This window comes from Trachypithecus francoisi, unplaced genomic scaffold (assembly GCF_009764315.1).
Source record: "Trachypithecus francoisi isolate TF-2019V2 unplaced genomic scaffold, Tfra_2.0 Lachesis_group7, whole genome shotgun sequence".
Lineage (NCBI taxonomy): Eukaryota > Metazoa > Chordata > Mammalia > Primates > Cercopithecidae > Trachypithecus > Trachypithecus francoisi.
The window spans coordinates 81,077,968-81,150,056 of NW_022681472.1; the positions used below are offsets into that span (position 1 = coordinate 81,077,968).

Here is a 72,089-nt window from a genome sequence, read left to right on the forward strand (position 1 = left end):
CTAGGGAGCTGGATGGCTGTTGTAGAATGGATAGGGTAGGTTGCACTTGTAGCTGTCTCATATGTCATTTACTATTAAGTACCACCGTCTTTGATACAGTACAAACAACTTTTATAAGTCAAGATACCTTAACCACAATAGTAAATTTCTAAATAGATCCATTGTTAATAATGTCATAGATGGTCTTTCTCCATGTATATATTAGTTCACATAAGACTATAAACTTGAGACCAGATTGGATGAAACTATAACTGTTTTTCCATGCAAATCTCTGTGGCTTCTCTGTAAAGGAATACCTTTTACAGCTGTACACTGGGTGAAATAATTGTATGGAATCTTACTCAGGCTTCAAATAGTTCTCACCAAGTATTCTCTACTTTCTTACAAAAGTTTAAATAATAACAATCTTCAAAACACTAATATAAATCTCTAGACACCTTCTGATCTCTTAGGAGCTATGAGCAAATGTTATGCTAACATGCTCTGTTACAGCTGAGAAAATACATTGAATTTGCTAGTGAACCACATTATTGACAGAGCTCTGGGAATTCAACCCCATGAGCCTCAGAAGTTAGAAAGCAGAGCAAAGCTTATGCCAGAAAAATAAAGTCCTTTCACTATGGCCTTCACTTTTAATTATAATGCCCTAAAAGTTACAATTTTATTCTACCTTCTCACCAGGCATTTAACAAACAGGATTGCTGCATCTTGCTTTTGAAGAGCATGTCTGCATCAAAACATAGTATGCCTCCACCTCCTGTGGAACTACCTATTAATTCAAAGGCATATTTCATCTGAGTTGTCTAGACTGTCATTGGTATTGGAAAATTAAAAATAAAAATGTTCAGTTCTTACTGTGCTGTGGAATGCAGGAATGGGGAGACTCAGAGAGATCATAACTTTAAAAGTGCAGACCACCGTTCCACTCTGAAAACAAAACAAGCCCAAGAGTGTTTGCTATGACTTTATAAAGGAGCTTTTAAAGATTTAGAGTTAAAATAAAACACCTCTTCCAGAACTGGAGGTGTGGGACCCATAACTAGTGTGTGCACCATCTATCTTGTCTTTCAGGGAGAGTTGCTAGGCAGGCAAGGGCACAGAAAATCCCACTGGAATAAACTTCTTGATATGTCCAAACTGTTTGATTGTAATAGAATTTGGAGACAATTATTGTGCTGCTAGAAATCACATTTGAAAAACTGTTAGGGCCGGAGATGAAATAGAACTTATCCAACTTTTCTGTAGTTAAATCAGTGGGAGAAGAATCTTTAGCCTAATTCATTCTGGGAAATAACATGCCCAGCCAACCTGGGAATGACTCCAGCTTTGGAATTAAAAAGACCTGGGCTCATATCTTAGCTCTGTCAGTTTCCATTAGATTATTTAAACTCTCTGGACCTTTCTTTTCTCATAGGTAAAATAGTGATACCTATCTTAGAATATAGTAATAATGGTTAAATTGAATCATATATTGAAAGCCAATATCCTGGTAACAGGTACTAGCAAATGCATATAAATGATAGTTATGGAACACGGGCATGACAACAAGCATAGTGCTTTGCAGATACTTTTCTATCTTTTAGCTTCAATTATTCAGGAGGGAAATACACTATTTTGTTTAATTTTAAATGCATATAAATGATAGTTATGGAACACGGGCATGACAACAAGCATAGTGCTTTGCAGATACTTTTCTATCTTTTAGCTTCAATTATTCAGGAGGGAAATACACTATTTTGTTTAATTTTAAATTTGGGATTTGGGGAAGATTTTGCTTAGAAGGTAGAGGTGGGGAAGATAGAGGAAGTTTTTTTTTTTTTTAATTATTATACTTTAAGTTCTAGGGTACATGTGCATAACGTGCAGGTCTGTTAGAGGAAGTTTTAAAGGTAATTGCTTTCAACTTTTGCTCTGATTTTGAAATCAGGACAGTAGTTTTATTCGCTTATATTTAAAAAATACTTATAATGTGATTCCTATTTGCCAGATTCTGTCTTAGTCCTGAGGACACAGAAATTAACAAGCTGGATACCATCTTTGGCCCTGTACAACTTGCTGTAAATCATGGGACATGGATGTTAACAAAGTAATTGCACAAATAATTGTGCAAAACTGTATTAAATGCTATCAAGGGAAAATATTATGGGTTTGGAGAGTATTTAATGAGGAAATCTAACCAACAGCATAGATTTCTATTTCCTGAAGATTCATCCCCAGTGGAAATGTGAAGTTTGAAGAGATTTTCCTCAATATGCTTTCCAAAACCTTGTGGTTCTCTTCCTAGATAAGGGAATTAGTTTCTTGTAGTCCTTTGACAATGACTCTGTATTACTTATCTTTGTATTCTCAGAACTTAAGAAAGGTGCTGGTTATATCATATTTGGGTATATCGAAAGAGTGGAATGGGAAAGTGACTAATGATTGTAGATCTTATTTATTTATAATACAAGATAAATTAAGGACAAGATAAATTAAGTACATTTATACAAGATAAATTATAAAGACATTTCCATTTCTATGTAATACAACCCACCTGGGCAGCTGGGCAATGACTGCTACCCAAGATGTATTATCTCCATCCCCTCACCCAAGGAAGAGGAGTTCCTCAGCCACCCCTGTGTTGACCCCTTCTGACTCATTCCATTGAACTTCCATTGTTAGATAGGCCTAGAGTTCTCTTAACAGAGCACTACACATACTTAAACCTTTTCTAAATTTGCCAAACTAAATACCCTATAGCTGACTGAGGACATGTTGTCCTCACTAGGAATGGTGAACCATGATGAGGATGAGGAATAATGGTAGGGTACAGGGAAGAAGAGAGATAAACTCTACGATATTTGTAATTTTGATGTTGGTAATTCCTATTTAATACTGCATTTCCCTTCCACCAAAATCATTGCTGGTAAATTTCTTGAGCAAAGTAAAATAAATTATAGAACATTAGAGTTGGAAGGAACCTTGAAGTTTGTATCACGTAGGTTTCTGATAAGTGGCAGAAAATATACCTTACCAATAAGGTTCTGTATTAATTGACTCAAATGTTAAAAAAGAAACAGTCTGGAGGTACTGTCAAGTACTGCATTGCCTGATCAAAGGTTCAGAATCTGGCTTCTATCTCTTAGCCACATTGTGAAATTGTGGAAGATACGACAGATTTGCCTGTTCAACATTCGTGCATGTTTTTCTAGTATGTCTTCCATATTTCAAAATATGTAAAATCCCAAACTGCATTTCTAGTCTTCCTTCTGGCTGTTGAATAGATATGATTTGAGTTGTGCCAAACCATGGCATTTTCATGAGACACAGATTTGAAGTTGGTTGAGGGGTAGATAACGTCGGTATGTTAGGCATTCATTTTTCTGGCTTGTATTATGGCTGAGGCAATGTGGTCCATCAGTAGACACTTCCTGAGTCAGTGATTTTCCATGGTGGAGGTGGAAGCTTTCCTGATCACAATAGATGCAGCCCAGGTCTGTGGCAGCAGATTCTTAATTTAGTACTTTTCCCACATTGGTAATGGAAGTTCTCACAATTACAGCAGAGATAATGTGATTCTGAATGCTAGACATTTTTTCTGGGAAGTCCTGCCTACACCTAGCTCCTTCAGATTTCCAATGATTTTCTAACCTACCTCACATTTGGTAAGCTTCGATGGAACTCTCTTTCTGTTTAAACTAGTTGTAGTGGTTTATATTGTCTGCAGCTGACCCTTATCTGATCTGTCTTCATTCTTAGCTTCTGTGTAGGAAGAGGAGAGCTGTAACAAACACAAGCCATACACTCGTCAAGATTCAATTTCACAGGAAAAACACACACTTGCCTGAATCTCTGTCTGACTCTCTCAACAATTACAACTAAAGTTTTATTTGAACTACTTGCCTCCAAATGAGTCATTTAATTTAAAGAAATTACCGGGAAGCCAGGACAGCATTGCCACCTTGAGTCACATGCTCATCATTGGTGATGAGACAAAGTGTATTCCACTTGGCAAAACACTGAGGGCTTAGGAGTCTGCTTTCATCAAAGGCATGCCATAAATCGGCAGGTCCTAGAACACAATGCTGCTGTCACTTACCAATCACTCAGACTTTGCAAACTGATAGTGTACAAAGCTGAGTTATTTCTAATGAGCATAAAGTCCTAGAGTGTGATCCTTTAAGACAAAAAGTCTTTTTAAACCTTCTTCACTCATCATCCAACACTTGCTCTCCATCTGATATCATTTTCTAAGCAAGGCCTCGATTATTTATTCTTGATTTGTATAAAAATTTGTATCTTTATTTGAGACTGTTTTTGTAATGGTTTTTCCATCTTTAAAAATAAGTATTATGTATTGAGCAACACTTATGTAGCAGACACTGTACATGGTCTTTTATATATTGCATTCACTTTACTCCTCTATGTAAACTTTGGGGAAAATTAACTGGAATTTTCTTGTTTATCAGAGAGACAAATTCTATTCAAAGGGGTTCAGGGAAAAGAAGGTCACTGCACTACATAACATCGATAACAAAGACAGAGGTTTCGCTTGAGACACTTAGAATCTAAATATCCGACAATATAAAGTTAGTTGGTTTAGTTAGTGATGGTTTATATTTAGGGAAAACATACTATAAAAAGTTTTAAGCATTAGTTTAGAAAAATTATATAAAATTATTAGTAATATGGTAAATATAAAAGCCAGAATATAAAATAATACAATGTAATTTAATTTTATATGTATGTGTTATACACATATGTACACCAATAATTGTATATATAATCCAATACAAATATATCACATTATTTTTACCATTTCACCATAGGCCATTAAATATGTTAACATAGTCTAAAACCAGCTTTGGAATGCATTTAGGACAAACCCAAGAACAAATTACCCATTTTTTAAAACAAAGTTTAAAAACATTTATAGAATATGAAATTATCCAGTCCCTAACAATGTTATATTCACAACTTTTGACAACCAATAAAAAATTACTGGGCATGCAAATAAGAAGGAAAATATGACATGTGAGAAGAAAAATCAGTTGATAGAAACCAATCCAGAAATGGCACAAATGATAAAATTAGTAGACAAGGAATATGTGTTAAAGAAAATAGAGAAAAATTAATCAGGTTACTTAGAGACATGGAAGAGATAATCAAATACCAAATTAAAAATCTAAAGGTAAAAAATACAATGTCTGTGATAAAATTTGCACTGGATGCAATTAATAGAAAATTAGACACTACAGAAGAAAAGGTTAGTGAATGCAACCACATAAAGACATGTCTTCATTTAAAATGAAATCCAGAAAAAAAATGTAATGAACAAAGTGTCTGTGAGCTGAGGGATAGTTTTAAGCAGCCTAGTACAGGGGTAAGTTGAGTCCCTGAAGTAGAAGTGGGGCACAGAAAAAATATTTGAAGTAATAATGGCTGAAACTTTTCTGGATTTAAAACTCAACAAAGAAAACAAACAACTCAATTTAAAAATTAACAAAGAGAAGACTATGGAGACATTCAAATAATTGGTGGTTGCCAGGGACTTGCAGGGGAGGGGCGTAGACTGAGTGAAGTCAGGGATGGTTGAATAGGTAGAGTCAGAGGGAAACTCTTCTCTATAACACTGTAGCAGTGGATATATTCATTACACATTTGTCAAAACCCATAGAATGTACAACACAAATAATGAAACCTATGGTTTATTCTATTATTAGTTAATAGCAATGGATCAATATTGGCTCATCAGTTGTAACAAATGTACCACACTAATGAAAAACGTTAATAAGAGAGGAATCTGGGGAGTGGTTGAGGGAGTATATGGAAACTCAATGTACTTTCTGCCCAATTTTTCTATTAATCTAAAACTGCTTTTTAAAAAGCCTATTAAGTAAAATTTTCTTTAAAAAATCAGAATTTGATAAAAACCATATACAAACAGATTCAAGATGCTCAAAGCAACCAAAGAGCAAGAAACATACAGAAAACCATATGAAACACATTAAAATTAAATTTCTTGAGCAGTATATAGTAGGTAGTCATTTATGTCTGATTGTTTTTCACTTACCATAACACTTTTTGTTGGGTACAGGAGAAGTGTTTTACTTTTTATTGCTGAGTAATATTCAACTGTATGTGTATACTACTTTTTTTTTTTTTAACTGATTCAACAGTTGATAGGTGAATTCTTTACAGTTTTGGGCTACTATAAATAAAGCTACTATAAACATTGAAATGCAAGTCTCTGTGGTAATATATATTTTTATTTCTTTTACATAAATATCAGGAATGGAATTGCTTGTTTATACAGTAAATATGCAAGACAGTTTGAAACATTTTTCAAAGTGGCTGTACCATTTTAAGTGTCTCAGAGTTCCAGTTGCCCTAAAGTTTTGCCAGCACTGGGTAGTGCTATCTTGTTTGTTTGCTTGTTTTTAGTTTTAGCCGTTCTAGCAGTATACATTGTGATTGTACTTTACATTTTTTCTGATGACTAGTGCTATCGAACACCTCTTCATGTGCTTCTTTGCCATCTGTATATCTTGGATGGTTAAGTGTCTGTTTAAATTATTTCCCCATTTTTCTGTTAGGTTATTTGTGATTTCACTATTGAGTTACAAGAGCTTTTAAAATATTTGGTATATGTTCTTTATCATATATGTTTTCTCTCAGTCTGTGATTTGCTTTCCTTCTGTGCCTGGCTTATTTCACTTGCCTCTCATTTTCTAAATTGTGTTTCAAAAGGCAAAGATTCTTACTTTGAGGATCAATTTATCAATGCTTTCTTTCATACTTTGTGCTTCTTTCTGTTCTATTTAAAGAAACATCAAGTTTAGACAGAACACTGTTTATTCTGGCTTTATGTCCTTCTTACTTTTCTAGTATTTCCTTAACTTATTTGTGAATCTTTGTTTTATTTTGTATTTATTCTTAGATGATAAAAATACAGAGTATCAAAACATTTGTAAACATGTATTAGTTCATGAAATCTAAAATGATGGAAACTCCTAAGGTAGGAAATAATTAAAGTGAGTCACCTGATCCAAGAGAAAAAACTCTAGATGGAGATCACATAGCTCTGAAGTTTACTGGTATTTCTTTACCAAGAGTCCTGTCACTTTGGGAACATTGTTTCTGTGATTCAGTTTTCTCCACTGAAAACTGAAAGATTAATCTGAATAACACCTAAGGTGACTTCTTGATCTAATACTTAAGACTTCCAAGTAGTTTTAGAATCAATTTTTAATAGTTTCTTAAAAGAAATATAATAAATCTATCAGATATTGAGGTTTCTTACAGAAATCTAAAATAGTCATATTAAAGAGATGTCTGATCTATCAAGTGATAAATTAACCAACCAGCAATGTTCATTAGTGATTCAATTTTTCCAGGAAAATTATATTATGAAATACTTATGTGGTTTTTATGTGTCAGGCATTTCCCTAAGTGTATATGTTGGTGGAATGAGGGGGTATGTGCATGTGTATGTACGCTCAATCAGTACAACTTTTAGCTCCTGGGTTCAAGCAATTCTTGTGCCTCAGCCTCCCTAGTAGCTGGAATTACAAGCGTGTGCCACCACCCGAAGCCAATTTTTGTATTTTTAGTAGAGATGGGATTTCACCATGTTGGCCAAGCTGATCTCAAACTCCTGGACTTATGTGATCTGCCTGCGTGAGCCTCCCAAAGTGCTGGGATTACAGGCGTGAGCCACCATGGCCAGCCTCATTTAATTATTTATAACAACTAAGCAAAGTAACTGCTATCCATATCTCTTTTTATTTACAATTTTATAAAATAGCAACTTGAGGCATAGAGAGGTTACACAACATCCCCCAGATCATGTGGTCAGTTAAAGACAGACCTGGGATTTGAACCTGGCTGGTACAGTATTCTTAACCAGAATGCAATACTAACTGTCATGAAACCTGTGTTAGTCTGTTTTGAATTGTTATAAAGGAATACCTTAGGCTAGGTAATTTGTAAAGAGAAGAGGTTTATTTGGCTCACAGTTCTGCAGACTATACAAGAAACATGGCACCAGCACCTGCTTGGCTTCTGGCGAGACTTCAGGAAGCTTACAATCATGGCAGAAGGCAGAGGGGAAGCAGTCATATCACATAGTGACAGAGGGAACGAGAGAGAGAGGGAGAAGGTGCCAGGCTCCTTTAAATAACCAAATCACACTTAAATTCAGAGTGAGAACTCACTCATTACCTCATGGGCAGCACCAACCCATTCATAAGGGATCCACACCCATGACCCAAACATCTCCCCCAGGCCCACCTCCAACATTGGAAGTCACAGTTCCTCATGAGAATTGGAGGGGACAAGACGTCCAAATCATATCAAAACCTGACAGAGTTTTCATTCCCTTTGTAATTTTAATGTTTTAAGGTGCAGTTTAAGACAGAAAATACAGGACCATTGCTGAAATTTCACATACGGCACTTGTCCCCTCTCCCTCTGCCCCATACACTCAACAAAGTCTTCATCTCTCTGATAGTAGCTGCAGATAATCAAAGAACAATCTGAAACGCTTATGATTCTGGACAAATCCAAGGACTGAAACATCTTTCTCTCTCTCTTTTTTTTTTTTTCCTTTTTTTTGAGAGGGAGTCTCGCCCAGGCTGGAGTGCAGTGGCGCGATCTCGGCTCCCTGCAAGCTCCGCCTCCCGGGTTCCCGCCATTCTCCAACCTTGGCCTCTCGAGTAGCTGAGACTACAGCATCTCTCAATTTTTTAAACTGAGTCTTCTCTGTTCTCTGAAAAAATAATAAAACACTCCCTATGGGAGATCAGTGATGTCCCTCCCCAACTCTTTAAAATGTATTCTTTGCCGAAACCAACACTATTACCATAATTGCTCAGTTACCGAATTCTCATAAATTAGAGTAAAAAAGGTTACAGGTGGTATTTAAACCAATCAGCTCCTGCAGGTAACCTTTGCTGGAGTCCTAGGCTCCATCCACATGGATTACATTTATCCTAAGTCAACTCTCCTGATATTCAGACCACCAACTCTGTGCCGATCATCACTTTCACATTATATGGAACGTACATGGTATCTGATTAATAGAAAAACAAATAATCCCATTGTCTCTTTTATATATTTCTCCATTAGACAAGTATTTCAAACTTTCAACTTATTTTTGATGAAGCGAATCATGGTAGACCCAGATTGTAGCTTTCTGTGGGGAAAAAAATTTCCATGGGGTCTTGAGCACGTAATAAAACGTCACTCAATCCTTATCATAATATGTGTATAATAGCATTTATCCTAACATGCTTTACTGAATTTTTGTGAATTACTGTTGATAAATAATATAGTAGATGATTTTCTAAATTGCTTGACATGTGGGGTATCACTCAATGCTGTCAAGTATCCTGTGGAAAAGCCAGGGCTACAGAAGGAAAATAACTTGCCCAAGATGACATAGCTAATGATGGAGACAGGATTCAAAATTCCAGGTGCCTGTCTCCGGAACTCACATTCGCAATCAGTCACTATACCATACAGCCTCTCTCACAAAATAGATATAATTAGGATTTACCTTTACATCAGTGTTGTACTACAGGTTTATATACATTAGTCCAGTTAAACTTCACCACGACTATATGAGGTGAATATGGTCCAGGAACACTGGACTAGGTATTAGAATCCTTGAGGTCTCTGACTAGCTAAAGTGAAAATGGATGAGCCCCTTCCTTTCTTTGGTTCTCATTTTGATCATTTTTTAAATGAGGTAGATGGATTAGTGGATGAAAGCCCTCATTAGAATCAGTTAGTCTTTATTCGGTTACAGTGACCTTTAAAAGGGAAGAATGGAACTTTCAGATGGAGAGAGAAATCTACCCCATAATTATGAGAATATATAATTAGAGCTAGTTGTCAAGCGCTTCCACGGAGTTCCAGAGATGAAAATAACAAACAAGAAGCAGAGGTGGTCTGCAGATGACTTAGCGCTTAAAACTCCAACTTTGTGTTCACTGCTACAGGCTGTTGGGCTTATCTATTATGGACCATGGAAGGAAACATATTTTCTACCACAAACTTAGCCCTGGAACTTACGTGTATATTTTGCTATTTTCTGCTCCAGTGTATTAGTTCCTGATAATTTGAGATTGATGGACAGTTTAAAACACTAATTTTTGTGTTTTTTGTTTCGTTTTGTTTTCTTTCTTGATCTGTTTGCTTTGGGTAGTGAGACTTATTGCTTCTTCTTCATAAGACTAACACAAAAAAGTGTAAATTTAAGTATCAGGTCTTTATTGTTAGGCAATGTGTAATGGAAGCCTTAAAAATCAACATACACTTTGGATTAGACATTTCATCTTTACAAGTATATCCAACAGAATAATTGGAGATTGGTAAAAATATTTATTTATAAGAATGTATGCTGAAACATTATTTGTAACAATCTTGAACTGAAAAAAATAGTTATTCAGCAATAGGAGCTAACATAAACATGATGGTATATGTTGCTATTATTCATCAATTAAATAATCATGTTTAGAAAAATCATGAGGAAAAGTATAACTATTAAGCTAAAAATGTACCATATTATAAAACAGGAAAGAATATTTACCTCCAACTGTATAAAACTGTATAGAATATAGATACATATGGGTGTATAGAAAAATGGAACAGTATGAAAGTTTTAAATTTTTGAAGTGTGGTAAAGTGAATAAAGGAGATAGAATTATTAAGTTATATTTTTAGTTCTTTCCTGTCTCCCAAATTGTCTTCAATAAACAGATAATTTTTGTGGAAAACAAAGTAAAACTTACTATGTTGTACTAATGTTGAAAAACAGAAAAAGGTAAAAAAAGATTACTATCCATAATCATCCATGATCTCACCACAATTGTTAGCATTCTGAGGTGTTTTACTTACACTCTATTCTATGCATAAATATCTATGATCGTTTTTATTCATATAATTTTGTTACAATATAATATTCCAGTTTGCATGTTGGCATGGTAGCTATTTATTCGTCTAGCAAATATTCACAAGCTTGCTCTGTGTGCTGAATTGCATTCCCTTCAAATTCATTTGTTTAAACCCCAACCCCCAGTACCTCAGCATGGGACTATATTTGGAGATAAGGCCTTTAAAGAGGTGATTTAGTTAAAATTAGGCCAATGCATAGGCCAGAGGTGTCCAATCTTTTGGCTTCCCTGGGCAACCTTGGAAGAACCATGGTCTTGGGCCCCACGTAAAATACACTAACACTAATGATAGTTTATGAGCTTAAAAAAACTAAAGATCCATGAATAATGTTTTAAGAAAGTTTATGAATTTGTGTCGGGGTGCATTCAAAGCTGTCCTGGGCTACATGTGGCCCACGGGCCACGAGTTGGACAAGCCTGACATAGGCCTTAATCCAAAATGACCTGTGTCCTTTTAAGAAGAGGGAATTTGAACACAGGCACAAGGGGAAGAGCTCATGAAGACATACAGAGAGGATGAACTTCTGCAGGCCAAGAAGAGAGACCACAGAGTAACCCAACCTTCTGTGCCTTGATCAGGGACTTCACAGCCTCCAGAACTATGAGAAAAAAAAATCTCTGTTGTTTAAGCCTTTCAGTCTGTGGGGAATTTTGTTACAGCAGCCCTATTATAAAACCCTTATGGTAGACCTTACTGATAAAGCAGGCACAGTTCATAGTGTTGGAGATGGAGCAGGACACGGGACTTAGATTCCGGTTGGGAGAGACTGAAAATAGACAATGAATATACAAAGCATTAGGTGGTGTTAAGTGCCGTAACAAAAAATATTCAGTGTAAATGAGAAGAGAGAAAAGCTCTTTTTCATATATTTTCCACCTCCCTTTTCCATTCAGCTTCATGTAACTCCTCTCTCAATTTATGTTAAATTCATGGCTTTTGACAAGTACAGCCCAAATATATCATTGATTCTTTTTTAAAGCAGCTTTATTGAGCTATCATTTACATACCATACAACTCACTTATTTAAAGTGATACAATTCTGGGCCTTTAGTATATATTCACAGCCTTGTCAAACTATCATTACAATCCAATTTTAGAATATTTTGGTCCACTCCCCACCTCCCCAAAAAAAACCTTATATACACCAGCAATCACTCTCAGTTCCCAGCAACACACTCCTCCCATACCTACGACCCTAGGCGCCTGTTAATCTTCTTTTTACTTCCAGAAATTTGCCTATTCTGGACATTTCATATAAATGGAATTATATAATATGTGTTTTATTGGTGACAGGATTCTTTCCCTTAGCATAATATTTTCAAGGTTTATTCATGGTGTAAAATGTATCAGTAGTTAATTCATGTTTTTGTTGTTGAGGTGAAATTCACATAATAGAAAATTAACCATTTTAAAGTGTAAAATTCAGAGGTATTTTATATAGTTACAATGTTATAAAACCACTACCTCTATTTAGTTCCAAAACATTGTCATCACCCCCAGTGGAGTCCCTGTACCTATTAAGCAGTCACTCCCCATCCTACTATCTGCCCACTGTTGGCAAATGCTAATCTGCTTTTAGCGTCTAAGAATTTAACAATTCTGTATATTTTATGCAAATGGAGTCATCCAATAGGTGACCATTCCATTTTTGTCTGGCTTCTTTTACTTAGCATGATTTTTTCAAGGTTCATCCACATTGCTGCATGTATAAATACTTCACTCCTGTTTTGTGGCTGAGTAATAAATAGTTTATGGTTTGTATATATCACATTTTGTTTATCCAGTTATCCAGATAGACATTCAGGTTGTTTCTGCCTTTTGGCTATTGTGAATAGTGCTATTATGAAAACTCATGTGCAAATATCTGCTCGAATACCTGTGTTCCTTTTGGGGAGTGTAGATCTAGAATTGCTGAGTTACGTGGTAATTCTCTGTTTAACTTGTTGAGAGACCACCAAACTGTTTTGCACAGGAGCTGCCCTGTTTTACATTCCCACCAGCAATGCACAATTTCTCTACATCCTTAAAAACACTTGTTGTTTTCCATTTTGCTAATTATAGTCATTCAAGTGGGTGTGAAGTTGCATCTCATGTGGCCCCTTCAAAAGCAGTTTCTATTTTTTCAAATGCATGGGTCATATTTTCCCATTTTTTAATACTACTTACAATATTTGGTTAAAAACTCTACATTTTACATAATATAGCAACTCTGGATATGAATACCCCAATTTCTGAATTGTGCTTTTGTTTATTTGCTTAGTGACTTGGCTGAACTAATCTTTCAGAGTTTATTTCCCCAGCAGTTTTCTGCCTCTGGTCTTTATGCTCAGATATTTTTTTCCCTTGATTTTATCTTCTATCCTGGCCACTTGGCATTCACATCTGGTCAGCACAAGCCACTTCTTGGTCAGAGAATGTGCTAAGTTCCATTAGCCAGTTATAGTTTTGTCTTTTACCATTGGATTCATGTGTGGCCTAAAGGCTGCTATCATAGTTCAGGGATTTTATGTATTTGGTCCACATTCAGCCATGAACTAGGAACTTGGAGGTTCCCTGCCTGATTGCTTTTGAGAGGCTATAGTCTTGGGTACACACGAAATCTTCGAGACTACCAAGGATGAATGTGATTTTATCTTTAAGCACCACTTTCTAGGAGTCTCTCCTGGGTCAGTGTTTGGTCAGAAGTTGTGTTTAAGTCCCCAAAGCCAGTGAGATTTCTCCCCTGTGTTGATGGGTCTTTGTGGCTTATGAAAGGCTTTGAGGTCTTCTCATCTGCCCTACGTTCTGCTCTGATTGCCTGAGTCGCTGCAGCCTAGTGCATGAGCGCAGCCTCTTGGAACCCAAGATTTGATTTTGATCCCACGAGGGCTCTTATTGGCTGTCTCTTTTACTGGCTTTCTCTATTAAACTTCAGGCTGCTTTGCCATTTGCTTATAGCATAGAACTACCAGCCTCTTTGTAACTGCTCTCTACCAACATCTCCATTGTTTCTGACAATATTTTTAAGCATAGGGTTCCCCAAGTCCTGTTTCAAATAAAGTAATGCCCTCAGGTAGAATCACTATGTTCTTTGCCCTTAAGACATGCCCCTGCACCACTTCATAACAGCTAAGGGTGAGCGCCCACTTTTCCTGCTAAGCAAGAGGGGAGTGACAGCCCTTGGTCTTCATGGCTTGCCTCTTCCAGTGTGCCATCTCTGTCCTATAAACACACAGGAGCTGGGAGATACCAGGATCCTAGCATTGTCAGCTTGTCAAACCTGGACGCAAGCTATAAGCAAGGATTGAGCGAGTAAAGGGAGGGAGAACCTGTCCTCTCCACTGCACCTGAATGGAATAGATTTGCAACATGAGACTCAGGAGCCATAAATGTTACCTGATGAAATGTGTTAGAATGAGGTAGAGATTAGGATGGGGAGGACTGTAGGCAGGCGCAAAAGCCCTGCAGAAAGGAGCTACCAAATGGTCAGAGAATTAAAAAATAAGAGTAGAAACAAGGAAGGGAGAAGTTTAGTGATTTGTTAGTAACAAATAACTTATTTGGAAGCAATAGTAAGAAGCAGAAGACTAAACACCCACTCTTTTGGCCCCTTGATGGGTGGGGAGTGAGTGAATAAGTAGCTTGCACTGGGGAAGAGCTGCAGGGTAAACTGCTTATAGGAAAGAGAGAACCAGACTCCAGGAGGAAATACAGGGGGAGATTGTTCTTTGAAAATCTGGAGGGTATAAAATTTCTTACCCTGCGGCAAATGTTCCAGGGGAAGAATTAGAAATGATTGACGGGGTGGGCGGAGAGTAAGAGGAGCAAGGGGGAGGAAGCACAGAGTAGTGAGGGAACATATATGTAAGTGAAGACAGAAACTTAACACAACCTGTTCATAGGTTAGGGTCTGATGTGGAAGGTGGAGGCATGGTTGCAATGACTAATCTCAGACTTCGTGCAAATCTTAACCAGTGCCTAAATGGCTGCATGTGAACTGTTTGAATTCAAATTTCAGCTTTCACACTTGTTATTTGTGTGAATATGGGCAAAACACATAAGCTCCCTATGCCTTGGGATTTATTTTTCTTTTGTTTGCTTTTTTTTGTTTGTTTGTTTAAGATTTAATTTTGTTGCCCAATCTGGAGTACAATCAGGGCTCACTGCAGTCTCAACCTCCCTGAGCTCAAGAGATCCTCCCACCTCAGCCTCCCAAGTAGTTGGGACTACAGGCTTATGTCACCATACCTGGCAATTTTTTTGGTATTTTTTGTAAAGACAGGGTCTCACTCTGTTGCTCAGGCTAGTCTTGAACTCCTGGGCACAAATGATCCGCCCACCTCAGCCTCCCAAGGTACTAGGATTACAAGCATGAGCCATCACATCTGGCTGCTTTGGGTTTTTTATTTGTGCAATGAGTGTAGCATTAAATAAGCTGTTGCTGTTAATAAAAATACTTTCTATTTGGGTACATAGCTAGATTATGTTTCTTAGCCTCCCTTGCAGTCAGTGTGACCATATGACTCAGTTTTAGCCAAGGGTATGTCAGAAAAACTGATGACCGCATGGCCCATATAGGGCTCCAATAACCTATTCCTCTGTGCTCTTTCCTCCTCTTGACTGAGTAGAATGGCAACACCCAGGATGACCTTAGAAGCAACAGGGTAAAGGTGACTGAACCATCATCAACCTAACACAATGAATGGGGTCCATTCATTCCATATTTGGGTTTATTTGTTAACACCAGCTGGCCTACTTTAATGAATACATTAGGGATAATGACAGCACTTTCCCAATATTGTTATCATAATTAGATGGGTCAAAATATGTAAAATGTTTAAATAGTTGCAGGTAGAATGTCAGAGTTATGAGTGTTGTGAATGTTATTTATCATTACTCCCAGCAAGAACTTCTTATAGGGTAGAAAGTTTGTGTAAGATCCTTAGTCCAGGTTTGAGCTCCTCCAATCTTGTAGATGGGCAGAAAGCCCCATTCTCAGCAAGGCGATTACAATGTGTAGGAGTGGGGGAGGCCCATGAACTGTTGAAATCCTCTACAGTACTGTTACCAGCAAATATTGATTTGTTCCATTTGTTTTATTTGTATTTTAATCAAATATTCAGGAAAATTTTCTCATTACCTTGTGGAAAGTCTTAATGATGAAGACCACTGGTTGATTCTCAAGAGATTAGGGGAGCCAGCATACTGATTAAGTGGTAACCTCATTAGAACAGGAACTGTAGAGGACAGGATTAACAGCAGGATGAGCTGCACCATTAAATATCAAATTGTTATCCAATTAGATGTCCTCGTTATGAACAGCATATTATTTCCAGATATTGGATACCAAATCTCAACTAGTTGCAGCATCTTTCTAATTCTAAAATGTGTGATTAACCTTGATTGTACTCTTGTTCATTGTCTTCCGCACTAAGCTGGAGAAATCCATCCTGTACTTGCAACTAGTTCTTAGTAACACAGAAGATTTTGCACACACCCGTGAAGAAGGATGTTTGGTAAACAGCTCACGAGTGTTCTGTCAGTCTCACTGAGTTAGGTTGGTACCGGAATATAGGGCAGGCAAGGCTGTTTGCCGATGATCTTTAGAAGGGATCATCTGATTGAATAGCACATGCTCTCCTTTGACAATTCTCCTTGTCATTCATTCATTCATTTATTCTACAAACTTATGCATTCTCCAAATCAGAAAAAAATTATAGGCAGAGTCAGTACATGTAAATGTGGAGAAATGTGTTCCAGATATTTGGGACAGCAATGTGAATGCTTAAGGTTGAAGAGAATGTAGTATATTCCAAAAATTGTAGGTAAAGTTTCTTTAAAAAAAGACAAGAAGTTTGCAACCTGTTAAAAATGTAAAGCTTGAGCACATATAGACAAAAGGAATATTTAAAATAGTGTTATGTGCACATGCCATGGAGTCCATTGCCCAGCAAAATGAGAGGGACATTTTCAGACCTAACTCAGCCAATACACAACACAAATAAAATGAAATAAACAAATAGAAATAAAACATATTTTCAACAAAAGCCAGAGTGGCTCAAATTAGAAAGTTCTTGGAAGTCAGATAGAGTGATGCTATAGAAGGAGGATGAAACAGAACTGGGAGCCACATGCTCACAAAACAGAGATGGGCCATTTTCCAGGCAAAAAGCAACACCAGTCAAAGACACGCATTTTTCCAAAAACAAATGAGCAAACAAAATACTTTATACACCAGAGTGAATCTTTATCAGGGAAGAAGGGTGGAATTTAAGGTGGTGGACAAGCGAAAACAAAGCAAAATAAAATAAAACCCCCGGCAAGAATTTTGATGATGAAGTGATAACATGCCATGAACTTAAGTCTGTGTACTTGGCCCAAATGTACAAAATATAAACAACAGTAAAGAGTACAAAACAAAGATCATCACTCAAAAAAGACAGGGAGAGGAATGTTTCCCTGTAGCTATACCTGGCTAGAGAATTCATCTCTTAATTAACACAGTGAGATTAAAAGCTAACACCAGAGCAATACTCTATAGTATTAAAAGTTCATTCTCTATGTGTTTGTATTGATAGTTCATTCGTAAAAGGCAGAACATTATAATCTCACTATGTAGGTTTAGTCATTCTAAGTTAGTCCTTTCATTGTCTGAAGACTTGAATTAAAACTCTCCAGGAAATAATGTGAGTTTCAAAAATTGGACTTTTAATTTAAACTAAGTTAATCTGACTGAATTAAAATATTGGCACCACTTGTTATTATTTGAGACTTTGGTTACTTAACATCTTTGTTTTTAAATGTTATTATTTTAAAAATGGGATTAATAATAGTTCTTATGCCCTTGAGTTTATGAATAAAATAAATAAAATAAATATCATACAGAAAAAAATTAAAATAATACGTGGTACACAGAAAACACTTAAAACAGATATTAACATTATTATTTACTATTTATTTATTGTTATCATTTAGAAATATTATCAAGACCAGAATGGAGTGATGAAGTAATCAGCCTTTTATGACTGAAGTCCTGAGTAGATTTATTCCTATCTGGGTGTGCTGCACGTTGTCTTTAAACTGTGCTTTTCCCAAAGTAGAGTATGTGAAATATCAATCTCTGAATGTTTTCTAGGAAAAGACTACTGAGTAAATATGTTTGGGAAGGGCTTAACCAACCAAGCAAGCCATAGCCATGATGTGTGTGTATAAATGCATGTTCGTATCGGTGGCAGGGTGGGGTACCTGTTAAAATCTAGCTGGATAAATATACTAAGGGAAATTCATCTTCAGAAATATGTAGTCTAGTAGGATACAATACAGGTTCTACTTGGGTTCAAACCCTGCTTACTGGTTCAACAAGTTACCAGTTCTGTAACTTTGGGGAATTACTTAACATCTCTGTGCCTCAGTTTCTTCATATGTGTTATGGGGATAATAATAGTGTCATTCCTACATGATTGTATTTGTAAGTATTAAATGAGTTAATATAGATGAAAGGCTTACAACAAAGCTAGCATACAGATGTTGCTTAACATGTGTTTTCTATTCTTAACCATAATCTATGGAAATCTACATAAATCTATATAAAACTTAAGGACCTTAAAATGAAAAGTGTGCCATTTGGTGCTCAAGATAGTGAGTCCTCTGCCTTCTGATTAATCGAATGTTAGCATGTAGAAAGTTCTAATTTCAGGTGGCATGACAAGGCCAGCCTATTTATGGTCAACCCCCGACCCCCCGCTGGGCATTTATTATTGCTCAGAATCTCAATGTGTCAAATATTGGGCTTCAATTCTCCATATTTTTTCATTTTCCAGAACTGGGTTTGCTTAACTCTCAGTCCCTTTCTGTAGGACCCTAGAAATGAAGGATTCTAGTCCCTTCCTCTGTACCCAGGTCAAGTTCATATGAGGCGATACCACATGGCAGCAAAGAGAGATGAGCTGCTAGAGGCGTTGTCTGAAAAAGAATTGAATTGTCATTGTACTTGGCTACTGCTCTTACTAAAAATACTGCACTCATTTAATGTGCCGGTTCAGCAGAGCTGGACTTTGTCCATTTGGGGTGTGTGCTATTAGGGCAGGTGTCTGTGAAAGAATGAAAGTGAAGAAAATTCTCTTTCAATTGTTATCACTCTTCTTCATTCTCATCCCGTCTTGTCAAGAATTGAGTGAAACAGGAGTCAGACGTTACTGTTTCAGTGCCTCCTTCAAACTCCAGCCGTTTAAAAATACTCTCAGTCCACATATTAGTGAAAGGGAGCAATTCTCTGTGTCTCCAGGGACTTGAGGAACACCTGAACTGGGAGAAAGGGAACAGAAAATAAGGTTTTCTGATCTGTTTCTTGCCATATAACAAATACAGCATATTCCTTTCAATCATTATACATCTCTTTTTCATTTTATAAAATCCTGATTTTATTCAAGAAGCCATGTTTCCACCCTTGTAAAACAAATCATCATTGGTAAAAACAAATTAAAATTGACCCATTTCTTTCTGTTAGATATTTACTTTTCTAGATGCTTTTGCACTGAAATTATTTCCTAAGTCAATGACTTAGGAAATAATCTACAAGAATAATTTTCCGTAATGAAATAAATGAGTGACATCCCCACAGAGCTAACCACCACCCTGCCCTTTCATGTTCTGCCTGCTGTCTCTTCTCTTGACCTTGGAAATTGTAACACCACCTTACAATCACGAAGACAGACTTCACCAACATGCTCAACGTGGTACAGCAGAAAGCCAGAGAGATTCGGGATTTCTCATGAGATTGTGGGGTTGTGGAAGCAGCTCTGGATCTGCTGATCTCGAGTCTCCTAATGATATAACACTCATTGGTATTACCGAACTCACAGTTAGTTAGACAGTTCGCTGTTTTCAGTATTTGAAGTTGCCTTCTCAATGAAATACTTCACAAAGTGTCACTTGTTAAAATAGTTGAGTGCATCTCAATCAGCTACAGGTTGAAGGGAGTAGGCTGATTAACACATGGGAATGAGTACCAGCTTTGTATCCAAACACAATTGATTTCAAACCCCAGGTCTGCTGCTTATGAGCTATGTACTTTCAGATAACGTACCCAACATCTCTGCATCTCATTTTTTCATGTTGAAAGTGGGGCTAGTGGTAGCTAAGAGGATGATTGGGAAGATTAAGTGGCATTGCATAGAAAATGTCTGGTACATAGAAGAAACTCAACAAGCTTTATCTCACCTTTTTCCATACCTTACATCTAAATTTAGGTTCACGAGGAGACTGCAGTGGTGTCATGGGAAAACTTTCTTTGTGAAATGTTTTTAATTAAACGGGATGCAGAATATTTTGTCTTTCAACAGTTCTAGCACAACACGTTCTGAGTCAGGAGGGTAGACTGGATAAATGCTTTCGATGCTTTCAGTTTTGGGGTTACTTGTAACTCTTGCTCACTGAGGACGTTGACAGTTTCTTCTAGGTTGATGGTACTGTTCTGTGTAAATGGTCCACCAGATAATTTCCCTTGAAGATCATCTGGGAATTTTAACAATCAATGAACATAGTTGTTCATCTGCTAAATAGCACATACCCTGATTCCTGCTCTGCCAGAACTGAGAGGTTTGTACATGGTTAGCTTCTTCGTGTCTCAGAGCTAAGTGAATCAGAGGCAGTTCTCATCTGGGAGGTGAGCTCTGACCTGCTGTCTTAGACTGGGTTCACTAGAAGCAGTCCTTGACATGGAGATTCATGTACCAGTGATTTATTTAAAAAGAGCTCCCAAGAGAAACTGATAAGGAACGGGGAAGGAAAGACTGGGAAGGGTGCAATTTCTAGCAAAGTACCAGCCCCAGCCCAATCCTACAGGGCGCTCTATGGCATAAATTATACATCAAAGTTTCTCCAGCCTGGAGGCAACACAGCTGAGCTTTATACTCCCACAAAGTCAGTCGTTGGCAGTGGACTGTGTGTGTGGTGGGTGGGTGAGGAGGAAACTCCCGGACGCTTTGAGCTTTCCTTGCCTACAACCCAGGAGGCTGAAGTGGTCTGTAGGCAGCACTCTGAAGGAAGCTGCAGATGCAAGTCAGTAGAAGCAAAACACACCAAAACTGATGCCTAAGTGCACAAAACGGGTAAGTGGCTTCAGAGGGAATCTGGGCAGAGCTGACTATGTTCTACAAACGTATCTCCCTGCCTCTTAGAGACAACACACTTACACTTACTCGACCATGGAATAAACAACACACTCAACTCTAAATAAAAACTTGAGTTGACCCAGGCAATCCAACCCAGGCAATTGCAAACTATGTGATACTGCGAAGATTTACTGTCTAAATCTCTTTTTTTTTTTTTTAGAGCTAGAATTTAATAATAGAGTTGGAATATGAATGTAGGGTTACAAAAATTCATTTCACTACATTGTATAATAAAAACATCCAAATCATAGCATTTAAAGGGATCTTGAGTAGGCAAGTTCTCTCTGGCTGGACAGATATCTACCTATCTCAGAGAAGTAAGTATCTATCTTGTTGTATCGCTCTTCCAATTTGGTAGTTTTCCTGATAAATAACAATCATGATAAACAATGATAACATCCCTGCAACAACAAAAAAGATTTCTTTCCTCAAGGGTTATGCCCACTGAATTGTCACTTTTTTGAGGCAATCTTTGCTGTTACCCTGATTAAATTCCCAGTATTATATGTTTTTACAATACAAAATAACACTCCCTGTAACTTATCAGAGTGGTAATTTTAAATTATTTGGTTCTCTGTTTCCTGCACTAGAATGTGAGTTCCATGAAATTAGTAACTAAGGGCAAAGCCCACCAGAAGGTCATGTGTGCTTTTGCGTGCTTTGTATGTCTTTGAGTTGTTGATCACCCTTCTACTCCTACACTGTACACAGTGACTGATGCATATTAGTTGCCTTACAAATAGGTAACCATTGTAGTGTTGTAAACTTAGCATTAGCTTAGGGCTAGAGTGAGCAGTATTTTGTGATTGAGGAAAAATTTACACACAATGATAGTCATAGATGATAAGCGTGACATTCAATCTGAATTTTCAAATGTATTTGCCTTGTATCCAACACCCTAGTCAAGATACTGTCAAGAACATTTCAATCACACAAAAGTGGTCCTTCATGGCCCTTATCAGTCAATCTACCCCTCAGTCAACAACTCTTCTAATTTCTATTAGTTTTGTCTTTTCTTGAAATTCACATGAATCAAACCATACAGTATGTACTTTTTCATGTATGGCTTTTGTCTTAGTTCATTTTGTGTTGCTATAACAGAATACATGAAACTAAGTAATCTATAAAGAACAGAGATTCATTTCTTGGTATTCTAGATTCTGGGAAGTCCAAGGTCATGAGGCTTGCAAGTGCCTCATTGCGGCATCATCCTTTGAAGCAAGACAGAAGGGCAAGCAAGCCGAGAATGTGAAAGAGGGGAAGGAGGCCAAACATCCTTTTATCAGAAACCTACTCCCAAGATAACTAACCTATTAATCCACTCTTGAGGGTATGGCTCTCATGACCTAATCATCTCTTATAGGTGTCTCCTCTCAACACTGCTGCACTGAGGATTAAGTTTCTAACACATGAACTTTGGGGGACACTTTGGGGGACAGTGATAAGAGAAAGAACTTAGCAGCTTCTTTCTCTTATCATTGTTTTTGAGATTATCTGTGCTGTTGGGTATATCAATAGTACATTATATTATCCTACTGATGAATATTTGGACTGTTTCCAATTGTTGGCTAATTTAAGTAAAGCTTCTCTGAATATTCTTTTACAAGTGTGTGAATAAATATATTAGCTCACACGGGTAAATAATTAGGGGTGAAATTTCTGGGTCATAGGCTAGATATATATTTAACTATATTAAAACTGTCAAACCATTTTATATTCTCATGAACAACAGATGAGGGTTTCAGTTGCTCTACATCCTCATTATTTGGTTTTGTAAATAATTTAAATTTTAGCTATTCAAGCAGGTGTGAAGTATTACTCACTACATTTAATTTGCATTTCCCAAATAACCAATGATGTTGAATAATTTTTCGTATGTTTATTGTCCATTTGTATATTTTTATTAAAGTGCCTACTCAAGTATTTTATCCATTTTTATTTGGTTGCTTTTTTCATTTTTAAATGTAGGGACTATTTTTGTATTCTTATTATAAGCTGAATGCCAGATATATGTTACACGAATATATACTTCCAGTTTTGGCTTGCCTTTTGGTTTTTAAATCTACCATTTGCCATTTTTTTTTTCTTTGTGTCACATCTGATGTTGTCCCCTTTTTCATTTCCTGGAGTTCTTTGTATTAAGTTTTTTTTTTTTTTTTAATAGGCCAGGTGTGGTGACTCATGCCTATAATCCCAGTACTTTGGGAGGCCAAGGTGGGAAGATCAAATGAGACCAGATCAACTTGGGCAAGTACAATAATAGGTACTCTGTCACGATTACAGACTTGGAATTCCATCTTTTTCATCTGAAAAATATTGGACAGCTTAACCACTCTTAGCCTCAGTTTTCTAATTTAGAAAAAAAGGATTAGTGAGACATTATTTAATATGTGCCAAGTGCCCAGGCTAGTATCTAGTGGAGTTGATATTCAATGCAGTATTATGATGTAGTGGGTAAGATTATGCATTCCTGAAATAGAGGATCTGGGTTCAAATTCCTGTTCTACCATTTATTTACCTTTTGATTTGGGGCAGTTACTTTATCTTTGTCTCAGTTTTGCTCAATGTGAAAAAGGGTGATAATAGAAGTTAACCTTTCAATAGCTGTTGAAAGGATTACATGGGTAAATACAGCATGTATACTATGACAAACAGTAAGTACTCAGTGTTACATGTCATCATTTTCCCTTAACGTTAGTTTTATTATTCCTATCAATACCACCACTGCTTTTACAATAAATGCCCACAATTAACAACTGCCTTCCAATTGTGTTTTTAAATAGAAAGTTCATAAGTTTGCCTTCGTGGTTTTCAATAATTTTCCTTCTGTCTTACATCTAATATTCCACAAATATCTCATGTCTAGAGATAATTGGTTAGCCTTATACTCTGCTTACACTTGATTTCTTTGCCCACGTGAGTGACACTGCCAAAAATACCCTGTTTTCCCCTACTTTTGCCCATGTTCTTACATCCACTTCTTTGTGGCAAACGATGCATCTTCTTGAGATACTTTCTTCCAGTGCTTCTCCTAAGATCTATCCCTCTTTTGGTTGTCTTTGTGCTATTCTGAAATATATGCATCCCAGGTTTCAGTTGCCCCCTTAGCCACACTTAACAGGTAGTGCTTTTGTCTTAGGAATGTCTGGAAGCTGAATGAACACCCATTCCTATAAAAACTGAGTAACACAATAAACATTTTGTTTTCGAATAGTCTTTAAGATATGCATGAAGGGGGACGGGGAAGTTTGGCCCACTAGGATGATCACCAAGACACGCAAAGTAGACCTGGGCCTTGGGCTCCCAGAGAAGAAAAAGAAGAAGAAAATGGTCAAAGAACCAGAGACTCAATACTCAATTTTAAACAATGATGATTACTTTGCTGATGTTTCTCCTATAAAAGCCACATCCCCTTCTAAGAGTGTAGTCCATGGGCATGCACCTGAGATGTTCTAGTGAAGAAAAAGGAGAAAAAGAAGGTGTCAGCACTCTTTGTGAGAAGCACGTGGAACCTGAGACCATGCTGTGTGCCAGATGGACAGAGAAGTCACCCAGCCCCAGGAAGCAGGTGCTTGGCCACTTGGAGTTCCTCAGTGGGGAAACGAAAAAGAAGTAACCTCAGGCCATGTCCCATGCCTCTGGGGTGAGAACCTCCCCAGACCTTAGATAGGGTGAGGAGGAAACCAGAGTTGGAAAGAAACTCAAAAAGCACAAGAAGGCAAAAAAAAAGGGGGCCGAGGACCCCACAGCCTTCTCAGTCCAGGACCCTTGGTTCTGCGAGGCCGGGTTGCTGAGGACACTCGCTCAGTGGGGAAAGAGGGTGAGGAACAGGCAGCCTTGGTGCAGAAACAGAAGCAGAAGAACCCCAGGGAACACAGCGGGAAGGTGGAGAAGAAAAAAAAAAATTCCGCCAGGAGGGAGACGCCCTCCCAGGCCACTCCAAGCCCGCCAGGTCCTTGGAGAGCAGCCCCTGTAAAGGAAGTAAAAAGAAACCAGTCAAAGTTGAGGCTCCGGAATACATCCCCATAGGAGATGGCCCTAAGGCCCCCGCGAAGAAAAAGATGAAGTCCCAGAATAAGGTCACTGAGGAGCCGGCTCTGAAAAGGAAGAAAAAAAAAAAATAAGTGGAAAGAGAGTGGGGTGGCAGGAGACCCTTGGAAGAAGGAAACAGACACAGACTTAGAGGTGGTGTTGGAAAAGAAAGGCAACATGGACTAGGTTCACATAGACCAGGTGAGGCGAAAGGACTTGCAAGAAGAGGTCGATCACCAGTCAGGCAAAACGGAAGCTTCTGAAACCAGGAAGTGGATGGGAACCAGTTTGGCCAGTGGGATATGGCTGGTTTTGAGAACAAGGAACAGAAACTGAAATTTCTCAAACTTACGGATGGCTTCAAAAATCTGTCCCGGCTGGTGGATCACGAGGTTAGGAGTTCCAGACCACCCTGGCCAACGTGGTGAAACCATGTCTCTACTAAAAATACAAAAATTAGCTGGGCGTGGTGGCAGGTGCCTGTTAGTCCAGCTACTCGGGAGGCTGAGGTGGGAGAATCGCTTTAATCAGGAAGGCAGAGGTTGCAGTGAGCCGAGATCACGCCACTGCACTCCAGCCTGGGTGAAAGAGCCAGACTCCGTCTCAAAACAAACAAACAAACAAACAAACAAACAGACAAACATGCTCCTTTGTTCGGCCGTCTCCCCACCCCCAGCACTATTGCAAGGCCCAACATGGCCCTCAGCAAGAAGGCTGCCGACAGCCTGCAGCAGAACCTGCAGCAGGATCACGACCGGGCCATGAGCTGAAAGTGCAGCCGCAGAGCCAGTTTCATGTTCTCCATCGCCACCAACAAGTTCTTTTATATTGACAGGAACACTTCCAAGTCAGTCAAGCTGGAAAATTAAACTCTGGAGTTTTGTCCCGCCTCCTAAAAAAAAAAGATATGCATGAATGACACATTACTGGGTGTTCGTTATTCTGCTAAAAAGACCAGGTATTAGTTTTCAATTACTGTCATAAAAAGCTACCACAAACTTCATGACTTAAAACAACACATATTTATGACATTAAAGCTCTGTAGGTCAGAAATCTGTTATAGGTTGCATGGGACTTAAAGTGCTGATTGTAGGCTGCATTCTTTTCTGGAGGCTTGAGGGGAGAATCCATGTTCTTGCTCATTCCGGTTGGCAGAATTCAGCTCCTTGTGGCTGTGGAACTGAAGTCCCTTTTTGCTTCCTGGCTGTAGTGTGAAGGCACTTCCCAGCTTCTAGGGGCTACCTGTATTTCCTTGACTCACAGCCTCCTCTAGTCATCTTCAAAGCTAGTCACAAGGTCAAGTCCTTTTCACCTTGCATCTCCTTCTGTGTGATCCTTCTTCCTCTTACAGAGTGGAATCCTTGAGGTTCCATGGGACCCACCCAGATAATCCCAGTTAATCTTCTTATGTTCAGATCAGTTGATTAGCAACCTTATTTCTCCCTGCAACCCTAAATCCCTTTTTGCCATATATGCCATATTCAATTTCTGGGGATTAAGTGGACATCTTTGGAGAAGGGTCATTTCTTTTCTTTTTCTTTCTTACCACAAACTATCAAATAACATCAAATATTCAGCTGTTGCAAGTTACTTTCTGATCCAGCCACTGCTTTAGATTCTCTCCCCACCCTGTTTAAAGCATGGACATCCAAATTGCTCACTTCCTTTATATAAAATATTGCGTTATTATAACATGTACTTTCAAAATGAAAGCCTCACTGCATTCTTCTATCCATAAAAACAAAAGCTTTCCAGTTAATAGGAATGCACCTGTCAGTTATCTCACCCCCAAAGTCTTACCTATCGAACTAGCTATCATGTATCTAACTAGCCACCATTTATCTACTTATGTGGAACTTCCATGTGGAACTGTGACTTAATTAAACCTCTTTTCTTTATAAATTACCCAGTCTTGGGTATGCCTTTGTAGCAATGTGAAAATGGACTAATACACCTATCACACTAATATCATCTGTCTTCTACCTATTTATAATCTATGTATTTATCTAATCTATTTATCTATCAACCTAACATCTATCATCTGTTTATATGTCTATCTAATCTATTTACCTACCTATCTATAGGTATCTATCATCTATCTACCTATCATTTGTCTTCTATTTACTATCTCATCTATCTACCTATATCATTTGTCTTCTATCTATCTACTATCTCATCTATTTATCTATCTACTGATGTGGTTTGGCTCTGTGTCCCCACCCAAATCTCCATCTCGAATTGTAATCCCCACACGTGGAGAGAGAGACCTGTAATCCCTATGTGCCGAGAGAGGGAAGCAATAGGATTATGGGGGCAGTTTCCCCCATGCTGTTTTCATAAGAGTGAGTGAATTCTCTTGAGATCTAATGGTTCTATGGGTGGTAGTTTTTCCTGTGCTCTCACATGCTGTCTTTCACCTACAGGCCATGTAGACATGCCTGCTTCCCCTGCTTCACCTTCGCCATGATTGCAAGTTTGCTGAGGCATCCCCAGCCATGTGGAACTGTGACTTAATTAAACCTTTTTTCTGTATAAATTACCCAGTCTCAGGTATGTCTTTGTAGCAACATGAAAATGTATTAATACACCTATCAATAACCTATCTATCATCTATCTATCAGCTATCTGGTATCCATCTAATCTATTTATCTCTCTACTTATCTATCATCTATTATCTCTCTCTCTCTTTCTCTCTACCTATTTCCAAGTAAATGCAGCATTCTAAGAGTCATTCCTATATTAACTGCCAAGGGTTGAAAATGGAATCTTCTCGGCACTTATAGCTCTCTCTCGTTCTGTGATTTCTACTGTTAATACATGCCTGTTGAAGACAAGGGCTTTCCTCTGGGAGTGTGAGAACAATGCTGAGGCCCATCCACACTTACAATCCCTTTGATTACTATGTAATTTCATATTTAATCATACCAGTCATGATGAAAATAAAAGTTTTATAGGATATTATACTTTACAAAACACAAATATAATTTTACGTGAAGTTATGTGTCAATCCTGTAAGCTAGGCAAGGATCAACTTCTATATTTCCTATTTTACATTTGAAAAAAGTGAAGTTAAATGGAGTTAATCTTGCCTAAGGTCACATAACTAGTCAGTTACAGTGTGTGGATTTGAACTCAACTCCTTTCCATTTCACTATGCCTACAATGGTTAATTCTGCAAGTCGCTGTGATAATAAATTTCTGCTTTTGACTCAATTATAAATGTGATAGTCTAGTTTTTTCTTAAGATGATAAAAATGTCGTGTATATGTATGACATACTGACCACCCAAATCTGTTTTCTGAAACACAGTTAGCTCACTTTGTATATACATTTTGAATTTAATTTCACACAGATTATACTTTCTACTACCTTTTTAATATAATTTTTAGATGTTTCTTTACTTTTAGGCTGTGTGTAGTCTCTTAAATTATTTCCTTCTTTACTTTCTTATGATTCTATATGGATCTTTGTGTCTTCTGTGTCTTGCTCCTTCCTCCTAAGAAGAAAAGTAATTTGTTAAATACATTCACACTATATATACAGAGTCAGATAGAAGTAACTTAATTCAAGTTGCTAGCAAGTGGTAACAAATACTTGAACTCAGGTGGGTTTAACTCCAAAACCATGTTCTATCTGACCGTATTGCAACATGATGCTTTAAATAATTCTCCACATGGCCTAGTTTCCAGTATTTTTAACATATGTATTACCATTGTCCCAAATTCCAGATAGTTAATGTTCCTCTTAAAATGTTATCCTGGTCCCAGCATGGTGGCTCACACCTGTAATCCCAGTACTTTGAGAGGCCAAGGTGGGCGGATCATGAGGTCAAGAGATTGAGACTATCCTGGCCAACGTGAAACCCCGGCTTCCAAAAAAAAAAAAAAAAAAAAAAGCTGGGCATGGTGGCACGCACCTGTAGTCCCAGCTACTCAGAAGGCTGAGACAGTAGAATTGCTTAAACCTGGGAGGTGGAGGTGGGAGTGAGCTGAGATCACACCACTGCACTCCAGCCTGGTGACAGAGCAAAGCTCCATCTTAAAAAGAAAAAAAGTTATCCTGAACTAGTTCCTTTTTCCAGATGTGCATCAATCAATGCCGAATTTACCCTAAGATCGTTACCTTACCGTGAACTTGGTATGGGTCTTCTATGACTCCTGCTTAAGACTTCAAAGCATTATAATTAGTGATGACAAATTTGACTCATATAGTTAACTAGTAATCGTCCAAATTTCTTAGATCTCTTTTTCCATCTGAACTCTGGTTAAATGACGCTCTCTCATTCTCAATTTGGACAACTGGTTATTTGGACTAAAATGAAGGGCATGGCATATGACTCAATTAACTTCTAATTTCTTGGTGTTATCCTATTATTCTGATCCGATAGACCTTGAATGTTGTTACTCTGTTTTGTTATAAAGACATTTGTTTTCTATTTTCTCCCCCTCATTCAGTTTTACATAAATAAAGTCCCAACCAGATATCTCTTTCTTCAAATAATAGAAAAATGAGGTATAAGTATCTGATGACAGCTTAATATGTTATCTCACACAGTCCTGTCCAGAATTATTTTCATTTAAATGAAAGAATTTTGTAAAAAACACACACACACACACACACACATACACACAATAAAAAACACTTTAAAGAAGAAGGAATGGATCTAATTAGAATACCAGCATCAGCCCAACATGATAAATCTATTTAAGAACCCCCATTTTGTTGCAAAAGAGATTTAAGGTAACTTGCATAATACAGAGCAAGATATAATAGATTAAAATTAGGGACAAAAGAATAAAGAGAAATAAGGCAGGACCTAAGAATAGCAAGGATGAGACTAAATATGCATATCATAAATACTTATTACGTTCCAAAAGTTATTTTATAAGAATTGGCAACTAAAAGGAAATTTTAAAAACTCTGCCTGTTACTTAGTTCACAGTATTTATAAGATATAAATAGATTTGTTCTATTCTTATTGCTGGGAGCAGACAGAAATTTCTCCCCAGGATCCTCAGAAGAATACAGTACGTGATGTAATGATTGATGTGCTCAACAACACCCTCTCAGTAGACTCAGGAAGGAGTACTGTGAGCTATGTCTTCTTATAGCCACCCTCAATAGAGTTTGATGGTCTACCACAAAGACAGTTCAGTAAAAGGGCAAAGCAGTAAAAATAATCCCCTAAGGAATAGATCAGATGCACTCAGGTACAGGCTTCCAAGTTGATTGAGTCTAAACTGGAGATATATTTCAGTCATTCTGGTAAACTGTGTGGCTAGCATATCCTTTAGGAGATTCTTGGCTGTATCCAGCAGGACTTTGGACAAGTAAGTGGCAGCAATGAGTTCATTAGCTAATCATCACTACATTAAATTAGCTAATCATTACGTTAGCTAATCATCACTTGGAAAGCAGTTTTATTCCATGCAGCCAGTTAAAAACAGACCCATATGCCTTGTAGACAATTGAGCTTGTGGCTCGGCTGACATGAGCTTCATTAATTAATTTCTCAGAAGTTAAAATGGTTGAGCTTAAAAACTTTATCGCCAGGTAAGACTGTCTTATGTCAGCTGGAAAGCTTCCCTCTGTTTAGTTCATAGACATTTCTAGCACAGGACATCATTAGAACGTCTTGGAAAGGAATGGGGCAGATAGTACACCCCTAACTTGCAAAGGTCCTTGCTCTGTGTTGAAGCATTTTATTAGCACAGCCCCTTGATATCATCAAATTCTTGGCATCCAGGGTCTTTGATCTTTTCAGTTCCCTGGTGCCAAATTGTGTGTAGCTTCAATTTCCTTTTATAAAACCCAGAGTTCCTTCCTTCCTTCCTTCTTCCTTCCTTCCTTCCTTCCTTCCTTCCTTCCTTTCTTTTCTCTCTCTCTCTCTTTTCTTTCTTTCTTGACAGAGTCTTGCTCTGTTGTCCAGGCTGGCATGCAGTGGAATGATCTTGGCTCACTGCAACCTCCATCTCCCTGGTTCAAGCGATTCTCCCGCCTCAACCTCCTGAGTAGCTGGATTACAGGTGCCTGCCACCATGCCTTGTTAATTTTTTTTTTTCTTTTTTTTGTATTTTTAGTAGAGATAGGGTTTCACCATGTTGGCCAGGTTGGTTTCGAACTCCTCACCTCAAGTGATCTGCCTGCCTTGGCCTCCCAAAGTGCTAGGATTACAAGTATGAGCCACCATGCCCCACTTGAGTTTCTTCTCTTGTGAGGCTCAGGAAACTGCTATCCCTGGCACTCCCCAAGCCAACCTGTATCTTACCTTGCAGAGCTCTGTACACACCACAGTGACAGCACTTTGCTTGGCACAGTGGTGGGTGTCTGGGCGAGGAAGGTGAGGAAGAGACACTCCTTCCCTTGCTCTGCATGCACATTTCGCTGGGGAACTTCTACCCTGCTGTACTCAGGACAGTAAATCATACAATTTCAGGAACTATCTCATAGTTGATTTCATCTAAAGGCAGATGAGAAAGTGTTTTAAAGAGACTGACTAGTAACTCTGAAATCCCAAATTACTCTGCACAAATAGGCACCAACTTCGCCTAACATATAAAGACAGAGTTGACATGCCTGCTGGGACTGCCTCTCCTCAGGTCCTCTTATGTCTCTATTTTTCCAACTGTAACTGGGAACAGTGACACCTTTTGTCAGCATTGTTTTGAGTATTTCAGGCATTAACATGTAAATAAAGTGTCATTTTGATATAGTGCCTCACCTTATCTCTATTTATATCAAGATATTTAATCAGTTCTAACTACCCTATTTTTTCCTTTCATCTCAAATTTCTGAAATTCAGATAAACTTAAAAATCCATATCTACATTTGATGTTAGTGTTTCCTTTTGAAAAATAAATTAATAATGGATCTTACATTCAATAGCTTCTTAGAAATGAGGAATATTATGACAATACGTAAGTAGATAGATAAAGTGTATCACTTTTGTGGTCTCAAACCACATTGATTCCTATATAACAACTAAACGAAGCAGTGTGCTTTGTGGGAGAACAAGCAGAGGCTTTGAAGATACAACATATTTGAATACTAGCTCTTTCCATTTGAGCAAGTTATTTATTACATTTAATCTCTTTGAGGCTCAATATTCTTGCCCATAAAAATGGAAACAGAGTTAAGTATAATAATACATATTTAATAAGGGTTAAAATAATATCTAGTTAGGGTTTGGCACATAGTAGGTATTCAGTGCATAACTATAATTTTTGAGCTAGCAATGTGCTAAATTTTGTGGGGACTGCAAAGATGAATGGAAGGAAAGTAAATTAGACAGTAATTTTTGATTGTTTATTTTCTATTAGGTTCTGTGGTTGATATTCTATGTGTGCCCATCTTAACGCTCCTGAATAGCTATGAGGAATTTTTAAATATTTCAATTTAACCGGTTAAGAAACTGTGGCTCAGAGACGTTATGTAATTTATTTGGGATCAGTTCTTGCCCTGAAGGAGTCTGTATTCTAATTGGAGACAGAAGTAAAATGCATCTGAAGATCCATGAAGCTGTACAATGTAAAAGAGGCATCCTAAGGACAGACATGGCATCTCTCATTGAGTAAGCATAGAAAATAAGGACCAGGGAGTTAGAAGGAGAAATCTTCCTGAGTTAAAGTGTGTATCAATCAGGATTGGCTCTTATGCTGCCATAACAAACAACCTGGTTGCTGGTTAATTTCAGATCAACCTGGTTGTTAAAGGATTTACTTTTAGCTCATGGCCCTCAGAAGTTGGACATACTATAGTTGCTTAAGAAAGCAGGTTGATGCAGAAGCCACCATCTTTGATTTTGTTGGTTATTCTGCCAGAGAGATATAAGAGCCCTGAAGAATCTTATAATTAATTTAGTAAGCGTTTGGCAATTGAATGCTGTCGCCTAGAGTCACTTCCACTTTCAAGTAATTGAACATACCAGGTATGGTGGCTCATGCCTGGAATCCCAGCACTTTGAGAGGCCAAGGCAGGAAGATATTTTGAGGCCAGGAATTTGAGATCAAGTTGTTTGATAGAACTAGTCATATAACCCTTGAAAACATAAAGGGGCCAGGAATCATACTTCTACCATGTGCCTGGTAAGAGGCAGATCTGGAAATAGCTGGTGAATGGCCGTAATAATTAACACACAAGAGCCTAGCTTATTTTTAATGATTTTTATAAATAATTATTTTAAGTATCATATTTAAGCATTAGTATTAGTTCCAATTGAAAAGCATTAGCTCTGGTTGAAAATTGCCCTGCTGAAAGGGTGTTTGAGGATGTTTAATGCAGGTGTGCTTCTTACTTCTGTCCGCTACCCATACACATTAGATTCGTCACTTGCAGCCATCACATCACTACTGATTTTCTTTCAAACCTTTACTAAGAACTTGCTGGTAGCACTTGCCATATCTGTCTAAAACCCTGCTTATTATGCCTTCCCCTCTGATCAAAGGAAGTAATGTATCCAGTAAAATTTATTAAGTAGCTTCTATTTACATAACACATGTACAGGGCACCTTGGAAATGACAAAACAACATATGATTATACTAGAAACATTTATCTCACCATCTGCTCTCTACAGGGTTGCTTAGGCCAGAAACTAGAGAGAGATCTTGAACTCTCTTTCCTCTTCTTCACCATATATGCAATTTGTCCTCAAGCTCAGTCAGCTTTATATTTTTCAAATATTTGATGCCCATTGGAATCATTTGGAATATTTTTTTAAAATACTGGATCCGACCTCAAGAGAATCTTATATCATTAGTCTAGGAAGAGACCTGGGCATTGAGGTTTTTATAAGCTTCTCAAATGCAGTCAAATTTGAGATCCAAAAGTCTCAGTTCTTTCTTCTTATCTTTATTCCCACCATCCACTTTGGTGAAACTTCCTCTAATCTCTAATGTAGATTACTTTAGAAATTCCCTATCTGAGCCCCCTGGCTCAGCCTGGGCTAGGGGCCCCAGGACTGTGTTCCCACTACACTAGGCCCTTATACAGATTGTACTTACATTCTATCTTTATCGTTTATCTCCTCTATTAGATTATGAGAATCTTGAGGATAGCAGTCAATATCTATGCCTGACTTGTAGTTCAGAATATGGCGCATAAAAGTTGCTCAGAGCTAGAACTCTGCAAACTAAATGCTCTCTTTGCCATCTGGCTTCCTGTTAGGTTCTGCCAGAGGGGCACTCCAGGGAGATAGAAAGACAGAATTTTGGGGAAAAGGAACTTGTTCCTTGTCTTCTTTCTGTTCCTGTCATTATTACCATGGCAACAGCTTTTAACTTCTGCAGCATTAGTTGGTTTGAGCCTTTAACTTCTTTTTTCACACTCTGAACCAGCCTCTTCAGTGTCTCCTCCTACTGTTTACGTATCACTCCCAGAGAAAAATTCTGATGGAGTATTTGGGTCATGGGCCATCCGCTGTACCAATAACTGTTTGCCAAGAAAGGAGTTCTGTGCTTGGCCAAGCCTCTCTGGCCATGACTACTACTGTGGCAGGGACAAGTTCTATCTGATACTGGAAGAAGAGGCATGGGAAAGAGTGCTGGGGAAGTAAAAATATAAGCTACCTCAACTGACTTTTAGGTTAAAGGGGGAAACATTTCCAGCTTCCAAGGCATCTTAGATACTGAGTCAGCTGTCAGTCCCAGAGTAGCAATACTTACCCTTTCACATAGAGCTTCAGGTTCCTTATGCTAATACTTCCTTACTACTACTACTGCTGCTACTACTACTACTACTACTACTACTACTACTACTACTACTACTATTTAGAGATAGGGTCTCACTCTTTTGCCCAGGCTGAAGTGCAGTGATGTGGTCGTATGTTACTGCAGCTTTGAACTCCTGGGCTTAAGCCATCCTCCCACCTCAGCCTCCTGAGTAGGCGGGACCACAGACTCACCACCATGTAATACTTCCATTTATTGATGTATCCTCCTAACTCTAGGAGCTCCCAGACATACCCAGATGGCACAGATTCCAGGGCTAAAGGCTCTGCTGGGGCCTGATAGACAGAATCATGTTCAACATGGTAAGAAAGCAAAGAGGCCTGAATAAATAATTGCTTGCTGGATTTCAGAAAGCCTTTAGGGAAGACATTTGAACGAGATCCTAAAAAATCAATGGGCATGAGAAAAAAGGAGATCATAGAGGATTCTGAACTATGAAAACAGCAAATGCAAAGAAGAATGGAGGCATGAAAAGGCATAATGGAATTAGGAGAATCATTTTGTGTGGCTGAGTATAACAAGTATGGGGGTGCGGGCTGATGCATCTGGGAAGGCAGATTGTGGCCAGATTGTGATGGGCCTGCGATGCCATCAATTCTCTTGGAAAACATCTGCTTCCCATGTGCTGGCCAAAGCTACAACCATTTTCACACATACTTTATTATGGGGCTTTTTTTTGCAAGTATGCCTGGAATCAGCTTGCTTCAAATGGCCCAAGGTCAATGAGAAAATACCTGGGAGGTAAAGGGCATAGGAATGAAATGAGCATTTTCAAATTTGTTACCTTAATGCATTTCATATTTCAGTTCAATATCTTCTAGCTGTTGCAAAGCTACAGTGAGCTTTTCGTCTTTAGTATTTCTGCACCTGCATGTTTCTGTGCCCACTGCTGGGTCAGACTCCATGTATTCCCAGAAATGGCACACGACAGGGCTGGAAATTCAGGTAACAGAACAAATCTGCCTGAGGCTGACTCATCTGAAAATTGAAGTACGTAAACAAAGTTTAGCTGCAATGGAGCAGATGCAGTACAAATAGCTGTAGGCGTTGGAACAATATAACAAGGCTGAAAGTGATGCTGAGACTTACACATTATTTCTAAGTAAAAAATAAAGGACAAGACAGAGAAAAAAACCCCAGCATTTTAGAAATGCATTTAGGGAAATGTTCTCACAATCTGCACACTGCTACATATCTTTCTGAACCACTGACACCTGATTGCCCCAGGCTGGGTTTAAAGCTGTTTATGATTATCCTCACCTTGCTTTTGTGGTTAATTAATTATAGCTTTGCCTGGTAGCACCGCCAGTTTGAGAAGAAGAGATGCGGTGGGAGGTGATGATGATTACAGGCCATCTGCAAACTCAGAATTTCCTGAACTAAACATTGCGGGAAAAGCAAGAATTAACTGGAAATATTCCTGGCCTTAGAACTAGGTGAACTTGGCTAGTTGCAAGTTGTAGGATGTGGAGTAGAGTGACCAACTCATCCTGGTTAGTCTTGGACTGTTCTAGTTTTAAAACCAAAAGTCCCATTTCCTGGCACATCGCCAGTTTCAGGCAAACTAGAACATCTGGTCACCCTAGGGAGGGTTGGAGATTTGGCTGGCTGAAGTTCAATAAGTCAGATGAAGCAGGTCAAAGTTTGAGGAGAATGACGGATGCCTCAGGAGATGGTGTAGAGACAGAGATCAACCTGTATGGAAAGGCACAGTGCCCAGGGAGGCACAGAAACAGGCAATCAGAGAGATATTAAGAAAAACTGGGCCGGGCGCGGTGGCTCAAGCCTGTAATCCCAGCACTTTGGGAGGCCGAGACGGGCGGATCACGAGGTCAGGAGATCGAGACCATCCTGGCTAACACGGTGAAACCCCGTCTCTACTAAAAAAATACAAAAATTAGCCGGCGAGATGGCGGGCGCCTGTAGTCCCAGCTACTCGGGAGGCTGAGGCGAGAGAATGGCGTAAACCCGGGAGGCGGAGCTTGCAGTGAGCTGAGATCCGGCACTGCACTCCAGCCTGGGCGACAGTGCAAGACTCCGTCTCAAAAAAAAAAAAAAAAAAAAAAAAAAAAAGAAAAGAAAAACTGAGATCCAAAACAAATAATACTTCTAAGTCTAAGCAGGCAACCCACAATTGGGTGAAGTGGGGGTGGGAGGGTGGTTCATGCTGTGCAGAGGTTCTAGGGAAGATCTATAATTCTTGAAGAAGAAACTGGAGATAGCAGGCAGGGATATATTTCCAGAGTATAGGTAGGTATTAGATTTCTTAGTAGGTTTGCAGAGAAAGAACAGAAGTTTGCATAACTGAAGTGTTTGTTGACTTTCTACTGGTCTGAGGGTAAAACCTTAGATCTTTACTTGGACATGAAGAGCTTTCTGATCCATCCTCAGCAATATTCACATCTTATTTCTCACCATTCCTTTATTCCAGTCATATTAAATCACCTGCAGTTTCTCAATCATGTCAGGTTAACCTGGGCCTTTGTATACGGGGTGCCCCTTCCACTCATACTAACTTTCTTTGTTCTCTAGGATTCAGCTCAGATGTCCCCCACCCCAACTCTAATCCTACTCTCAACTCTTTCCCGACTTCCTACACAGGGTTTTAATCTCTTCTTGGAGTAGAATTCTGACAGATTATTGCTCAGTTTTGGCTAGGGAAGCTCCAAGTAGCCCCAGAAAGTCAAAGTACCTGATAAATTACTGGAGAGCTCACTTTGGCCTTCCAGTAGAAATAGTTTCAAATGAGCACAAATGCCTAAATTGCTGATATCCCTGTTGCAGCTCCAGATCCTTTTGACTTATCAACCCAGAGGGAAGACTGCAGTGCAGGATTTATTTAATAACACTCTTAATACTTTGGCAGGGGTAAGGGGGTCAGGAGGTGGGCGAGGCAGAGCTTGTAATATGCATTGTAAAAGAGCGTTGCAGCATCTCTGGCCTCTCTCCACCAGATACTAATAGGACCCTCCAAGTTATAACAGCCAAAAATGTCTCCAGACATTGTCAACTATTCCCTGGGGGATAAAATTTGTACTAGGTTGAGAACCACTGTCCTAATCTGAAGGAACCTCTTGTGGAACATTGGCAAGACCCTTACTGAGCAGAAGCCTAGCGCCCTGAGAATCCATGAGAAGAAAATATTTGTGATCTATGGGCTCAGTGAAAACTTATGGAAGACTTCAGGTGAGCACTATACTCTCTTTGGTGACTTTTCCAGATGACCTGTGATCTACACTGGTCCAACTGCATAGGCCTTATTTGCTATTTTAAGAGTGGATCCTCCATTAGCCAGGTGTGGTGGCTCCTGCCTATAATCCCAACACTTTGAGAGGCCAAGGCAGATGGATCACTTGAGGTCAGGAGTTCAAGACCAGCTTGGCCAACATGGCAAAACTCTGTTTCTACTAAAAATACAAAAATGTGCCAAATGTGGTGGTGGGTGCCTGTAATTCCAGCTACTCAGGAGGCTGAGGCATGAGAAATGCTTGAACTCGGGAGGTGGGGATTGTAGCGATCCGAGCTCACACCACTGCACTCCAGCCTGTGCAACAAAGCCAGACCCTATCTCAGAAAAAAAAAAAAAAAAGAGTAAAGCCTCACTCATCTCAGTGTAACTCAAATCTAATGTAGAATCAAGAGACGATTTTCAGTCTATCATTGAAAGTATAAGTATGTCTCTTCTGGACTCTAAGTACTCCGGAATAACAGATGATTATTACGTTTTAATTTAAGATTTTTGTGTCTCCCATCCAGGATCTAGAAGGAAGCTTTGCATGGATTAGATAATTCAATAATGTTTATCAAATCCAAGTTGGGAGTCAAAAGAGAATTTGGAAGCTCTGATCATCAGGAAAGAAGATGGAGTTTATTGACCCAATGGAAGAGAAAAGCCACTTTTCCGTAAAGTATAAGATGTGGTATCCAAAGCTACTCTCTGGAGATGACGATAGGCTTCACCTGGGAGTTGTGAGAAATGCAAAATCTCAACCCTATCCCAGACCCTCTGAATCAAAGCTGCATTTTAAAATATGTGCTGTGCAAATTACGCTTTAAGAGGCATGGTTTTAGAGCACAGGCTTTGTATCCCTGGAATAAAAGTTCAAGTCTTCCATTTATCAGCTATACAAACTTCAGCAAGACATGAGAAGTTTTTGAGACTCACTATTTCTATCCATGAAACAGGCATATTCATAGACACTACCTACTAGAGTTGTGAAGTTCAAATGAAAAAAAAAAAAGAATATTGAACACAAGTTATGGTGCCTGACTTTATACAGCAAGAGTTTAACTGTTTGATGCTATTATTTTCTGAAATTTCCATCTCTTCATTCAGGAAAAATCATTGGTTGGACAATGGACAATCACCTCCTATCAAACCCGTAATTTGAAGATTGAATAAGTCACCTACTTTGCATTCAATTGCTGATAATTGTCAAGGCAGCCTAGGTTAAAACAAGTTTTCAAACTTTTACAAATATATTTTTGTAAGAATTGTGTTTCTTGGGGACAAAACATTATAATAAGGTTAATGAGTAAAGGAGCAACACAAATCTGTTTTCATTAATCTTAACAGAGCTTTAATCACAGCACAGGGGGAAACAGCTGCTCTGGACGGGAGCCTAGGAGCAGATCAGCAGAAGCTGATTATCTATTAATGAGAGGGCTTTGGTAGGGAGCCCTGGTGGAAAACCTACGGACTCAATTCTGCAAGCCATTTGCTGAAGAGGTGGTGTATATGAATCTCTTGATTGATGTAAAAAATTCAGAACAGATTCTTCTCAGCAGCCTGGGGACTGTCATACATCACTGATCTCTTATCTGTTTATGTTAAGGAAATAGCATCCTTCAGTAAGTAAATGTGTGTGGTATTTAATTAAACTCATTGCTGAGCTCTGTGTTTAAGTGGCTGGTCCTCATTTGGGGATTATTGGACTGTTGTATTTTGCCTTTTTTCTCATTTTTCCTTCTAGTATTTCTTCCTCCAGCTCAGAATTCCAGGAGCTTTATGTTACATGGAGCATCATGGGAAGTACTTTAGTATTTTTTTATTGCACACATTATTTAGAGAAGGAGACTGAGGCTCAGAGAGCTGAAGTCACTTGTCCAGCATCCTCTAGCTCAAAGAGCCATATTATTTAAACCTAGGTTCTGGGTGGTTTCATAACCTAAGCTTGTAACCACTTATGCAATATGTGTGTAAAGTGACAACTAACTATGGTATATTGCTGTGGTTCTCAGAGTTAGTCCCCAGACCAGCAGCATCAACATTGCCTGGGGACTTGTTAGAAATACAGATTGTTGGGCCCTGCCACAGAGCTATCAGAAACTTAGGAATGCAGCCCAGGAAGCCCTCTGAGTGATTCAAATGGATGCTAAAGCTTGAGAGTCATTGGTATATAGTTGGTATGCGAGGTACTAAGAATTTAGAAAGAAAAAAAAATAGGTTCTTTGACTTTGGGGAGTTCAGAGTCTAGCAGAGAAGTCTAAAATATAAAGATAACTATAAGAATATTTTATTAGTGTATTATAAGTGCAGTGAGATAGTACACACAAAAAAATAGGAAAGTGCGGATTAAGATATTAACCTGGGTGAGGAGTGAAAGCTTATTGGAAAAAGTGATGCTTAAATTGAATCTTAAAGCATGAGAGGTCTCTGGTTGCAGTGACAGGAGAGAGTATTTTAGGCAGGGGGACAGCATAAACAGAAAATGAAATGAACGTGAATACTGTCTATGAAACAGCAGTTACTTTGGGGATGCTGGAGTAGGAAGTATAATGAAGGAAGCAGTGATTAGTTCATGTAGTGGACAGTGAGCTGCCCTCTGTCACTCTGAAATTTGACCACCACCTGCTGAAGCTCAGGAGTTTGGCTTCTTGAAGCCCTGGCTTGGATTTTTACAGTCATTTGTCAATTTATGGCATTTACGACTGCCCCGTGGTTCCAGATGAGGGGCACCACATATCACAAAGGCTTGTTCTTCATGATCTATTGAGCACCCAGTAATTCATGCATGTTATTTATACCGCCCACTCATTTCTCCTTCTTTCTCATGAAGTCGTCCATGCCATTGACATTAGCTAGCAGACATCAAGCTGCCTAGCGGATAAAATGTTGTTTGACAAGGGCTCAGTGGCTAGGGATGTAACTCATAGTTTATTTATCATAAATTTCAACTCAGTTATTTGTTTTCCCAGGTAATCTATCAGTGAATAATATACCCACATCACAGGACTCTGGCCTGTGAGTTTGGTCTGTTTTCCAGACCAGTATTTTAGCACGGGCATGGGTGACATTTGAGCACTTAAAATAAAATAATGCAGCTACATTCTCTCTGGCATGGTGGAATGAATGTGGAATCGGGAATAAGGGAGACCAGGTTTCTAGCCCCAACTCTGTACTTCGCAACTGTGTCCACAAAATGACATTGGAAGGCCTATTTGTTTAATCTTGTGAAGCTTCATTGTTTAAAAATCTGTATTGGCTCTCCAAAATGTGCCTGGAAGTTGCTACAATTCTCAGAATGTCTGAGAAGCTCCCCAACAGTCTTAGTCTGCAGCCACGAAGCAAATAATTCTCAGCAATTTTCTAGGAAACTGCTTTGATACTCACATGTGCATGTTCATCTGGCAGCCACCACCTCCAGAGAATAAAGCTTCTGATTTACTTCCACTTTCCAGACTCCACAGATGTTCCTCTCCTTGGCAAAATGTAGCCCAGATCTAAACATGGAAGGTGATTCTGAGACATATGGTTGCCAACCTTAGCAGGACATAGTGGTGCCACCCAGTTGATAACAGACATCTCAGCCCACTTTCTGCTACACAGGAGCCAAATGATCTTCTTTAAATCCTAAAACAGAGTATTTCACATCCAGGCTTCAAATGACTCAATGGCTTCCCATTTCTCGTAGGATAAAACCCAAATTCATTTGGATAACCTGCAAAGCTTGTCCAGCCTCTCTCTTCAATTTCATCTAATTCCAGCTTCCCCTTTCATCATTATATACAGCCAAACTGATTTTTATTCCTTTTTTTAACATGTCAAACATTTTATCACCTCAAAATTCTTACACTTACTGTTCCTTCTGTTTAGAATATCTTCCACCTTGATTTTTCTTATCCTTCTATCTCAACACTCTAAAGAGTCCTCTCCCAGTTTCTTTCTGTCACCCCTTTTGTTTTCTTCAGTGCATTTATTGCAATCTGCTCTTTTTGTGTGTTTAGTTATTATCTGTCATACTCACTGGAATATAAGCTCAGTGAAAGCTGGTACTATATTTATCAATTGCTCCCCTAGTTCTTTGTCTTGGCTTAGTTACCAATTATCCTTTTGGAACACAGATCATCATAGGCTGAATTCACTGCTTCAAATAATCAGAGAGCATCAGTTTTTTTAGTGCCCAAGAGCCTGTAGTTATTGTACCAACCTTAATGAAAGTACAAAGGAGATAAGGGCAAGACATGCTCATTGCAATGCTTAAACAGTTTCAGTATATCTCAAGCAAAGAATCCTAATAAATCCCAATAAAACCAAGATTCTACAGCTTTTTACTATTGGTGTTCTACAGCCTCTCTTTCCTCTCACTACCTGGAATAGTCAGAAATCTCATGTTAATTTATAAACCCTGATGTCATCATCAGGACTGGACTGTGGACTGAAAGGAGGAGATAAATACCAATAATAATTACCAAATGTTGAATAACTATCATATGCCAATAATATGATAAATTATTTATGAACCTCACAATATTGCATGGAAAATAATTTTCTCACTTTTCCAAATTATTTTTAAAATTTTCCTAAATTTAAAATTTTCCTAATTTTAAAAATAATTTTCTAATAATTTTTAAAAATTATTTTTGTAAAAATTAATAACTTGAGCAAAGTCACAGAGGTTATTTGAGGTTAAACTGGGGTTTAAATCTTGGCCAGTTTGATTCTAATGCCCAAATTTACTTCCCTGTTTCTGCAGTATTGTAGGTCTCTTTTGATTTTATAATACATTGTGTTTGTGATAGCATTATTTATCTCAACCTGTATTCCCACTCTCTGTCCTTTTGTTCTGTGTTAAGCATAAGACTGCTGTTTAGACTGGCTTTGGCTAATATAATGAGGTAGGAGTTCCACATCGGAGCCTGGGCCTTAAGAGACTCACATGAATATGCTCACCCTCTTATTTGTCTGCCTGGACTAGTTCTTTGGTTTAGGAGAGAATGAAAGATACATCAGTGCAGTACCATCCTCAACTAGACCCAGCCATGCTTTTCCAACCCCCAAAAAGGCTATACATATGTGAGAACTCATCCAAGTACAGCAGAACAGCCCAGCTGAGCCCAGCCAAGATCAATCAAGCCTCAGCAAGCCAAACACAGTCAATAAGCCCAACCAAGGTCAGCAGAACAGCCTAGCTGAGCCCTTCCTGGATAAGCCAATTCCTAGCTGATTCATATGTTCAAAAAAAAGATAAATGATTGCCATTTTAACCATGGTATGCTGGGGTTGTTTTTCTCACTGTAATAGCATATTGATACAGACACTAATTGGCTCTGCAAATGTGCTTAAAAATAATGCTTACAACCATTCATTAAGACCTTATGCATGAGACACAGTGCAGAACACTTTACATTCATCATCCCTTTAGATCTTTTTTAAAAACTCTCTGAGGGTTTCACAGATGGGAAAAATTAGATGAATAGAAATGAAATAACTTACTCAAGTTTACACAGCTTGCTTAAGTGGCAGAGTTGGAATTTAAACCTGTCTATCTGGTTCCAAAGTTGTTCTTTTTTTTTGTTTTACCAGGTTGACTTTATTCATAATCTAGACCTCTTATAGAAAATAATCAGCTGTGTGAATATGACTGAGTTCTCTGGGTCCATTTTCTTCAACTACAAACTAGAAGGAACTAACTAAATATCTTTTTTCCTTCTTACCTTCTTTGGTTCTATGTTCCTACATACAAAAGTTATCTGAGGGCAGTTGGAGTTAAAACATGTATGCAGTTTGATGATAATGGTGATGACGATGAAAATGACAATATATATCACAGAGATGAAAGCATGGACATACTTTTTCCAAGAAAGAGAACTAAGATGATTGTTGCAAGTGAGTGTAAAAATTAACTCTGAAAACTTGCATGTAAAATAGAGGAATAAATCTGGGCCGCACAAGCTTCCTTCCTAATGCAATAAACAACAATAACAACAACAACAAAAGTGTCAGCCAAAAATATCAAATTTATCAAATAAGCAAGAAACTAGATATAATGCGGGGCTTCAAAGAGCAGATTTCAAGATCTCAGCAGAGGCGCATGTCCTTGTGCACTCTTCTGCTCTCTCTTCTATCTCTATATGTAACACATATACAAAGGACATCTCTTATATATATCTCATACACATAAACTATCATATATGTGCCATTATGTGTATTTATACTCACATACATATTCCATATAAAATATGGATTCAATAATTAAGAGTTAAAATATGACTAAATAAGAAAATAATATGGAAAAGGAGATAGTTGACAAAATAATACCATTGTAGAACTAATATGTAAATTAGGAACAACAAGAAACAGATAAGACATATCAGGAAATTGAAATTAGTTACAAAAGAAAGCTTCGTGATATAATAGGAATTGTCAATAAAGGGCTCTTAAGAAATCAAAAGTTCTTAGAGACTTGACAATACATAGTGTGGTTACATCCAACAGACCTGCAGCCATCCAGTCATAAAGGGAAAGTTGCTTATAAGGAGGAAAATCAAATTTACCTCAAAGTTCTCTGCAGCACCAATTATGCCAGAAGACAATTGAGCCAAGTTTGCACAATTCTAAAAGAAAATTAAGCACAGTCAAAAAGTATATCAAATACAAAGCCACAGGGAGATATTCTTGAACTGGAGCCCTTCTTAGCAAAAATAATTGATGAAATCCTGTAAACCAAAAAGGCACGGTAAAGAGAACTAGCAAAGTAGTAAAGAAATATTTGTAAGCAGTTCAGAAATACTTTTGCTGCCAGTCCAATTCCTTTATCTTTTGATAAATTAGAAAAGGTATTTTAAATAATATGAAAAATAGTCCATAACAGAAATATTTTAAAGCATACAGATTATAAGATAGTTATATAATTTTTATTCTCATGGCTATATTAAGATAGATATCTTGAATACTATATAATATTAATTATTAATATTTATAGAGGTGGTTTTAGATGATTTTATTAACTTATTTGTTGCTATTTCTTGAGTTTTGAAAAGATGTACATGTAAATATATCGATAAGTCAATTCATCATTGTTATATTTAAAGAGCAGAAGAAAAAATAGATCTTAACTTACTATAAGTAAGCTATAAGTAAGAGATGGTAGAGACGGAGAAATAGAGCAATAAAGGAAACTTTCTGATAGTGTGGCATGGTAAAAGGAGCGTTCTCCTTCTGTGATCATCTGTGACCTCTAATTTTCCTCCTTATAAGCAACTTTCTCTTTATGCCTGGGTGTCTAGCAGGTCTGTTGCAGGTAACCACACTATTATCAAGTCTCGAAGAACTTCTCTCTTTTTATTGACCATCACTATGATATCACAAAGCTTTCTTTTGTAACTAATTTCAACCAGGTCTCTTGCTTTACTCTCTACAACTTAGTTCCATCATCTACATGGGTGGGGATATGTTGTTACCTCAGAATTGACTGTAATAATGAAATGAAACAATCTATGTGATAAGGTCAAAACAATCTTACGAATATGTTCATTTCTCTTCTCCCCTTCCCCTGACAAGCAGGAGTGTTCTGATTTTCCAAGACAAATCTTGGATTAAAGGATAGTTAATTGAGAATACAGTGAAGACAAAATGGAAAATAGGGAGTACAGACCGACTGTGGTGGTGGAATTGGTTGTATGTGTGTCATTTCTTTAGGAAAAAATACATCCCAATTACTGTCTGCAGGTATATCCTCCCAGTTCCCTTTCATGTGGTCTAGGGTAGGGCTGAAATCTGGACTTGGGGGTTGGCACATATCTGCTTGTCCACAGTGATTCAGAAATAAACAAGTGGCATAAGTCAGATGGAACAGAAAGATTCCAGGGTCTTTGAAGGGCCTGAGGAAGATGATCTTTCTCTTCTGAATCTGACTCTAAGACACTGAAGCCTGGAACCACTCACATCTCCATCTTGCCAATCAAAGAGAGAGGCCTCCTGAAAGTGGAACCAACACAAAGCCAATATCAGAAGGAAATAATTCAACTCACTGGATCCAGCAGGGCTCAACTATATAAGTTATGTGAGCTAATTAATCACCTTTTATTTGCGAGAGGAAGGGTTGGTTTAGTTATTTGCAATGCAAAGAGTCCTACTTGAGCAGACAGGATTGTTTCTCTGTCTTTACATTTGTTTGTGTATTTGTTTTTGTTTGCTTGTTTAGTACAGGTATGGAAGTAACTACGGAGTGTGAGACCACAGATGAGACAAAAAGAATATTGAGGAGTATTTCTGGACACTACTGGTTTCCAGTGTGAAATTGCCTAATGAACTTCAAGAAATATAAGCAGATGACATTATTTTAAAATTATCTTTAGTGGTATGAATTTTGCTTTTTTCTCCACATTTTAGTACTCTAGGACTAAGAGCCATGGTTTGTGATTTTATTGATAAAACATTGAAAAGACCATTTTAAGGGTTTTGCTCATACCATTCTCTTATTTGGGAAAGTCATAACTCTTTCCCTGCCTTCTCTGCTGCACAAGCTCCCTTTGCTCAATGAACTCTTGCTCCTACCCAGGCTCCAATACCACTTAATTCCAGCATTTCCCCATCCATTAATGCCAATGACTAACCTTTAGTCCACCAAATGGGTTCCCCTGCATGTCTGTGGTAAACCCTTCTTATGTCTCTCAATATATTTGCCACATGGCTATACAATAGTCTCCCACTAGGCCATAAGCTCTTGAAGATAGGAATTGACTCACATCATATTTCTATTTTTAGTACTTATCACAGACCTGACACATGGTAGGTGTGTTGGAAATCTTTTGTTTAACCTCCTTTCTGCCCTCATATTCACTCTCCCCATTTACATAAGCTGTTTTGTTTATTGATGGCATCACCTCTTGCCCTATGGTTCACACTCAGGTTTGGCTAATGGGAAGTACAGGCAGGAGATAAAAGGGAGAGAAAATGAGGTTGGGATGTTTTTCTGTTGACTTTTTCTACCAACACACTGTGGGTTGGTAGAAACTCTCTACTTGAGGCTAATCGTGTGATATATCACCCACTAGGTTACTTAAGGGGTGTATGTCTGCTGCCTAAACCCTGAAGGCTGGGTGCTGAGCCAAGGCCCTGGTGCCCAGTGGAGGAGCAGCTGTCCCTGAGAATTCAAACATTTGTAGAGTGTCTAAGAACCTACCAAGAAAACGAGTCTCATTGCTCAAACACAGTAGACAAAGAGCAAGAAAAGTAATTTAAAAACAGTTTAGAGACAGAAGTAGTGCAGATCTCTAGAGCTGTCTTGCTGTAGTCCAGAAACACCCTGTATGTAAGTTTTAATAAACTCATCTACTTGTCAAGCTGGACTTGTCCAAGTCATTCTTTGGTCTCTCAGCACCTTCCCAGTTTGGGGGTGGGGGACATTACAGTCCCAAGTTTTTCTTGTAACAATTGGTGTCATGAATAGGATACAAGAAACCAGACGATGAGTCAGGAAGGGGTATGTGCAGGGGAAATCCGGGGTGGTTTGCAACATGCACCAAGGGTGGAGTTGCCTGACCGCTCAACCTCTGTGGGCCACCACATGAGTACAAGGATGCTCAGAAGACTTTGGCAGGGATTGAGCACATATTGCAAGAAGCTAAGATATTAAAGTACAGGAAGGATAGCAAATATGCAGTTGTTGCAATAAAGCTGGCTCCGAAAAATTGTTAGAGCAGGAAAGGGAGAAAGGGTAGAAACTCCTGCCAAAGTTCAAAGGTATGCCAGGCCTTCTAGAACTCCAGCTGGTTATATATTATGGCCCATTCTTGTGCAAATTTAAAAACTGATGGGGGCCAGGCTAGGTGGCTCACGCCTGTAATCCCAGCACTTTGGGAGGCGGAGGCAGGCAGATCACTTGAGGTCAGGAGTTTAACACCAGCCTGAACAGCATGGTGAAACCCCATCTCTACTAAGAATACAGCGTGTGTCTGTCGTCCCAACTACTCAGGAGGCTGAGGCAGGAGAATCCCTTGAAATCAGGAGGCGGAGTTTGCAGTGAGCCAAGATTGCACCACGGAACTCCAGCCTGGAGACAGAGCAAGATTCTGTCAAAACAAAAACAAAAACAAAAAACAAAAACAAACAAACAAAAACAAAAAAACTGATAGACGAATTACAGCAAAGAATTGCAGAGCTCAAATGGTTAACTTGCAACGATAGCATTAAGTAGAGTCTTGTAAAGGTCTCTATTGCTCTTTCCTCTTCTACCTGCTTTGAATCTGCTGTTACTAAGCTACCAATGTTGAGATAAAACTCACCAATTGAAAGATACTTGGAGATTTTGTTTTTCTTGTAAGTTCAACCAGTTGTAGCTAAAATGTAAACAGTAAAAGCTCATTTGAAACTGAAAAGAGCGTAAAAGAGGTTTTTTAAAAATAAAACTGTTATAGAAACTGTTTATCCAAAATTTTGGTCCACAACCTTCATTGGATTGCCTATTAGGGAAAAGTTTAGCCATAACAGGTTCCAATTTTGTCAAATATAATTTGCATCCAGCTGTCTTTTGTAAAATAATGAGTTTTGATGCTGTCTCATGGATAAAGTTCTGAAATAAAGCTATTGGATCTTTGTGTGTGCTCATACATGTTTAAATGTGTTCATGTATATGTACATGTACATGTACTATGTTATATATAGTGTCCAGCATGCTACCAAATTGGCTTATAAGGAAATTAGTACTTATAAATAAAATAAGTCTAAATGCTTTTTAGGTACACATGAATTTAGTAATTATTAATAAATAAGCTGGCTTTAAAATTATTGGTAAGATAAAAAGAAAAATGTCTTCAAAAGTGTCAGATACATTTTTATCTGGGTTTACTCATTAGGTAAGTTTTCTATTCGCTAGATATTTTAAGGTGCTTGATATTTTAAGGTGTCAGAGTTTGACATAAAGTTGGTAAGAGTATAAACCCAGCCCGAGCCAGAATGATCTATGTTTGTGTGATTTTTTAATAAGCAGACTAATTTGATACTGTTGGTTTAAAAAAAATAGCTAAATTGTCTGAGTTACTGGCAAAACACATGTCCATGTGTTTAAGGTTCTTGCTTAGATGAACATCTAATATTAACAGTCTTTAAAAATAATTAATAAAAAATACTTAATAATTTGTCTTGGTTATCAAGAGTAATCTAGATAAACTGCTAAAAAATAAATTAATTAAATAAATGTAAATAAATGTTTATAAATAAACATTTTGTGTGATTTAAAATCTTAAAATTCTTTTTTTTTTTTTTTTTTGAGGCTGAGTCTCGCTTTGTCGCCCGGACTGGAGTGCAGTGGCCGGATCTCAGCTCACTGCAAGCTCCGCCTCCCGGGTTTACACCATTCTCCTGCCTCAGCCTCCCAAGTAGCTGGGACTACAGGCGCCTGCCACCTCGCCCGGCTAGTTTTTGTATTTTTAGTAGAGACGGGGTTTCACCGTGTTAGCCAGGATGGTCTCGATCTCCTGACCTCGTGATCCGCCCGTCTCGGCCTCCCAAAGTGCTGGGATTACAGGCTTGAGCCACCGCGCCCGGCCAAAATTCTTTTAGGTACTCATTGAATGTCTGGGTCATTTCCAATTTAAAAAGGGTTATTATTTTTTTTTTTTCTGTGTTTTTTGCTTTATTTATTCAGAGAATGAAACTGTGCTACAGTGAGCTAAATTTTTAGCTCTGCTTAGAATGTGCTCCCTTCTACTTTTTACTGTGGAAAAGTGAAGTATCTTATAATATAGGATATTGGTCACACTTCTGGGCACACTAATAGAAAATAAAATATATGATATGGGCAAAGCATTGATGGACCTCAGTAAGCCTGATAAAATACAGACTGGGTCCAAAAGTAATCAAAAAACAAAAAGGGGGATGAGCCATATGGGTGCCTGTACACTTGCCCCAGCCCATACCAGCAATAAGCTTGAAGTGATACCACCTTCCAAGGGGATACTCTGAAATCGCCCAGACAACCCAAAAGTTACATAAGGTACAAACAGGCTGTCCCTAAGCCCCTCCAATAGCCCTTTAGGGACCTGTGAAGGAGCCAGATAGCACTTGGAGAATGATGGTAGACTACTATGAGCTAAACAATGTGGGCCTCCCGTACATGCAGCTGTACCTAATATTGCTCAATGGTTGGAGTAAGTGGTCCTTAAGCTAGGCAATGTCCATGCTGTGATTGACTTGGCTAATCCCTTTCCTAGTATTCTTTTAGCAGAAGATTCACAAAGCTAGTTTGCCTTCACTTAGGAGGGCCAACAGTGGACTCTCCAGGTGCTACCACAAGGGTACCGGCACAGCTGCACCATTTGACACAGTGTGATTGCACCAGACCTGTTTAGACTGTCTTTGCCCTCCTTGATTTCTCTGTTTCACTGTATTAATGATAACATGCTACCCTCAGAGTCTCTTAGAGATCTGGAGACTGCTCTACAAACCATCTTCGATGGCCTAAAGGACAGATGATAGAAAGTCAACCTCAAAAAGATATAAGAGCCCAGCATAACCATCCAATTTTCAGGAATTACCTGATTGGGTAAGAAGTGAAAAATACCCAGAGCTCTTATTAACAAGATAGCACAACAGTCTGTTCCCCAAACAGTAAACTAACTCCAGGTTTTCACAGGTTTACTGGGCTACTGGAGGATATTCATTCTTCATTTGGCACAAATTCTGCATTTGTTATGCACACTAACAAGAAAACAATAAAAATGGGACTCAACATAGAGAGCAAGAGGCATTTGACAAAACAAAAATGTTGATAAAACAAGCTCAAGCACTAGAGACCCCATTGTCACTGCACTGTTTTATATTAAAAGGCACTGGTGATGTCACAAAATAAATTGGGGTTTATGGCAAAAGCAACCAAAAAAATGATACCTGAAGGGTTTTGGTGTTAATTATGAAAGAGGACAATATAATCCTACAATACAGTCCTACAATATAGTCCTACAGCAACAGTTACTGGCCATGTATGAGGCATTGCATCAGTGGAGGCCATCACAGTAAAAGCTGCTTACCCCATAAAAGGGTGAACAGAAAGCCTCCTAGCTAAGCTCACCTCTGGGGTGGCATGATCACACACCCTGCAGAAATAGCACTCCTTTCTGAAACAAAGGGGTGTCCTGTTCAATAGTCCTTTAAGTCAGAAACTATAGGAGGATCTCAGACCTGTCTACTTTGAACACATGGAGGCAGCCAACATGGCAGTGGAGCCACCTATGAGGCCAACCACCATATATAAGCGGATCCTGCTGATATCCACTAGAACCTGGTACACTGATGGGCCTAGCAAAGGTATCCAACACTGAACATCAGAACAAAACATAGACTAGAGGTTCACTTACCATAAAACACAACAGGGCAGGCCTCATTAAAAAAAAATGGCCTCCTAAACACCCAATTATGTGGGATTTTAATATGTCCTAGGACAGCTCTTTAAGGTCCTGAACTAAGACCCTCCCTGAAGCCATACACACTTTAAATAAGCTACCCATTATTACACATGGAATCACTCTCTACAAATGGTTGGCAAGGCCTGCAAAACAGGCTCTGCAAACTCTCAGGGTTACCTCTGAGACACTGAACCGTGCCTCTGGAGCAGGTGGTCAGACTGTGCTCCTGAGAGCACCAATGGATCTGTCAAGTGGTGATGACTGCATGGACCCATAGTTAAGCTGGAAAGTGACTCTATACTGGATCAGTTTTATGGCATCAGAGGGTTCCAAGGAGACTGCTGGAGGGGAGGTGGTCCTAGCTGTGATCCTGCATAGAGGTCCAAAAGCCTTGTAACATCAAAACATGGCAGCACCGACACCTGCTGGAGTGATCATAATGCAGACAGCTTGGACAAGGGCAAAAACTTAGCAATTGGTTGTTGTGCCTCTTCCTGGGAAGGAAAGCCATGTCTGGTACAGTAGCACCAGGCCTGAAGCCTGTGATGGCCTCCCTAATAGAGCCCATGGAAAAAAATACAATGATAGCAATGTTACTAAAACTAGATACACCCACGAGAGTCCTTACTAAACACTTGTGTTTATGCGCATAGGCTGTTGTTTCTCCTACCCATGGCAGCTGGTAATGTCTTTCTGGACTGGGCTGCAACTACAACGGCAGTCAGCAACCAGTCTGATTGCTGAGCATATGAATACGTCCCCCTATCAAATCCTAATGTTATGCCTTGGAATATTCTGCCTTTCTCCTGACAGAAGTGGAGTGACTGGTTCAGAAGCACTGACAGCTCAGTCCAGGCTCACTGGGGATTGCATCCAACTGGAGGCTCAATTGACAACTCAATAGAGATCCAATAACAAGTGTCCTTGCAGATGCTACCTGTTGTGTCTCTGTGCCTGATAAAGGGAATAATGACACAGATGCTTTAAATCCTTTGTCAACTCAGATCTGTGATATAGCCCAATTAGGTTTTTTTGACTCATTCTCAAATTGGTTACACACCTTACCTACTCATTGGAGTTATGTGTCACGAATAGACAATATAATTTTAATTAGCTCCTGCATTTTACGCTGTTGTATACAATGTAGATGTAGCCTGTATACATGGCTATACATTATAGGCCCATATAGTTCTTCACCTCGTATTTTGCTCAGGGTTCATTGAACAAGACTCACAAAAAAAGAGTAAGAGCTGGGGAATCACATGAATTTTAGTGTGGTGGGTCCCTTACCAGGTTATTTAAGAGTGTATGTCTGCTGCCTGAACCCTGAAGGCTGGGTGATAAGCCAAGGCCATAGTACTAGGCCAAGGAGTGGGTGTCCCTGAGAACCCAAACATCCTGGAGAGTATTTGAGAACCCACCAAGAAAAATAGTCTTTTGCTCAAACACAGTAAGCAGACAGCCAGAAAATTAGCTTACAAATAGTTTAGAGACAGAAGGTGGTGTGGATCTCTATAGCTATCCTGCCATCATCCAGGAGTGTCCTATCCGTAAGTCTTAATAGACACATCTGCTCATGAAGCTGAACTTGTCTGTCATTCCTTCGTCCCTGGGCACTTCTCCAGTTTGGAAGTAAGGGGTGTTATAGTCCCAAGTTTTTCTTGTAACAGACACCTTTTCAGGGTTCCCAGTGCAGGTCCCTCTCTTTGGCTGTTCACACCTATGAGTGATAAGGGCTCCTATTTCTAGCTTCAGGTTTCTGTACCTTTGTTGGTTTTCATCAACCCTGGTCACAACTTCATTAAACTCTCTATAAATTGTCTCTTTCCTAGTAGGCACCGGTTGTGCATAGTTAGGTAGGTAAGAAATATATGTTTTAAGGAATTAGTTCTAGGATGGATGATAAAAATATATATTAAAGGTATGGGTAATTGCCACGAATAGTATTGGATGTCCCAGATTTGCCTTCACTGTGTAGTGAGTGTGTCTGGCTGTCTTGAATGAGCACCATAGAAGATGGATGGTGCATTAACTTGGGCTAAGGATAAGGAACATTCATGAGGGTCCTGAAGTCAGCCAGAGGTCAGGTGCTATAGGTTAGATCAAATTTGCTGAGATAATTGTTGGGGAGATAGGTCATGAGCAGGAGATAAAGTGTTAAGTAAGGCAGGAAGAGGCACAAATAACCAAGGTCAAAGCAGACAAACTACAAGAAAGGTTTGGATTTAGACACAGAGAAGAAATAAGTGGGTCAAAGCTTGGAAATCGAGTGGGGTTTTCTAGGGCAATTCTCACAGATGTTGGTCTCCTGTCTCTGCACCCTTTCCTGTGTGACTCATGAGGTGTGTGTGTGTGTGTATGTGTGTGTGAATAAGCTTGACAGGTACTTACACATTTTTCATCACCAATACCACCAAACTATATACCAAGAAAAACTCTCTCAATCTCTCTCTCCCTCTTTCTCTCTCTTTCACACACACACACACACACACACACACACACTTCTACCCCTGAAGTTCATAGTGGACACACATCTCTTAGAGATGCCAGCAGTGGTTTCCAGGAAATGCTCCTCTAGAAATTCCCTTTTTATGTATCTTTCATACAAAATAAAGGAAATTTGCATCTATTTCTCTGCTTTTCTCTGCTTACCCAATGTCTCATGACGATCTGTTTTGCTTTCTGCATCTGAATCAACCTATTTTGCCTCAGGAAGTAGCCTTCTGTGTTATTTTACTGCTTCCAACTTGACAAAAGAGCCTGTGTGAAGTGAAATTGACAGGGTTATCATATTTTCTATCATTTCATTATTGAGGTTTATTGGTCATTCATATCGGCCTCACACTTTTGCAGACCTTCTCAGAGCTGCTCGCCTCCTCAGCCTCCATCTAACATTACTCCCATGAATGACCTTTTTAAGTACTCAATTTTAAACTTGGTTTTTTCATCAAAATCATTCATAATCACTGCTATTATTGCTTATAATTACTATAGTCATTTTAGCTCAGAATAGCCAAAACATTAGCCTTTAGTCTGGTAAACCTTGGCAGTCGTATTTGGTGGAAGATCTAGTGTGTTAGTAAGAAAATAGCTATGATGCCTGAGTCTGTGTGTTATTTTTCAAGGGTCAGATAGATTGCATCTGGGCCATAGATATGTTATCCCACAAAATCCTTATGCCAACGATTACAATTATAATTAAACTTTATAGGTGAGAAAACCAAGGTTCAGAGTGGTTGAATGAGCTGCCAATATTACAGAGCTAATAAGTAACAGAGATGGGATTTAAACCCTGACTTGGTTATTGTACCTTTTTACTGCACTACATTATTTTGGACTGCAGAGAGTATTTATAAAATCTGGAGAAAAAAGTTGGCATCAGAACACCCAGAATAATAAGGTTGGGTGCCAGAAGGTGAGACTGAAAAAGCACTGGGTCGTAACCAATTTGCAGCGAGCATTCGCAGTGCTCTGATGTAATGAAATATGTAGCTACAACTTATATTCCATTGGTTCAGGTTTAGTTGTGGGAGTAGAGGGTGCAGAAGGAAAAACAGGCAACCTGAACTGCAAAGATAGGAGCAAAACACAAGGAAGGGTAAAACAGTGAAAACCTATGACCGTCTCTTTTTTAAGAGATACAGTAGCTGCTGTTGTATGTCACCCAGATCTCTCCTTTCAGAACCAAAGTACCTGTTGCCCCAACTGCTAGGAGTGTTGACCACAGATAGCTCTCATCAGAGCCTCCCTCTGAGCTCTTCCATCAGCTGAAGAGAAGCAGCTTTTCCAAGATCAATCCCCTTTCTAGGCACAGCCCATGTCCAATGATAGGTCAATTCTCCTTGTGTCACGTGAGGCCTCTCTGTAAGGCCATCCAGCTCCAGAGTGCCGTGAAGTCACCTGAGGCTTTTGTTCTGACTACATCTTTTTCATCTTGCCCCTGGGCCCAATTCTCCTGCTTTCACTTCTCTACAGGTGTTTGCCCTAACATCACCACCCAGTAAATTTCCTGCATAGAAATCAATGCCTCAGAATCTATTTCCCAGGAAACCTGAACTGCAATATGGAGTAAGTCATGAATCTCTGTTGTGGCAGCCAACTCTAGTTAATCTCAATATTTCTGAAAGAGTTATGACTATTTGTCAAATATTTACTGTAGTACCAGTAAATATATCAGGATACAATAAATATTAGGGGTACTTTCATAAGTGTAAGAATGGAAATATTTTACCGATTTTCAAGGGAGCAATTTAGCTGCTGTTGGAGGATAAGTCAGTGGTCTGGGCAGAATTCAGATCTGAATAAGAACATCCATTAACATTATTTTATCTCCAGGGTCTTCAATGCTGATGACAGCATGAAAACATCTTAATAATCACTAAGCACATGGTGAAATGTTACACCTCTGCTTGGTGTTTTAAGAAGATCTTTCTTCCATTTTAAAAATGTCTAAAATGTCTATAAAAGTCCCTTCAAGATTGCCAGAAGTTAAGTCACTGTGGTCACAGGCTTGTCCTCCAGTGACCAAGGCAATGAGAAAATATTCCTGAAACTCTTCTAGGTATGAGAACCACAGGGCACATTATTATACTTTTCAGTGGTGTGGCATGTGAAGGACAGAGCACAAACATCTCAGGGTTTTGGAAACTAGATGATATACCATCATCAAAGCTCTATCTCTAACCATATCCCCTCACCTTCAGTAATACCAACAATGTGCTTTGTGACTCACTCTTCCATTCTCGTAGGTCTTTGCCCATCTTCTGCTCTGATAATCCTGTTGTTTCCTTAAGAACCAGATGAAACAATGCCATCTAGTCAGAATTGTTTACTTCTCTAAGAGATATAAATAAATCTAAAGTTTTTTGGAAAGCAATTGAACTTCATACATGTTCATACCTTTATAATTAGGCATTTCACTTCTAAAACCCTCTTAAGAAAATAATACAAAATGTAGTACAGATTTTTCAAATATAAAGATATAAAAAATTCCTAGCCATGACCATAAAAAAATCTTCCCTTTGTTTTTCTTTCATTCTGTTTCCTCTTTTATTAGAATTTAAGCTTCGTCAGTTCAAGAAACACATTTGTTTTCTTCACTGCTGTATCCCCACTATCTAAAACAGTGCCGCAGTGGTAACCATGGTAAATGTGCAGTAAATATTTGATAAATTGTTAAATTAATCTTCAAATGTGCAGAAGGTAGTTGGAAAAACATGAAGTTTAATTGAGATATAAAGAAGACTTGCATACAAGAAGAGTAGTACTTTATTTCTGGTTGGAAAGAGTTAGCATTGTAAAGATGCCAAATTCCCTGATAATGTATATATTTACAGTATTTTTTACTCAACATACAAATGGAAAAAAATAAAGTACTTTTCCTTTTATGCGGGGAAATAGGAAAGGTTTTATCATACCATATATATGTGTATACACATCTATGCAGATATATATATACACACACACACATACACACAAACACACATAAACAGAAATAAAAATGGTGTGGTACTGAAAAAGTGCTTTAAATGCTTTACGTGATGATGTGACAGCTTTAATTTAGTGAGGTATAAATGCAAGAGATGTGTTATTCCCACAGTTACTATTAACTGTACTTTGTTGAATCTTCCTTTCCTTGTTGAATCTTCCTTTCCCACTGGTTAGCAACCATCTATGTAATATTATTAGTAAAACAATCTATGTTCAGTCCAGACCACTGTAAAACTTTAATCTCCAACTCTTACCCTCCATCCACTCTAGTTGCCCTCCTAGCACATTAGGGAAACATACCATGAGATCCATAAACTCCTATTTTCTGTAGACGTTTCAGCTGCTACCAAGAAAGTAAACTTCTGATGAATCTACTGTACATCCAGGCCTAACAGTGACTGCCTTGGTGACTCAGAACAGCAGTTTCTCACGTGGGTAAAAAAGCAGAGTGGGCCTTTTAGCACCTTTCTAAAGATATTGCATGCAACATTAACTACATTTTTCAAAACATCCAGGAGTGAAGGGGATAAAAGGAACAATAGGTTATAAGCATTCACCATTTTCTCTCTCCCACTTCTCCCAATAGAGGGAAGCAGATTGCTTGCTAGGTCAGTTCTGGGCCCTCTTTTAGTTATGTAAAAATTAGGACAAAAGGCAAAGGATAAGACAAAACAAAAGACCTGAGCCAGAGACAGAAATGTTAGGAGGAGAGATGAAGGTTGTTGTAGGCTGGGAAGAAAGAAAGTTTTTGAAGGGTGCAGATAATGGGGAAAACAGGAGAGATTTATTCTGTTTCTCTTGGACTGTGGAGAGTCCAAGAGAAATGGAAGGAGATTTATGTGGGGAAAGGAGTGTTGTTGTTGTTATTATACTGTCAGTTCTGGGGTACATGGGCAGAACGTGCATGTTTGTTACATAGGTATACATGTGCCATGGTGGTTTGCTGCACCCATCAACCCATCATCTACATTAGGTATTTCTCCTAATGCTTTCCCTCCTCTGGCCTCCCAGACCCCAACAGACCCCGGTGTGTGATGTTCCCCTCCCTGTGTCCACGTGTTCTCTTTGTTCAACTCCCACTTATGAGCGAGAACATGCGGTGTTTGGTTTTCTTTCCTTGCGTTAGTTTGCTGAGAATGATGGTTTCCAGTGTCATCCATGCCCCTGCAAAGGACATAAACTCATCCTTTTTTATGGCTGCATAGTATTCCATGGTGTATATGTGCCACATTTTCTTTATCCAGTCTATCACTGATGGACATTTGGGTTGGTTCCAAGTCTTTGCTATTGTGAATAGTGCTGCAATAAACATACGTGTGCATGTGTCTTTATAGCAGCATGATTTATAATCCTTTGTGTATACACCCAGCAATGGGATTGCTGGATCAAATGGTATTTTTCATTCTAGATCCTTGAGGAATTGCCACACTGTCTTCCACAATGGTTGAGCTAACTTGCACTCCCACCAACAGTGTAAAAGCATTGGAAAGGAAATTTTTTTAAGGGAGTTTTCTGGCGCTACAGCCGCACCCTTTGAAACTTCTGCTTCCATTGCTTTTTGTTTTGAAATATACTATGCTGAATATTTCAACTGGTTTTAGCTGTTGAACTATTCATTTTTATGGGACTTTGCATAGCACTAGTTGCAAAGTAATTGGGTTACATGAGCTATATGAGGTATTTTATTTACCAAACATGCCACCTGTGTATTCTGGTCAAGAAGAATTATTCTAGATGCTTATGAGGCCCTGGTATTTAGATAGTTAAACAATGATCTTCAAATGCTCTGGTGGTTTCCTCAAAAGTTCTCTAAAACAAATACTTTGATGAAATTATTTTGGTTCTGAATAGCCTTGAATGCATCCTCAGAAATCCTAAGTTCATGTTCCAACTTAACTAACTGCACAAACCAACTGTGAACCTCATGAAGGCAGGAAAGACATATTATCATCTTTTTATATTGCCATGGTTTTAACGATTGGCTATGTGGGGCACATAGTAAACACTCAATATGGGTGAATAAGTGTGTATGGCTTCAGACATTTTCCATAATTCTTTGGTTGCTTTCATAAAGTACTGGATTAAAGCATCCTTCTGGTATCATGAGTCAACTCTTAAAAAATCAATTACCTATAACTTCAGGCAATATTGTTCTTTCTTAGTTGGGTATAGCAAGTGAATAACCATGCACCCTGCCCCTCACCCAGGATGCTGCCTTAAATAAGGATAAATGTTCTCTGAGTTTGTATAAATAAATGAAAGAGAGGCAGAGAGATAGAGAAAGATATGGGAAGGGAGAGAAATAAAATAATATGGGAATTTAAGTAAATTCTTCAGGGAAAGACAATTTATTCTAGTATTGACTCCTTCATTGAAGTAACCAGTTGATACATACAAGAAGCCTGAAGATATTTTCAACATATTAGAAACATTGCTGGATGTTTTGATGAACTGTTTACATACAGGAAACTGGTAAAATATAGGTGTCCTCATACAAGTCTTCTTTTATCATCACGGTTACTCTTAAATTTATTAGCATTGATGGACACTTAGTAATGTACTCACATGGAAGAAGCTGTATGTGTTTACACAGTATGGTGACTGCTCACCAATTTTTTTTCCCGATTGATCAAAATGTCACCAATTTTTCTTTCCTGTTTTTTTTTTTTTTTTTTAATAAAAGGGAAACACATCAAGTATTTCTCTTGTTTTTGAGATGAAGCCTCACTCTGTCGCCCAGGCTAGAGTGCAGTGGTGAGATCTCGGCTCACTGCAACCTCTGCCTCCTGGGTTCAAGTGATTCTCCTGCCTCTGCCTCCTGGGTAGTTGGGATTACAGCTGCATGACAACACGCCCAGCTATTTTTTGTTGTTGTTGTATTTTTACAACACCAGCTGGTATCCTGTGGTGAATCTGCTGGAGAATTGTTTGGTAGGTGTGGAAAACTCCCCAAGTATCTGGTGTTAGAAGTAATGGATTGAGTGAGAGCAGAAAGTAGAAAAAAACACTTTGTGTGTGTTTTTTTTTTTTAATCTCTCTATACCAGTCCAGTCTTTCTCACATCACCTCACTCTGAAATTGACTTTTCTTCTATTGCTCACTGTTTCCATTTTTTCAGAGCCCTTATGATTACATTGTGTTCACCTGGATAATCCTTGACGCTCTCCCTGTTCAAGGTCAAATGATTAGCATCCTTAATTACATCTGCAACCTTGATTCTCCTTTGTCATGTAATACAACATATTTACACGTTGTGGACATCTTTGGTGGGCCATTCTTCTGCCTACCAGTTTCTTTCTCAATTAGGTCTATCATGACTGCCCTATTTGAAATCCCAACCTCCACCCACTTCCTTGATTTTCCTTATGTGTTTAAGACACGATTTCTGTAATAAAGCTGTGAAGTAGCAGGGAACATGATTTTTTTGGAAACTATAGACAAAAAAGACAAATTGGCCTGGGTTTAAATCTTTGTCCTGCTATTTTTAATGTGATGATTTTTGGAACTGTCTTAACATATTCGAGCCTCAGTTTTTGAGTATGGGAAACAGTGTTCATACAGCAACTGCACAGGACTGTTGTGAATATCTAAAAAGATCGTACACTGGATATACCTGGCCAATCTGCTTCATGTCCTCGAAGAAGGCAAATTATTAAAAAAACAATAGAACAGAAGAGTCAAAATCCAAGATTTAAAGAAAAATTTAAAATTTAAATGGAGAAAAAAAAGAAAGCGGATGTACCTGGCACAGAAGCACACATGAGATGCACTCAGTATCTACTTCCCTCCCAGCTGCTTCTCTCCTCCCACTCGGTTCCCAATCTGACTCTACCCATTCAGAAATAAATCCCCTTCCTCCTCCCTCTTGCCCATGACAACCACTATGCTTTCTGTTTCTGTGAGTTTGACTACATTCGTTACTTTGTCTCAGTAAAATCATGCAATAGTTGTCCTTTGGTGACTGGCTTTTCTCACTTAGTATAGTAGCCTTTAGGTTTATCCATGTTGCAGCATGTATCAGAATTTCCTTCCTTTTAAAGGCCGAATATTATTCCACTGTATGTGTATACCACCCTTTGTCTATGCTTTCATTCATCACTGGATGCTTGGGCTACTTCCACCTTTTGGCTATTGTGAATAATGCTGCTGCGAACATGGGTATACACATCTCTCCTTGAGATTCTACTTTCAATTCTTTGGGATATATATACAGAAGTGGAATTGCTGGATTAGATGGTAATTCTATTTTTAATTGTTTGAGGAACCACCACACTATTTTTGTAGCTGTACCATTTTACTTTCCCACCAACAGGACAAAAGGGCTCTGGTTTCTCCACATACACAACAACACGCTATTTTCTTTTTAAAAATTTTATGGTAGACATCCTGATGGGTGTGAAGTGATATTTGGTTTTGATTTTAATTTCCCTAATGATTAGTGATGTTGAACATTTAATATGCTCATTGGTTGTTTGTCTATTTTTTGGAGAAATATCTATTAAAGTTATTTGCCCATTTTTAAATCAAATTATTTTGTTATTGGCAGTAGTTGTGGTGGTGAGTTGTAGGAGTTCTTTACATACACTGTTAACCCCTTATCAGATATATAATTTACAAATATTTTTCTCAGTTTGTAAGTTGTCTTTTCATTCTGTTGATTGCACTCTTGGATGCACAGAAGTTTTAAATTTCAATGTAGTCCAATTTATATAGTCTTACTTTTGTTGCCTGTGCTTTTTTGGTGTCATATCACTAACAGGAGTTACAAGTCTTTAATCCTAACACACATACATATACCCAAACCCCCCCCAAGTATCTGGTGTTAGAAGTAATGGATTGAGTGAGAGCAGAAAGTAGAAAAAAACACTTTGTGTGTGTGTGTGTGTGTGTGTTTTTTTAAATCTCTCTATACCAGTCCAGTCTTTCTCACATCACCTCACTCTGAAATTGACAGCAACAAGAACAACCTGTTGTATATCTTTCTTCTGTGATCAGAAATTTTTCATCTTCAGGTCTTCTTATGTCTTCTGTAAGAGTAGCTGTGCTATAACCCTGGTGAGAACAGGGGAGCTGCAGTCAGTAAATCAGAGTTCTAATCAGAATTGTGTTACGGCTCTGCGATCTGTGATCTTGGGCAGGCTATTTTCCCTTTTGCGACCTCAGGCACATTACCCGCGATCTCCTCCAGCTTTCACATTCTGTGCTCAATTATTTTTTTCACATTCAGGACAAAAGACCACATTCTTGGTTCATCACTTGTGCCAGTTTTGTTCTTGAGTTTACTGGCAAGCAATTATCCCTTTGCACCAGTCACCCTCTAGAATATAGTCTCCCTATTGAGCTGAGAACTATTAGTACTTTCTAGGCAACTACTTACTTTATTGTGGTCTTTCTATGCCAGGTATCAATTGATGTGTATCAATATAGAGAGATGCAAAGTTGATTCATCACTCCCACTAGGCTACCTTCATGCCCACATTCCTAGTCTCTATTCCTAGTCATTCCTGACTCTCAGACTTCCTCCTCTTTTGGAGAGTCCTACATTAGTGCCATGGATCACTTGCCTCAACTTGGGTTTGCTCCCTGTACTTTCTTTGTCTTGGGCCAAAGTGACCTTTCTTAGACTCCAGTTTTACTCCTGTCCATTTGAGACTGCCAAGGTGATGCACATTCATTCTCAGAAATGATCCTTTCCTGTACTTCTTTGTGAGCTTGGTGGAAACTTTACAGAGAAAATGAATGTCTGAAATAATTAAGAGCCAACCAAATTTAAGAGTTCTCCTTTAAATCTAATATTCTAAATCACAGGTAAACCAGAGTTTACCTGTGATCTCAGCTCAGACCCAAAATGGAAACCATTTCCCATGAATAACTTGACTCAATACTATCTGAGCTAGTTTAGATTATGATTAAAAGTTTTTCCTGAAAATGATGAAACAACTTTTATTTCCCAGTCTGCTCTTGAATAAAACTAGCATGACATAACTTATGCCACACAAATGGGCAGTCACAGGTGTGTAATAAACAGAAATAACAGATAATCCTCAAAGCATTTTTTATTTGTCTCTAATATGTTTCACACCTAAGTTTGCAACTGGGGGCATCTGATGTGAGGAACTGGTGAGAGCCAAATTCTGAATTCACAGAATGCACACACACATACCCTGGAGGACTACTAAGATAATTACTCATTGCCTACAACTTCCCCAACATATACACACACGTGCACACACACATGCACACATATGCATATATATACAGTAGTCCTCCATAATTCACAGTTTTGCTTTTCATGGTTTCAGTTACCTGTGGTCAACTGGGATCTGAAAATAGGCGAATACAGTACAGTAACATATTTTGAGAGAGACAGACAGCAGAGTGAGTGAGCACATTCACATAGCTTTTGTTAAAGTATATTGTTATAATTGTATTTTATTATTACTTAATGTTACTGTGCCTTCTGTATAAATTAAAATTCCTATGTATGTATAGGAAAAAATATAGTATATATAGGGTTCAGTACCACCCACAGCTTCAGGTATCCACTGCAGGTCTTGGACCACATACCCTGTAGATAAGAGGGGACTAATGCGCATGCATTTCTTTATTCCTCCTATTCCAGATTGGGCTTAGAAAAACTCTTTTACATCATGATACTAAATACTGGCCTAAATCAGGGCACTTTTATTTGAGCAAGTTTGTTGTAACATACTTTTTTTGGTGCAATAGAATGAATATAGATGCTCCAACCTCTAAGGAGTCAATGACATCCCTTAGACATGCTCTTCTCAAAATGTCAGTATCAAAGTTCTCAACGTGAAAGCCAGATTCCAATTCAGGAGCAGTGCTATGCTGAGTCTAACCTGGCCCCGGCACAGTTGCCTCTATTCCTTGTTGGAGTTCCTAGTCTGACTCTAGCTTATCGGAAAGGGCAGACGCTGAAAGAGGAGACAGCAGTGTCTGCGAACTTGAAGAAGACAGTTTGAGAATCCAAGAGTGAGGCAGAATTAACCGTAGATTCCAAAAACTTTTGTTGCATGCCAAAAAGTATGCTAGAAGCTTGGAACTCCAAAGAAATTCAGGACTCTTTGCTAACCCGTAAAGACACAAATATGGCCAAGAAGGATCAATCCTAAGAGCGACAGAAGCTGACGCTTTGGAGCTGATGTCACAATCAGAAACAGAGAAAGGAGGAATAGAACTGGACAACTGCCTTGGATGCCAATCTACCACACTAAAACTACATTGAAAATGTAGTAAGTTGGGAGAAAAATACTGCATGTGTTTGGAAGAATTATTTGATAAGACAGTAGTGTGATCTGTCAGAGAAGACATCCATGGGACATGTATGCTTAAGGAATAAGAGGTGGTAAAATCTCTGAGAGTAAACCTGTGCCGACTGCAGAATACTCCTTGCAGAAACTCTTTATGCTGTAGATGCTAAATGCAGAAAGGGAAACTAAGTACATTGCAAACCTAACTCATGGACCATAGTGGTGGAATCAGCAGTCTGAGTTCCAAGAATCACTGCGTGTCCTGTTGTTCTGCTTGGGGACAAACTATGGAGGGCCTTATACGCTATGCTGAAAGCATTTAGACTTTATTCAGTAGGCAACAGGGAACTACTGCCATTTTTGAGCAATTGACTGATATATTATCACCTTTTGGTAATCTCTTTTAAACTAATAAATTTGGTTTGTGTTATCCCATGAGGAGAGATATATTGTGGTGAACCTTCTCAAATCTGTTTTAGAGAGAGAAAATAAATGTATAAGAAATAAAATAAACAAAAGAAGCTAAACAAATAAATGAATAGAGTGTGCTTTCAGTTAAAAAAAAAAAGAGAAACAAAAAGTATACATTATATAAATCATAGCCAACCAGAGATTCAAGTGAATTTTTTTACCAGAGCTTTTGATAAATGGTCAATAAATGTTAAGTGGGATATTGTTTTGTAATTTCTCTTAGTTTGCTTTTGGAAGTAATTTCACCATCCAATTTACAATTGTAGCATGTGGGAATATACACATGGCCATTTTTTTTTTTCTCAGCAGGAGAATAGATTGCAAAGATCTAGTTTCAGACAGCTAAATGATTTACAGTAAGACCTACTAAACAATTTTTAAAATATAATTCAGATCTCTGAAGCTTTCTGCTTTTTAAAGTTAACTGTGGTGAAAAGGAACTTTAGATTTGATTGAAAAATAACACACACATAAAAAGTCACAGTCCAACTGAGTCTGCTAGGTATCAAAATTTACATTTATTTTTATGCAATGCTAACAAAGCAGCATTTCATTAACACTATGTTACAAAATATCCTTTCTTTGTTTTATCTTTCCTACCTTTGTTGAAAACTCCCTCAGCCTGCTGATTTTTGATAACCTGTTGGAAGGTAACGATACACAGATTTTCCTGTGCATTATATTACAGCACAGCCTCCTGACAAGCTAGTCTCTGGCTAAACAAATCATTTGCACCCTGTCTGATTTGTCTCCATGTTAGTAATTCAACTGCAATTTGTTCCTTCCCGTAGCTAAAGGAAAATGTGGTCATCCGATGCAATCCTTCCTGTTTGGGCATCATAAATAATAGGTTTCTGGAGTGCAACACATAAATATTTTACTAACCACAATGTAGGTTTTAGGAAATGGCAGAATAAAAGTAGTAGAGGAAGAATTTCCTATAAATTCCATTTTTATTGTATTTAGAGGCCATTTTATGGCTTAGTGCATTCATTAGTCTCTTTAAGAAAGTGTTTTTCACCAAAGGAAACTTTATAATATAAACATGTGCTTTCTAATTCCTTGACATATCAGGTTTCTATTTTCTTCCTAGATGAGTTGGGATGTAATATATCATCAAGTATTCCCAGGACTGATTTTAATTCACTGACTTTTTTTCTACATAGAATTGTTATCTCCTGGGCAAATGAAGAGCCACTGTAGAATAATGAAATTTATACTGAAGATAAACTATTCTCACTCCTGCTGGGTGAGTCACCTGAAACTACAAAAGAGAAAAAAATAAGTGGAGTGCATGGAGATGGTAAGGTGTGGGGGAGGGGGATGTAATGAACAGTAGTACAGTAAACATAATTCTTTTCTCCAAGTTAAAAGATTTGTGCTTAAAAATATATTCCCTCTGGCTTGAAAACCTATTTCCCATGTCCTGTGGTCTTTGTTCCACAGATGTCCTGAAAATAATTGGGTATTTAAAGAACCTCAAAAAATTGCCCATCACAGAGCCAACTGCCTCTTGGTACTTTCCCTCTGAGCCTCTTATTAATTTTTAATCAGCTAGCTGCTGTTTCAGGTCTTTAGGACTCTGGTAAGTAAAGAAAAATGCCATGTGGACTGCAGAGGAGGAGACAGCAAATAAACACAGACGGAAAGGCCTTCTCTTGAACCTGCAGAGACAAAGCCCAGTGTAGCTTCAACAAAATGGAGTGAAGGCAGTTTTAGAGAGAAAACCGCTCCTTCAGCTGGAACAGCTGTGGAAATTATAATACTATTTTTTCTCCAGCTACTTGACTGGTACAGACTATGCGTTCCTTGACCTTTATTTCCAGAGTTGAATGCCACACCCGTGCTTTTGATCTCAAGAGGGCATAATGACTTGCCTCTCTAGGAATTTTCCTAACTTTTCTACTTTTTCTAATAGATGCATAAATTTTACTCCTGTCTTTAATATCTGTCTTCCTCTCTCTCTCTCTCTCTCTCTCTCTCTCTCTCTCTCTCTCTCTCTCTCTCTCTCTCTCTCTCTTTCTCTTTCAGTGTTTCTTGGCTGATTTAGCACACAATTTTATATTTGGGTCAACCATAAGCCCAATCTATGAGAAAGGGTTTATTGTAATTTTTATCATGATAAACAATAATCTCATAAAACTGGTTCGAAGTAATAACTAAATATTTTTCTCACCACTCAATGACCCCAAAGTATATCTGATACCTTAATCTCAAACTTTTGTTGACTTGTTGGTATATGGGATAACTGGCATTACAGATTTATGATTTGAAGGAGTAGTAAACATCAGTTGGAGAAATCACTGGAGAAGTTATTTGATTTAGCTTTCAGTTCACAGGTGTATCATTGACCAAAGGAACGTCTTGTCTCCCAGGGTTGGAGATTTCCATTTTTTATGGCTGAATAATATTTCATTATGTGCATATATGTATTATCAAAATTTCAATGGCATTTTTCACATAGAAAAATAATTCTAATATTTATTTGGAACCACAAAAGATCCCAAAATAATGGACGTGCACGCGCGCACACACACACACACACACACACACACAGATATATGACACATTTTCATTATCCATTCATATATTGACAGACACTTAGGTTGTTTTCATATCTTGGCTACTGTGAACAATGCTGCAATAAACATATGGGTGCATCTATCTCTTTGAGATACTGATTTTATTCTTTTTGCATATATACTCATAAGTGGGATTGCTGGATCATACGGTATGATTTTTTTTTTTTTGGTAGAGACAGGGTCTCACTGTATTGCCTAGGCCGGTCTTCTTCTTCCTTCTTCCTTCTTTCTGCTTTCTTTCTTCTTTCTTTCTTCTTCTCCTTCTCCTTCTCCTCCTTCTCCGTTTCTCCTTCTTCTCCTTCTTTCTTCTCCTTCTTCTTTTCTTCTTCTCCTTCTCCTGCTTCTTTTCTTTTTCTTCTTCCTCTTCCTCTTCTTCTTCCTCTTCCTTCTCTTCCTCCTAGGAGCTTCCTCTTCTTCTTCTTTGTTTTTTTGCAGACACAGTGTCTCACCTTTCCTCTTCCTCTTCTCTTCCTCCTCCTCCTCCTTTTTCTTCCTCTCCTTCTTTTTGTAGAGACAGGGTCTCACTATGTTACCTAGGCTGTCTTGAGCTGCTCTTGAACTCCTGAGCCCAAGTGATCCTCCTGTCTCAGCCTCCCAAAGTGCTAAGACTACATGTGCGAGCCACCACACTTGGCCTGTATGTTCTATTTTTAATTTTTGGAGGAATCTGTGTATCTGCATGTTGTTTTGCATAATGGTGGCACCAATTTACATTCCCATCAACAGTTTCAATGGTTCCCCTGTTTCTATATTTTCACTGTTTCTAATCTCTTGTCTCTCTTGTGAGAGCCATCTCAGTAAGTGTGAGGTGATACTGTGGTTTTGATTAGAATTTCAAAACCTATTTCAAAAACTATTACTTATGAATAGTAACATTGAGCACCTTTTCATATACCTTTTGGTGATTTGAATATGTTCTTTGGAAAGATGTCTATTCAGGTCCTTTGCCCATTTTTTAATTGGGTCACATATTTCTGTGTTGTTTTGTTTTGCTATTGAGTTATATGAGTTCCTTGATATTCTGCATATTAACTTCTTATCAGATGTAAGGTGTGCAAATATTTTCTCCCATTCTGCAGTGTGCCTTTTTATTTTATGTTTTTGTTCCCTTGGTTGTACAGAAGTTTTTTAATTTGACATAGTTCCATTTGTTTACTTTTATTGTCTGTGCTTTTGATGTCATAGACAAAAAATTATTCCCAAGACTAATGTCAAGGAGTTTTTCCCATGTTATCTTCTAGCCATTTTATTGTTTCAGGTTTTACATGTAAGTATTTATTCTATTTTAAGTTAATTTTTGTATATGGTGTAAGATATGGGTCCAATTTTAGTTTTTGCATATAAGTATCCAGTTTTCCCAATGCCATTTTATTGAAGAGATAATCCTTTTTCCATTGTGTATTCTTGGCACATTTGTCAAGATTAGTTGACCACATGTGTGTAGCTTTATTTTTGGGTTTTCTGTTCCATTGGTCCATATATATTTTTGTATGCCAGTACAATTAGGTTTTGACTACGAAAGTTTTGTAATACAGATTGAAATCAGTAAGTGTGATGTCTCCAGCTGTTTTTTTTCTCAAGATCACTTTAGCTATTTTGGGTCTTTTGTGGTTCCATACAAATTTTAGAATATTTTTCTATTTCTGTGAAAAATGCCATTGCAATTTTGATAGAGATTGCATTGAATTTGTAGACCACTTTGTGTCCAATGGACATTTTAATAATATTGTTATTTCTAATCTATGGACATGGGATATCTTTCCAGTTTTTGTGTCTTCTTCAAATTCTTTCATCAGTGTCTTCTAGTTTTCAGTGTAGAGATCTGTCATATACTTCGTAAAATTTAATCATAAGTATTTTATTATTTTGCTGCCATTGTAAATGGGGTTGTTTTCATTACTTTTTCGGTTAATTTGTTTTTATTGTGTAAAAACACAACTGAGTTTTTTAGAGTTGCCTCTTTTATATACAGGGGATATTTTCCAAGACCCCCATGAATGCCTGAAACCATGAATAGTATCTTACCAAATACATACTATGTTTTATTCTATGCATACTTACCTATCATAGTTTAATTTATAAATTAGCCACAGCAAAAGATTAATAATTGTTAATAAAATATAACATTATAATAATATTCTGTAATAAAAGTTATGTGAATGTGGTCTGTCTCTCTCTCTCAAAATATTTTGTTGTACTGTGGATCTTACCAATCTCAATGTACATTTTTTTCTTTTCTTATTAAGTCAAGAACTTTTACTTTTTTAGTAAAAGAAAGGATTTTACAGATTCTTTTTTCAATATTTGAATTTCCAGCATTACTATTCTTGTGTTTTGGGGCCATTAGTAAGTAAAATAAGGGTTACTTGAACACACGCACTGCACTACCACAACAGTAGAACTGGTAACCAAGATGGCTACTAAGTAACTAATGAGTAGGTAGTATATACAGTGTGGATAAGCTGAACAAAGGGATGATTCATGCCTGGTAGGATGGAGTGGACAGTGTGAGATTTCATCATATTACTTAGAGGGGCACTCAACTTAAAAGTTATGAATTGTTTATTTCTAACATTTTTCATTCACTATTTTTGAACCATGGTTGACCTTGGGTAGTTGAAAGCACAGCAAAACAAACAAACAAAAACAACACACACACACAAATCAAAAACAAACAAACAAAAAACCAGATAAGTGGGGGTAGGGCTACTTGTATGTTGATTTTGTATTCTAAAAATTTACTGAATTTATTAGTTCTAAGAGATTTCTGGTAGAGTCTTCATGGTTTTATACATATAAAATTATGTCATCTATAAACAGAGATGATTTATCTTCTTCCTATCCAATTTGATTATATTTTATTAATTTTTTCTTGTCTGATTGTTCTGGCTAGCCCTTCCAGCAATATGTTGAATAGATGTGTAAAACCCCTAGTTTTATTCCTGATCTTAGAGGAAAGAGCTTTCAGCTTTTTACAATAAGATATGATGTCAGCTGTGAGCTTGTTGTATATGACTTTAATTATGTTGAGGTATATGACTCACAGTTCCACATGGCTGGAGAGACCTCTGGAAACTTATAATCATGGCAGAAGGCACCTCTTCACAGGGCAGCAAAAAAGAGAATGAGTGCCAGCAGGGGAAATGCCAATTGCTTATAAAACCATCAGATCTTGTGAGAACTCACTTACTATCACAAGAACAACATGGGGGTAAGCACCTCCACGATTCAGTTATCAATTACCTCTCACTGGGTCACTCCTTCAACACATGGGGATTATGTGAACCACAATTCAAGATGAGATTTGTATGGGGACTTCGCCAAACCATATCATATATATTTATTTTTGAGACAGTCTCTCACTCTGTTGCCCAGGCTGGAGTGCAGTGGCACAATCATGGTTCACTGCAACCTCGAAATCCTGGGCTCAAGCAATCCTCCTGCCTCAGCCCCCTGAGTACCTGGGACTACAGGCACATACCACCCTGCCTGGATACATTTTTGTTTCAATATTTTTGTAGAAACGGGGTCTCTCTATGTTGTTCAGGGTCTCTCTATGTTGCCTAGGCTTATATGATACTTTTGCCTCAGCCTCCTAAAGTTCTGGGATTACATGCATGAACCACTGCACCAGCCCTACATTCTTAATGATATTCTATAGGTTCCCTATGCTTTCTTAACTTGTTTTAATTCTTTTTTTCTTTTGTTCCCCAATTGGCTGCCTATAAAGGACCTGTCTTTGAATTTACTGGTTCTTTCTTCTGCATGTTTGAGTCTACTATTGAAACTCTCCATTGAATTGTTCAGTTCTGTCCTTGTATTCTTTAGCATCAGGATTTGTTTGGTTCTTTTTTTTTTTTTTACAAATTCTATTTCTTCATTAAATTTATTTTATTCATGCCTTGTCATTCTAATGTTGTTTAGCTGTCTGCTCTGCATGTCATTGAGCTTCTTTAGGATGATTATTTTTAATTATTTGTCAAGGAGTTCACAGATTTCCATCTGTTTGGTGTTGATTGTATAACTTTATTAGTTTTTTTGGTTGTTTTTGGTTTTGTTTTTTGTTTGGTGGTGTCCTGTTTGCCTGATTCTTTGTTATCCATGTAGCTTTGCATTGGTGTCTGTGCATTTTAAAGAGTAAATCTCTCCTTCAGTTTACAGATGAACTTTGGCAGGTAAAGACCTTCTCCTGATGAGTCGTCAGGCTGATGGGATTGCTTCCAGGACTGCATTCAAGTGGGATTGGAGCTGGGTTATGTGGCTGCTTCTAGGTCTGCAGTGGAGTCTGTTGTTGGTGGGCCTGTTACTAGGAGTTTAAGTAGACATGAATCCTGTCTGGCCTCTAGGCAGTCTGGACTGCCTTTGGGACCTTCGTTAATGGGGATGGCACTGGGGTAAGTGCCCACTTCAAAATCTGCCAACAGTGAGCTTGTTGTCACGTGCATGGATGGTTGCGGCTCCCTCCAAATACCTCGGAGAGCTCTTGCTGGGTGACTGATTGGGTGACCCTCTCAGCTGTGCGGGATTGTAATTGAATCATAGGACTGCTTCAGGGTTGACAGCTGAGCCCAAGGTCTCAGGCCTGCTTCTGGAGAAGTGGAGGGGCATGTATCCCTCCTGGTCCCTGAATGGGCAGGACTTTTCTTAAACTAAAGCTGAGAGGGGCTTGTGTTTTCATTATCTTGACAGGATCTTTTGAAGAGAAATTATTAACTTTTGGTGAAATTCAAATTTATCAATTGTTTTATTTTATAAATTGTACTTTTTGAAGTCATATATAAGAAATCTTGCTTAACCTC

At 38.3% G+C, this 72,089-nt stretch overlaps 1 long non-coding RNA gene and 1 pseudogene across 2 annotated transcripts; one reads left to right on the plus strand and one right to left on the minus strand.

The window, feature by feature from the left end:
• Positions 1-24,350: 24,350 nt before the first annotated feature.
• Positions 24,351-26,003, plus strand: LOC117079373 (annotated as a pseudogene).
• LOC117079375 lies at positions 25,780-54,231 on the minus strand. Of its 2 annotated transcripts, XR_004435400.1 has the most exons (7): positions 54,126-54,231; positions 44,625-44,684; positions 41,461-41,570; positions 35,632-35,825; positions 31,411-31,581; positions 28,491-28,617; positions 25,780-26,013 (listed from the first exon to the last, which is right to left on the minus strand). It is a non-coding gene; the product is annotated as an uncharacterized LOC117079375 (long non-coding RNA). The 2 variants fall into 2 exon arrangements; XR_004435401.1 differs by lacking the exon at positions 44,625-44,684.
• Between the last annotated feature and the right edge of the window lie 17,858 nt (positions 54,232-72,089).